Source organism: Eriocheir sinensis, unplaced genomic scaffold, assembly GCF_024679095.1.
Source record: "Eriocheir sinensis breed Jianghai 21 unplaced genomic scaffold, ASM2467909v1 Scaffold257, whole genome shotgun sequence".
Classification (NCBI taxonomy): Eukaryota; Metazoa; Arthropoda; class Malacostraca; order Decapoda; family Varunidae; genus Eriocheir; species Eriocheir sinensis.
The window spans coordinates 300,001-357,500 of NW_026111562.1; the positions used below are offsets into that span (position 1 = coordinate 300,001).

Sequence of the window (57,500 nt, forward strand, 5' to 3'; positions counted from 1 at the left end):
TCTGGGTGCAGTGCTGAGTGGGGAAAAGAAAGATGGGGGTAAAAGTTTGAAGCGCCGGCGAGGGCAGTGGAAGGGTGCTGACACCCTTGTTCTGGGAAAGTTTGGAGAGTGTCGAAAAGTAGATTGGCTTCCTGATTTTGAGGAGAAATATTCTGGAGTTACTGAGGTTTGAACTGCCTTTCTTTTATTGGGTCTAAACTTGTAAGGAAAGTTGTATTGATCTTTCTTTCTTTAGGTATTAAATATACGCCCAATATAATGGAGCTCATACGCCTGGGCATCTAGACGCTCAGCTGCGTTAACACCTTTAGCCCAAACAGAACAGTGTGTGTGATATGTGGAACATTGGTCGGTAAAGAAGGTGCTGGCAAGCTGAAAGGCACGTAAGCGTCTCTTCTTCTTTCCTTTCTTTCATTTATAGGTCACTGGCATGAAAGTTGTATTAGTGTTTTCAGCCTCCTCAAACATGACGCACCTGCACCAGACACTCAGCCGTGAAATGCTCTGCCCAGAAAGAACAGTGTGTGATATGGAGCATTGGTCAGTAAAGGAGGTGCCGGGCAAGTTGAGAGCACGGTGTCATTTCTCCTGAACTGCCTTTCTTGTATAGGTTACCGGGGAAACTCTTTATTGGGTTTTTCTGGCTGGGTGGATAGACGCTTGTACCCGACGCTCGCTGTCAATGCACTGCCCAGACGGAATGGCAGTGTGTGATATAGAACAATAGTCAGTAAATGAAAGGTTGCTGGCAAATTGAGCACGGTGTTATCTCTCTCTGAACTGGGTTTCTTCTTTTTATGGGTTGCCAGGGAAAGTATGGATTAGGACACACCACTGCGCCACAGACCTCGAACAGTGCGTGATATAGAACATTGGTCAGGTAGATGAGGAAGTTGGCAAATTGTGGGGCAAGGCGTCAACTAATCTGGTACTTGATGAAAAACATAACTCATGGCGCGACACAACATGAATTCGACGCTCCCACCACACGCCTCTAATGTTATATTTTGTTTGTCCTTTGTTGTGGGAAGAATCTTCTATTCTCCGGGTCCCTCAAGTCTACATAATGAAAGAAGAGTTGTTAGAACAAACGAAGTCTATTGAAACTTCCCTTACTAAATCAGAGGAGAGAGAGAGTGAGGAGGAGGAGCAAGAGGAAGCACGAGAGAAGGAGAGAGAGGAAAGAGGAAGAAGGAGATGAAGGATGAGGGAGGAAGAGAGAAAGAAGGAAGAGGAGGGAGGAAGAGGAAGACGAAAAGGAAAAAAAGGGGGGGAGCAGGAGGAGGAAGAGAAGGAGGAGGGAGGTGGGGGAGAGGTAGAGAGTGAAGAGGAGAAGACTTAGAGTGGTGATAGCATAGCAGGAGCAGGAAGGAGAAAGAGGCGATGGAAGCAGTGGTGAGGTAAGCAGATGGAAAGAGGAAAGAGTGGGACGGTAGTGCTATCAAATTCGACTCATATATTGACGTTGCAGTGTGAGTCATTGATTTATTCATTCATTCATTGCCCATCACATTTTCAGTGCTGTAACTCTGCCTCTTCAGGCCGGACACTCATCCACTGCCCTCAAAGCTATATGGCAGGCAGGCGTCTCGCAGAAGCTTATATTTACGGCATGGGCGTTATCTTGAGTGCTGGAATCGCGGCTTCACCGCCGATACTCAGTTAGTTTCTGAAAGGTTTCACACCTCGTCCCTTGATACAGTTACGAGCTTCTGTTAAATCTGGGCCGCCTTGGCGTAAGAACCAGTGCAGTTGCGTGTGTTCCTCCCACAGTGCAAGTACGTTTCGGCACTTTCCTTCCATTAATGTGGTAAGATCACGGCGCCTTCTTCCCTCCACCTTTAGCCGCGCGACAATAGGCCACCACGGAGCCTCCTTGCCTGCCTCTTCGCCTGGGCCATTGTCAGTCTTGTAGGAAGCCTTTGCTGGATCCAGTGGGGTTCACGTCCACCCTTAAGTCAGTGAGCACAGACCAGTAATCTCGCCCCGCTATTTCTCAGCAACATGCTGGTCATTAAATTACCGACGTCTTTCGCTAATTACCCGCCAAGATGAATGCTGGGAAGGCGTGCATCGCCGCAAAAAAGACGACGACGACCTCCTTAGAGGAAGATAAATACCGCCGCTTGGCTGTCAGGAAATTTTTGCGAGGGAGCGTAAAAATGTGAGCTGTGCCGGCGGTTGTTCCTCGCTGCGCCTGCCAGGCGGGCCAGGCGGGCCAAGAAGTGTATGCTAATGTGCGTGAGTGAGAAGTACCGATGAAATGACCGGCCAGATTTAAAGTCTTCCGCAGAGGAATCTATTAGCCGTGAAAACATTTCTCTTGGTGATTCCGAGTTCGGCCTGAGCCCAGTGAAGGATCGCGCTGATACATTCACATCTCCCTTGTGGGACACCATGGCCTGGGAAATAAACGCTGTCAGGAAAAGCATGTTAGGTAGCCAGTTGGTGATATATTCCCCGCTTACTCCGAGCGTTTTGTCCCGCAGCCACTGGCGTCACCAGTTTATGTTAGCTGCGCCAGCATCTGCCCGCCAGTGTCGTGACGGTGAAGTGGGGTGTCTGCGCTGGTGGGTGGTCACCATGGCCCGTGCTGGAGGTTGCAGCGCCTCAGGCCTGGGCCAATAAGACTGCTAACATTTTGCTGCAGGGACTAATTTTATACATTTATGTCTGGTCCATTGTCACGCCATTTTTCTGTTCTTCTCTCTGCACGGGGTACTTTTTAATAGGCTAGAGGCTTTGTTTGTAGAGAGAGAGAGAGAGAGAGAGAGAGAGAGAGAGAGAGAGAGAGAGAGAAAGAGAGAGAGGAAGAAGAAGATAGAGAGGATAGAGAGAGAGAGAGAGGAGAGAGGAGAGGAGAGAGAGAGAGAGAGAGAGAGAGAGAGAGAGGAGAGAGGAGGAGAGAGGAAGAATATAGAGAGAGGTGAGAGAGAGAGAGAGAGAGAAAGAGAGAGAGAGAGAGAGAGAGAGAGAGAGAGAGAGAGAGAGATGAGAGGAGAGAGGAGAGAGAGAGATGAGAGAGAGAGAGAGAGAGAGAGAGAGAGAGAGAGAGAGAGAGAAGGGAGAGAGAGAGATAGAGAGAGAGAGAGAGAGAGAGAGAGAGAGAGAGAGAGAGAGAGAGAGAGAGAGAGAGAGAGAGAGAGAGAGAGAGAGAGAGAGAGAGAGAGAAGAGAGAGAGAGAGAGAGAGAGAGAGAGAGAGAGAGAGAGAGAGAGAGAGAGAGAGAGAGAGAGGAGATGCGAGAGAGAGAGAGAGAGAGAGAGAGAGAGGGCGATATAAAGAGAGAGAGAGAGAGAGAGAGTTTCATCGTTTACAGTTTTACCATAACTATACGCACCGGCAGAAAACAGAGAGAACGTTCACCACATGAGGGGTCGCCCATGCGACACGCGGCACTGCCGTTAGCCCAAGAAGTCATTCTGGGGCAAGGCGGTCACCGTAGCCAGCCAGCACAGGTGATGCATATTGTCCACGATAGGAACCTTTTACTCCGTGTTTCGGCCCCGTAATGGTTCCACCGGCTGAACTCATACCGAGCACGCCAAAGGTACTACCGGGTCGAAGGCAAAGCGAGCTCTTTAATTTGGGACATTAAAGCGATTGATTAATAGTTTCGCCGCGTAATATCGGGAAACGCTTTACTGCGAGGCAATGAACTTTGTGACGAATTCAAAGCAGCTTTTTGTCACCTAAGCAGCGGGTAATGTTTAGCGATGCAAGTGTTTACTTGAAATGTAACAAATGCCGGTTTGTAAAATGTGCAGGAAGCGGAGAGAAGGAAGTTAATGCTGTTTGGTGTATAAGAGTATTTATTTATATGACGACTTTATTTATTTATTTTGCGGCGTGAAGCAACGGTAATTTTTCAGGCGATGCAATGTTTGATTCTATGGTAATAAATGCGGTTTCTGACAAATTTAGAAAGTGGAGAAGTCAAGGTTGTTTGATGTGTGTATGTATTTATTTATATTTATTTATGTGTTTATGTATTCTTTTATAGGCGTGCTGTCTCTGTTTCAAATGGTAAGGTTTGGGGCCTTGGCGACAGTATCATGATCAGCAACATTAACTTCTTCGTGCTCTTTCCAAAACGCCCCGCGCCTCAGTTCGCTCTGTTTGAAAAGCTTCTCCTCGTAGAAGTACTGGGATTTTCTTGCGAACTCTTTACGTTCATAGATAGTTTGATTACGACTTCTGCGTCTTGAATGGGAAAATCACCATGACGACAACCCGGTTTTCTTCCTGTGGCCTTAAATGAATATCGGCTAATGTTTATGAATAACATGAACCTTAGTCTGTCTTATACAACACAGACATTGGAACTGGACAATAAAACACATGCTAACCGGCTTGAATACACGGGACTGCCAGTATTTGAAAGATCGCCGGTCGCTAAGTAGGGGCTGCGGGATTGGGGAGTTTCTGCGCGAAATCTAAAGCCTGTGGAGAAGTGAAACATATGAGTTTGGTCACGGCGGCGCTAAAAGTGCGGGCTAATAAATCTTTTTATCCTCACAACCCAGGCGGCGCGTGCGAGGCGGGGCAGGAGGCGGGCTGCAGCAGAGTGGCAGCGCTTAGCTTTGCAGGCGGCTCGCCCTACATGGCCAGGCATATTAGGCGGGCTTGTTATGCCCAATCTCTCTACGGGTTTGTGGTCCCTGAGTGAAGACGCTCGGCTGCAACCTTCGAAATTGCTAACTAACGCGGTGTTCTTGGAAAAATACCCTCATTGGTAAATTCCATCTAAATTGATCAAATTACTACTATTAAACCTATCTCTCATCTAATTTTACCTGACCTAACCTAACCTGATATGACATAAACCCTAAAAGCAATCTAACCTGGAGGTAATTCTAATTTAGTTCTAAACCTAGAATTTAACCCAACCTGAGCTTAACTCTTAACTCTGGAGCTAACACCGAACATAACCTAACGTAAACCTTCCCCTTGTTCAAGTAAGAGTGGCACCCCATATCATTAGGGTATATAGAATACCCTAAACCACTGCGTGCTCTGGAAAATACCTTCACTTCAGCCAGAATTCACCACTCAAAATTTCCTCTACATGACTACAACGAAATTCTAACATAAGCCATCCTAACCTAGCCTAACGCAACCTGAGCCCTGTTCCGAAGAATGGGCACCACATACCAGTAGAGATTGGAATATGCGGGCTGACTGGGTTGAGGGTCGACAATTTCAGATGAACGATAATTTGATCCGACCTGTGGCAGCAAGTGTTGCTCGTTGCTGCCCTGACTGGGACGAGGCTTGGAGGCATGATGGCTTGTGCTGTGAGGGAGGGCCGCTAACGAAGCCAGCAGTAGAAGGGGGAGGAGGAACCTGTCCTTCGGTAATGGTTACTTTATGTTTAGTGAGCGTATCAGTGTTCGGGGTTGAGGCAGTGCCACGGCTCAGCACGGCATGAGGCTGCACAAGGAGGGGATTGTGGCTTTAATGGACAATATCCTCCATAATGATAATTCTGCTGAGTGAGATTAGTGTTATATGAGGGGCAAGGTACAAGATTTAGTTTCTCTGTTAGGGTAATATTTTAGGAGTAGCGTTTAGCGGCTTTTTTTTTCTCTACACTTGTTTTATGCCTTGAGCTGCTTCTTTCTTTAAAAAGATACAAGGTTTGAAGCTTCTATTAGGCAGTGCAAGTAGTGCTCTAATGAGGCAGTACGAGTTGTGATGTAGATCAGCTCTGCTTACACGTACTAATCTCTCTTCCTTCTGTGTATTGATCGGTAATGATGTGAAATTCTCTCTTCTTGGACCCACATGCCGCCCGCTGCCGATCATTGCTTTATTTCTTTGAGGTTGGAGGATCTATCAATTCCTAGGAACACAACGAGCTTTCTGTCTTTACTCTTGTTTTTTTACACCAATGGGAGAAGCTTCAAGAACAATGGGCAAAAACGGAAACAAAAAGCCCTGCTAAGCAATGTTCCAGCAATAAGAGTGACGGGGCCTGTATTCCTAGACGCTTCCGCCTCCACATCATCAAGTTCCAAAGCGCCAAGAGATCAATCGCGTTCTAGTAGGGTGTGTTCTAGGTTCACGGTAACAGAGGAAGGTCAGAAAACTATTCTTGGAAAGCGCCCACAACTCCCTACGAAAGCCTTGTCAAATGTAAAATGTCCGCAAGCGCCGAAATGTTTAAGAATATGTGGACCCCCAGAACGAGTGGACAGACCAGAAGAGAGGTTCACTGTCAGTTGGCTGAGAAGTGTCTTGATATTACTGTTGCCAGATTATCACGTACTCAGAGCATAGTATTTACCGGTTTCTGACGCCTTAACTACGCCAAGAAAACATCAGGGCCCAACTGTGCCTTAACGATAATTTTAAATGAGTTTCAATATTGGAGCCCAGAAGACAGTTTTTTGGGGCAAAGTCAGGAAATATAAGGCTGAGTGCCGATAATCTGGGCAACGTTAAGCTTGATACCCTTCACGTTCAAATTCAAGTCCAATGCAGTGAGAGAAAATACAGAGAGAGGGAGAGCTATTCCCAGAGTTAAACTGGAAGCAAAAGGATGCTGAAAACTTGAGATGTCAGGCATGGTTAACTCTTGCATAAGGATCCAAGCAGCACAGGGGTAGAGCTAGGAGTAGAAAGTCGTGAGCAAGCAGCTGCCTCACCGCGTCGTGCCCAGTTGCTGTCGTCGAGGTGTTTGGTTGGGGCAGGCCGTAGCAACACGCGCCTCGGCCAAACGTGACAGTGTATGTAACAGTTTCATAGCATTGGTTGTAATTAAAGAGAGAGAGAGAGAGAGAGAGAGAGAGAGAGAGGGGTAGGAGAGAGAGAGAGAGGGTAGGAGAGAGAGAGAGGGTAGGAGAGAGAGAGGGTAGGAGAGAGAGAGAGAGAGAGTGTGTGTGTGTGTGTGCTTGTAGGATATATATTTCCGCGCTATTCCGATAACTTCTTTTTGCCTCACGAATTTATGGACGTCCGCGGTGGTCCTTAACTTACGGTTCCTTACAAATTGGCTAAGGGACACTGGATGGCACATACTTCTCTTTATTAGGGACCGCTGGCTGAGGGGGCGTGTTTGTCAGCGCCTTCTGTCTCTCCTGCCCATCAGAGACCTCAAGTGGCTACAATGCGATGGGAGATGAGCACTGAGGCCACGCTGCAGCAAGATCATATGCCCTGATCTGGTACCAGTACTTTTTTTCCTCTTTGTCCACTCTGTCTATGCCCTTTTATAAAGGGCAGGATTGTGAGTTAGGGTTTTTCTTGAGCTTTTTCCTTTACTATGAAAAAATAAGCTTACATTTTTTTATCTGTGGTGGTTGGGGACATATTGACATTGACCTTCTTTACTGAGTAGTAGAAGAACTTAATATTTTCTATCTTACATCAGTTCCTCTCTCTATCTTATCTATCCAATCTTTGTCTTGTCTCATATCATCGTATTTCTCTCTCTCTCCTCCATTACATTAGCTTTATATACTTGACGTAAGGGAACATTACAGGAAAGGTCTACAGAGGAAATCTTCAATCACCCTGGCGTTCTTTATTAGTCCTTCCATTTCCAGATTATCAAGCGCTGAAAACTCTGGGAGTCAGCGGGTGACTAAAGCTCAGTTTGCGCCTGTCCAAGCAGTGGCAACCTAAGAAATTAGTTTCTCAGTCGCCTCTTCACGAGCAAAGTAACACTACCGTGATGCACACAACTCTTTCGTGCTGTGAGGAGCCTCGAAATGGGTCGCGGTGTTGTTTGCGGAGAACCAGGAGGCGGTGAGAGAGTTTGAGGACACAGAACGTTGCTGGTGGTTCAGACGCTTCTGCCTCACCTTCACATCAACTATTTCAGGGCTGGGAAAGGAGGGGTCAATCGTTCTAATACGTCTTCTTAAGTCTGCGTACGAAGAAGAGTCGCTCACCACTACGGTCATTAAACTACTCCGTAGAAATGCCCCAAACACCTACGAAAGCCTTGTCAACTATGTGTACTTGGTTCATGGCACAGAAGAAGAGTCACACTACCACTACGGAAGGCTTAAACCACCCCAAAAATGCCCTAAAATTACCACGAAAGCCCTGTCAACAAAATAAATGCGGTACAGAAGAGTCACACTACTAATTAATGTGGCCATTAAATTACCCTAAAAATGCCCCCAAACACCTGATGAAAAGATTGTCAACTATGTGGTACTTCTGGCGTCGCTAAAGGTTTGAGAGTAGCAATTCTGGGTTGCCGCTTGCTTTGAAGTTGTCGCTGTCTCCGAGGATGCGGCACTGACCGAGGAGGCGCCGAAGAAGTGATTGATTGATTTTATTTGGTGGTGCCACTGGAATGTTCCCCTGCGTCACATACACACACACACACACACACACACACACACACACACACACACACATGTTCATCTGATAGGGAGAAAAGGGTAGATATTGTAGAAGTGAAGTTGATGTTCGGAGAGAGAAATGACAGAAAGAGGGAAAAGAAGTGAAGCTCACAACCAGCACTAGAAGAAAAGGAGCTATAGACATGAAATTAATCTAAGGAGAGAGAAAAAAGGAAAGAAATAGGAAAATGGTGAAGCTCATCCAATATTAAAAGAAAAAAGGGTGACAAATAGATTATTATAGTCACCGTAGCAAACACAGAGAGACATTCCCTTTCGAATTTCCTGCCCACAGTTGTTAAGTTCGTGGGTAGAGAGAAAAAATATAGATAGAAAAAGAGAAGTTCTGTCCCACACACTATTATAAGAAAAGTGAAAAAGGAAAAATAAGTCCAAAGCCACCCTAGGATGTAAAATGTAAACAGACTTCTCTATATATATATATATATATATATATCTTGTTGTTCATCCTTCTGTCTGTATATTATCTACATTTACCCAATTATCTATCTATCTATTCATCTGTCTATCTATCTATCTATCTATCTATCTATATATGTTTCTCACTTCCCTGTAATTTCTGGTGTTTCTCAATTTCCCGTAATTTAAGGTTATTTTTGCCAAGGACACGTCTAAGAAATCGGTAATGAGTAGCGTTTCGTCCACATCGTTGTGCTTACTTCGCTGCGTGCTTTAGTAGTTCTCGCGGCGTGTAACCCTTATCTCTGGCGTACTGACTTTCCCATGAGTAAGGGCATTATGCGCAAAACATGATATTTACACTTTGGCTTTCCTATGTTGTTTATTTAGGGCGCGTGCGTGTGTGTTATGTTTCTTATGTATTTGCTGGGTTTACTTGTTTTTCCTGCATGTGTGTGGGGTGTGGGGGGTGGGGGTGGGGGGGCTGCGTTTTTGTGTGTGGGGGTGTGTGTGTGTGTGTGTGGGTGTGGTGGTGTGTGTGTTCCTGGTCAATCTATTTGTGTCTGCCTCTCTATATCTTTCTGTCTCTCTCTCTCTCGTCAGGCAAAGCGTAGATATGAAGAAAATATTGCAGCCAACTGTAAAAAATAATCCGGAAATCCTTCTTCAGTTACATAAACAACAGAAAGGCGATCAGAAGTGAATTGTGACCTTTAACAAACAGTTGACGGTGCACTAGTGACTGACAGCCAACACGTTGCAAACCTATTAAACAATTATTCCTCGGTGTTTAATAATAACAGTCCTCCTGCCACCACCACCTCAACACCAGTACTAATGTAAATCCTGAGCATGCATTGTCTAACTTTGAAATAAAACCCGATGAAGTCCTTAAAGCCCTCAAATCACTTAAAACAAATAAAAAGTCCTGGACCTGACAAAGTATATCCAACTCTGCTGAAAGAAACAAAGAGCGAAATACTATCCTCCCTCACAAATCCGTAGTCTAATATGTCCTTGCGACAAGGCATCGTCCCTTCAGATTGGAAAAGGCTAACGTGACACCGATTTTAAGAAAGGAGACAAAAAAGTACCAGGGTAATTACAGGCCCATTAGTCTAACTTCGGTTGTCGGAAAGCTACTTGAGGGCATAATTAGAGACAAAACCAGAGTTACCTTGAAAGCCACTCATTGATTGGGACTCACAACATGGCTTCGAAACAAAAGATCCCGCCTATCAAACCTATTAACCTTTTATAACAGACTCTCTTCACTGTTTATGACGTAACCAAATCACTGGACGTAGTCTATCTTGATTTCCAGAAAGCGTTTGATAAAGTCCCGCATCATAAATTACTTTACAAATTAAAGCAAATAGGGTATTGACGGTCACAAGTAAAACCAATGGATCGCGAATTGGTTGAGCAACAGACAAACAAAGAGTAGTGATTGACGGATTTAACTCAGAGGGCGCCTGGTCACTAGTGGCGTCCTCAGGGCTCTGGTTCTTGGCCCAGTGCTCTTCATTATTTATATCAACGACGTGGATGTTGGACTCAATAACCGCATTAGTAAATTTGCAGACGACACACAAAGATTGGTAACTCGGTTCTGACTGAAGACAGGCAAAGCCTCCAAGAGGATTTGCACAAAATTTCAGCTTGGTCGGATATAGATGGGAGATGCCTTTAACGGTAGACAAGTGCCAGGTCCTTCAAGTTGGAACGAGAATTGTTCGAATACGAAATGCGCGGCGTTAAACTCAAAAGCTGTTCAATGCGTCAAGGACTTGGGGTCAAAATCGCGTCAAACCTCAAATTCTCACAGCAATGCATCAGATGGCAGCAACAAAGCGAACAGAATGTTGGCTTTATTAAGAAACTTTGTATAAAAAAATAAAGATGTAATACCCGTCATAAATAATGAATAGACCTCATTTGAATATGCAAGTACAGTTTTAACTTCACTATGCAAAAGGATATTGCTAAATTGTATGTTAAAGGTCGGGCAACGAAAAATGATCCTCTCTGCGCGAAACAAACTTACGAAGAAAGGTTTTCACCCTTAACATGTTCTCTCTCTGAGAAAACGTCGCCCGAGGGAAAACTGATCGAATGGAGCCAAAATACTTAATGGTTTCAATGAATGCAGACAGATCAATATTTACGACTGATGACACTTGCGCACACGAGGGAACAATACGTAAAACTCAGATGTAGATGTAGGTCCAGATCGGCACCCAAATTTTTCTTTCACCAACGAAGTTGGTGAGAATGGAATAAGCCCACCATCAGTATCCAGGTAATGACTGACTCCTTCTTCAAAATGAAGCTCTGACCGGGCTACCTTTAACTTAATATCAACTAGAGAAAAAACGTTTTGAGTCTTCTGATTAATGTAAAATCACTTAGGTTTAAGGACAGACCACCAAGTTCACCATGGGGTCTGTGTGGTCTGATTTCTCTCTCTCAATATAGTGAAAATGATATTTTTCCGTACCATAAAGGTGAAGCCGAAAAAAATTCTATTATTCAACACACACACACACACACACACACACACACACACACACACACACACACACACACACACAAAATACATTATCTTTCAATTTTAACTGATCAGTCACTACTAACATGCCACCTATAACACTTGAAGGAAAAGTACTTTGAACGTGAGTTTATACTAAGTTTCATGGTTTTCTATAGATCAAAATATCAATTGAAATACCAAATTAATTCTGTTGCAAATAAACCACATCTAGGATATGTGGCATACTGTATCGAATAAGAAATAGCTCACACAAGAAGCACTTATCAGCATTTATTATACACTTTGTTACCCGCATCTCATTTATTATTGTATCTGTGTGGGCGTGTACGTGGCCTTCCTTTCTTAAAAATCTTCAGGTTTCTCAAAATAAGATATTTAGGTGTATGTTTTATAATAGGAACAGTTTGATTCCACACATAACGTATTTTCCACATACATAGATTTCTTAATTTTAAAACATTCATTGTTATTTTCTACTATTATTTATTTATAAAAACCTCGCACTGATGCATGGAACTCCATCCTTTTCAAGTTATTAATATACATTGCATAATACGCGCAGGAACAATATAAACCTTATCTCTCCACAGTTCAGACACAGTTCTTTTCAGAAATAGTATTTATGCTCAGGACTTCAAGTTTGGAATTTTGCCAGTAGAAATAAAAAATCTCCTTATTAGTAATAATTTCTCTCTATTTAAAAAGTCAGTAAAACACACTTATTTGCAATCCAAAACAATCACGGTTAAAATTATAATTTATTCTGAAATGAACAATAAATTTACATTATTAAATCTAATCAGTGAATTGCATAGTACTATTGTCCATATTATTTTTATTATTGTTATTGTTATTATTATTATTATTATTGTTATTATTATTATTATTATTATTATTATTATTGTTATTATTATTATTATTGTTGATGCTGTTGTAGTTGTTATTATAGTTAACATTTTAGATATAACTATTATAACTCATCTGGTTTTATATAGTTAATGCTATGTTATTTATTGTATATTTGTATTTAGCTTTATGGTTGGGAGTTTATCTGCAACCTTTTAGAAAAATATTAATAGTGCAATGAAATAAATATACAGTCTGTCGGGAAGCTTTGGCTTATGACAGGCTAGATTCAAGGTTGCCAGAATTATAATTATTATATTTATATGTATATATCAATGTGTATATTATGGCAATAAACATTACTTACTTAAAAAAGAAATTATATTATTCAACACACACACACACACACACACACACACACACACACACACACACACACACACACACACACACACGCCGCTTGTACGTATACGCTCCTCGTGAAAAATTTCCGGTGTCGTGGGGGTCGTTAGAAGCCGGAGTTGTGGCCGGCCGAAAGGAGCGCCACATAAATATTACCTGTTTTCTTCCTTCACCTCGTGGCCGCGCGATGCATCGCCTTCCTTCGCCGTTTGTTGAGGGGTCACGCCTGGCCGCTGCCTTGCTTTACCACTGAGGAAACGAGTGCTGAGTCTTGAGTATAGACTGATACATTGGTGGCAGCGCTTGGATACCCCTATCTTGTGAGGTTTATTGTTTTTTACTTGTTCTTTTGTTCCGCCTTGCATTGCCTCCCTTCGCCCTTTGTTGAGGGGTCACACCGTGCCGCTTTCGTGCTTTACTACGGAAGAAACGAGCGTTGTGTCTTCATTGCGGGACGATAAACTGGTGGCAGCGCTTGGATATCCATGTCTTGTGAGGTGTACTGGTTTTTACTTGTTCTTCTTTTTCATCCTGTATTACCTCCCTTCCCCCTTTGTTGAGGGTTCACTCCGGGCCACTGCCTTTCTTGACTACGGAGGAAACGAGCGCTGGGTCTTGAGTGCGGTATGGTATATTAGTGGTACCGTGGCAGCGCTTGGATCCTTGTCCCGTGAGATGTACTACTGGCGTTGTGCTAATCTTCTGTGATGTATTGTTTTCTTCAATTAAATCTGATATCGTAATGGTGACTCTTGTAGTGGAATTATTAAAGGCAGTGAAGAGGATCGTGTCAAACCGTGGACATGGGTTTGAGTCACACCGAAGGACGATGACAATTTTCAACAATCGCCAAGTGTCAAAAGATTACCTACATGCTGGCCAGGTCCTCAGTCAACACTAGCTGCAGCGACTTTGTTAAAGCGGAGCACCGGGGGGCAGCATGGGCTAAACAAGTCATACATCACGGCAGCCACTTAAAATAAAATTCGCCTGCACCACTAACAGACTCCGGTCGTCCAAGAGGCCCCTCTAGAGTGCCTACCGGTGCTAGAGGCAGCACCTAAAAAAAATGGTGTTGAATACCTCTCCTATGGCTCTGGCTAGTGATCTAAGTCCAGCACGTGTTAACAATAACTGCTCTGCTTGTATTGGTGGTGGTGGAGGCGGTTACCCGTTCAAGGCAGTCGTGTTCGTGTGTAGTGTTGTGTCTTTATTTCCTCGTTGGATATGCGGCGAAACTCCATTTTAGTGACGAATCAAACCTGTCACCTTTCTCGTGGCGGTATATAAAGTTTTGGTATTGGAAGTGATGGCAATGTGGTCGTATTGGCATCAAGGGCAAGCTATTCATTCCCCGGCTTGATCTGTGACATTCCTCGTGCCCCGTGTGGCTGGGATGCTGTCAGGCTCTGGAGATGCCTCGTCTTTGGGGTGTCGGTGATCCATAAACCTTTGATCTCCGCGACGCGTACCGGTGAAGGCCGCAGAGACATTGCATACCGAGATCAGAGGCCGAGATGTCCCAGGGAGTCATTTGTGCTTCCTCTCTCCCCCTCCCTCTCTCCGTCTCCCATCTTCATCGTTTTAATTCCTTTTCTGTCTTCGGTAGATATGCAAAACCGGCACTTTTCATCCTTTTGGTTAATTGTCAGTCTCCTTTATTTTAGATTTCAAATAATATCCATTTCTCTCCCTGTCCTTCATCCATTTAATTCCTTTTCAGTTTTCAGCGTCTAATAATTCTACTGATAGGCATTACTGTTCCTCTTATATTTCTCTTGATATGCATTACCGTCACTCCCTTTCATCTCTCATCTCTTCATCTCTTCATTGTCTTATATTTCTTCTGATATTTATTAATGTCCCTCTTTTTCATCTCTTTAATTCGCTTTCTGTCCTCATTGTCTCAAGTTTCAAGTGATATCCATTAAGCCTCTCTTCTCCATGCTTTTGATTCCCTTTCAGTCTTCAGTATTTTCTATTACACTGATATTGCTGTTCCTCTCTTTTATCGTTGTATTCCTTTTCAGTGCTCAGCTTCTTATTTTTCAACTGGTATATCCATGGTTGTCCCTCGTCTTCTAACTCTTAATCCCTTTTCAGTCTCCAGTGTCTTAGGTTTCAATATCCATTACTGTCCCTCTTCCTCACTTTTTTTAAATCCTTTTCAGTCTCCAGTGTCATAGATTTCAATATCCATTACTGTCCTTCTTCTTCACTTTTTTTTTAATTCTTTTTCAGTCTTCAGTGTCTTATATTTCTACTATCATTACGGTTCTTGCTGTGTACAGGGATAACATTGCAACGTATTTTTTTTTTTTAATTGAAATTCAGTTTTTCGATTCGTTTATTTTTTCAACTTCGTAGCCAATGATCAAATATCCATTCCCAAGAAATAGAAGATAATGATAATTGTTGTAAAATGAAAATGCTTATTCTCATCTCTTTCACGGCAATGAAAATTAATGTTACGAACTCAAATAAAGAAAAGCCATTTGTAGATTTTTTTTTTTTAGAGTAAAGGAAACAACTCAAGAACAAAAATAATTGAGAAAAAGAAAAAGCCCGCCAATGACTGCCCCTTTAAAAGACAGTATAGATGATGGATTATAATATACTTACGAAATGATAAACTTGTTTCGAGTAAGGCCACAAATTTTCATATAAAAACCGAAGTTAAGAAGTAAGAACCACCAATATTTATACGAAAACACGAATTTCAGAAGAAAGAAAAGAGGACAAATTTTCCCGAGCAGTAATCAGGATGAACGAGGAATATATTTAAGCCTCGCGTTCTTAAGACGAATTGGAGGTAATAAGTTTGCACGCCTTGACTGACTACGCGTCGCGGCTGCTGAGGCTGAGCAGGACAAACACACCGCGCAGAGGAGCAGCGGCGGCGGCGGGGAAGAGACGAGTGTTCTTGTGCGTGTGTGTGTGTGTGTGTGTGTGTGTGTGTGTGTGTGTTTCCGTTGACGCCCACGAAGATGATGTGAGGAATTGTAATGATGGAAATGAATGGGACTTTTCTTCTTATTATTATTATTCTTACTCTTATTCTTATATTATTTTTGCTATTGTTATTGTTGTTGATCTTCATTTTCTTTTTCGTATTCTTCCTCTTCTTCTCTTCTTCTTCTTTTTCGTCTTCTTCTTCCGCTTCTTCTTCTTTGTCGTCTTCTTTTCCTTCTTCTTCTTCTTCTTCTTCATCATATTTTCTTCTCTTCATTAACGTCCTCATTATCTCTCATGGGGCTGGACGGGTTGATGGGACGAAGAGAGTTACGTTCAGTGGGTAGATATGGCACTTAAAAAGGGACGGTAAAGGCATATATAAAGGGCGTACACAGTGTTAGTATATATAGGATGCTGTAACTAAGAGGCTTGAGTGTGGGCGCTGTGCATAAACTGAGTACTTGTAGAGATGAAAAGCGTCTTGCTCAGTAGGTAGATATGGCACTTAGAAGGGGACGGTTAAGGTACGTAAAAAGGGCGTACACGGTGTTAGGAGATGTACGATGAGGTAACTGAGAGGCTTGTGTATGCATAGACGCCGTGCATAAATTTCTTTGGACTCTTGGCAGGAGGTGTGAGGGAAGGGAGTAAGATCGGTATTGTCCATGGAGGTAGAATTCGTGGAGTCGACATCAGCCCAATTAAGTGAATCCGGCCGAGCTATCATTTTTACGGCCAGGTGTGTCAGGTGTTGTCAGGTCAGGCTCCCTCTTAATGGGCTCGGCCAGGCTCGCCCACCCCCATCTTTTGGCCGTAAATTTGACAGTTCGTCGGCTTCACCTCAATGAATGGGATTAGCGGGCCGTGTCGACTCCATCAATTCTACCTCCATGGTATTGTCAGACGCTTAAACTCCACATGTCATCTACTTCCCAAGATTAAAAAGATCAGTCGGGTTATAATGGGTGTTTTCTAAGGTTCATGGTACAGAGGAAGGCTCAAACTACCACCAGGGTCATAAAACTACCCCTGGATATGCCCCAAACTCCTACGAAAGGCTAATCAAATGAGTTTTTTGGGGGTTCACAGTACAGAGTATGGGTCAGACTACCATCAGGGTCATAAAGCTACCCCTGAATATGCCCAAAACTCAAACGAAAGGCTAATTTTGGAGGGTTCACAGTACAGAAGAAGGGTCAGACTACCACCAGGGTCATAAAACTACCCCCGTTAATGCCCCAAACTCCTAAAAAAGCCTAGTCAAATGAGTGTTTTTAGGTTCAAGCTACAGAAGGGTCAGACTACCACCAGGGTCATAAAACTACCCTTGGAAATGACTAAAACTCCTACGAAAGCCTTGTCAAATGAGTGTTTTAAGGCTCATGATACAGAAGAAGGGTCAAACTACCACCAGGGTCATAAAACTACCCCTGGAAATGCCCAAAACTCCTACAAAAGCCTAGTCAAATGAGTGTTTTTAGGCTCATGATACAGAAGAAGGGTCAAACTACCACCAGGGTCATAAAACTACCTCGCCCGTTACCACGAATCGCCCATTAAAGACCCAATTACTGCCTCCTCCCTCTGATAGATTAATATAAATATATATAACACTAAATTTATGGAAAGGTAGATACAAAGATTAAAATATCAACGTAAAGTATAGATAGTTGAATGCAGGTAGATAGATTACACACACACACACACACACACACACACACACACACACACACACACCTCCATACAATAAATACATCTCTACCATCATCACCAATACAATAAAACCACTACAAAAACACAATTCAGCACATCATCACTACCACCACCACCACTATCACCACCTCCTCGCGGCCACTTGAGCAGGCCGCGAGCACAAGCACAACACACACGACTTACGCGCAAGAAAGGACGGCAAATACGAGGAGAAAAAGCCTGTGTGTGTGTGTGTGTGTGTGTGTGTGTGTGTGTGTGTGTGTGTGTGTGTGTGTTATGATAATGCAGAACGGGGAGCCATAAACGTAAGCCAGGAGATGAGAAGTGAGGTGATAAAAGAAAATATAAAAAAAGAAATAAAAACTAAAAAGAAGAAAACGAAGGAAAAAATAAAAATAGAAGAAAAAAATGAAGAAGAAGAAGAAGAAGAAGAAGAGGAAGAAAAAGATGATAAAGAAAAGAAGAAGAAGAAGAAAAAGAAGAAGCAGAAGTGGGAGAAGAAGAAGAAACACAAGAAGAAAAAAAAGAAAAGGAAGGAAACAAACTACCACCATCATCATAACCACCATCATCACCACCAATAACAACAATAACAAAGCCAACATAATATAAAACAAGAACAAATATTAAAATGAATGCCAACAAAGAACACCAAGAGAAAAATAACAACAACAATAATAATAATAATAATAATAATATTAATAATAATAATAATAACAATAATAATAATAAGAATAAATGCACACGTTGAAAGAACAAAATGCAAAGCTAACAATGACGACAATATTGCAGGCTGCAGCACAGCGGGCAAACACCAGCCTGTGTGTGTGTGTGTGTGTGTGTGTGTGTGTGTGTGTGTGTGTGTTTGTGTGTGTTGGGAGTAGATACACACACACACACACACACACACACACACTCTCTCTCTCTCTCTCTCTCTCTCTCTCTCTCTCTCTCTCTCTCTCTCTCTCTCTCTGTCCCTCATCTCTTTCAAAGGTAAAACAAAGTAATTTATCTTCATTTTTTTCCTCAGGTACGTTGCGCAGCCTCGGGTCGCCTGGTGCAGCCCTCGGGAAGGCCGTGTGTGTGTGTGTGTCGGGTTACTGCAGGGCGGAACGTGAGTGTGTCTTGGTATGTTTTGTGAGGGTCTGCTCCTGGCTTTTCTTGAGAATGGTTAAGCTATGGTAAGGTTAGATAAATAAAGATTGATAGACTGATGGATAGATAAATAAATACAAAGTTAGTTAGGTAGGTAATATAGATAGATATATAAATCAATAGATAAAGTAGATAGATATAGACGGAGAGGAAGATAGATAGATAGACAGATAATCATATAGATAGCTTGAAATATATAAATAATAGATAGATAAATATACTTAGAATACAGATAGGCAGATAAATAAGTTTGAGTTAGATAGATAAATAGATAGATGGATAGATAGATAGATTATGATATAGATAGATAGATAGATTAGTGTGTATGTTTGTTGGTTTGTTAGTTTTTTTTTTGTATGTGTGTGTGTGCGTAGGAATTTTCCCGGCATCATTAGTATAATTATATGCATCAGAGCGCCTCATAAACCATATATATTTATATAACATTAACTCGTTCATAAATTTATAGGTATTTTTCATCGGGTTTCCATTATTCACAAATTTTCCCCAAAAAACAATTCTGGATTCGTTTATTAGTACGTGCTCATTAGCCTTTATTTTTCGACCTGTTCTGCCGTGTGTTGCTAGCTGTGGCCTTCTGTCTGTTAGCGCCTCTGCTGTCGCTTATAAGAAGACATATGGGCCAGTATTCTCAGACGCTTCCGACACATCTATTTCCCAAGGTCACAAAGGAGATTAGTCGAGTTCTCATTTGTGTTTCTTATCCATGGTGCAGAAGCCTTGTCCATCTCTCATTAGGCTCGTTAAACTCCCCATGGAAATACTAACACTGTCTCAATCAAAGCCTTATCAAATGTGGATGTGTAAGCCAAGAAAGGTTTTAGAATGGGTCTTTTCCACGTTCATGGTCAAACTGTCACTAGGCTCCTAAAACTACTCATGGAAATACTAACACAACCTATACCAAAGCCTTATTAAGTGTGGGTGTGCCTTGAAAGGTTTGAGAATCTGTCATTTCCACACTCATGGCGCAGAGGCCTTGTCACACTATCACTAGGCTCATAAAACTAACCAGGAAATACTAACACAACTTATACAGAAGCTTTTATCAAGTGTGGGTGTATGTAAGCCCTGACAGGTTTGAGAATATGGACCCAGCTGGAGAGACTGGGGACCATATTTTCAAACATTTCGGCGCCCAAGCAGGCAAGCACACATATTTGGCAAGACTTTCATAGGGGTTTGGGGCCTTTCTTAGGGAAGTTTTTGATCTTGCTGGTAGTTTCACCTTTCTTCTGTACTACGGACTTACAGTACAACTCATTAGAAGGCGACTAATCTCCTGTTTGGCCTTTGGAAATAGTTCATGTGAGAGGGGGAAGCGTCTGACAGTACCGTCCCTGGAATCCCTCGGCAAGCAGACTGTCATGATCTGGGTATCTCGTTCTCTGCCCCGCGGCGTTGTTTTCAATTCATAAAAGTTTCAAAAGACGAAAGAGTCTGAATTGCTTGCGAGGTTTTCCCTACGTTCAATTTGACCTCCCTTTGATGCAAGAAAAAACATATATAAATAAAGGCAGTGAGGCGTACTCTTTCCTTTCCTAAGTCTCTGTATACACAAGGTCTTCGTTACAGAGAGGCGGAGCGACGTGGGTTTCAGATTTGAGACTCGATAGATTCCCACTTTTGCTACACTGCTGCTTTTCCCTCGTGCTAAGAACTCCAATGCGAGATATATCTCTTCTCCAAGCGCTGTGTAGTCTGGTTGGGAGAGAAATGAAGAACAAAGAGCCGCAATTGACATTCTTACTTTGGATTCTCATTCTATTTTCGTTATAGGAGCGGTGTATAGCGGACTTTTTTTGTTTCTTTATGTTCTTCCCTTGAGCTGCTTCCTCTGGTGTACAAAAGTTTCTGCGGCGAAGAGACTCAGGTCCATATTCCTTAACGTCTGGGGCTCCCACGACGACTATTTCCCAAGGCTACAAAGATTACCCGGGTTCTCATGGGCAATTTTTCACGTTCAAGGTGCAGAGGTCGGGGAAAACCATCACTAGGTACACAACACAACCCATGCAATTTCCACCAACTTGTACATACGTGTCGGGCTCCCATTACGACTTTTTCCCAAGACCACAAAGAAGATTAACTGTGTTCTCATGGGTGATGTTTCCCACTCAAGGTGCAGAAGTCGGGTAAAACCATCACTATAGCATCACAAAACAGTCCATGAAAATCCCAGCATCGTCTAAGAGAGGCTTTTCAAACAGGCGACGTCAGATGCCGATACGTTTAAGAATAGGGGCTTGAATCAGAGGCGCGCGTTCAGTGCCACAGCGCCAGAGAACATGCGATCGAGAAGTGTCTGTAGGGAGTCCAGTAGCATATATAGAAGAACTTAGATCCTATTATATTTGTGTTTATATTTTTGTCGGAACATATCGTTGTGGGATGCAGTCGTAGTAGTCGTAGTTTATACACGGTTACTTTATATACGATCCGCTTCCTCTGCATGTGACAGTGGACCGTTGTGGGCAGCAGTCGTAGTGGGCTCCTAGGGTTCGATATTGCCGAAGACCCATTAGCCGAGGATCTGTGGCGGAGCGTATTGTGTCGGGCGTGCAGTCCCAGGCAAGCAGGGTCGGGACTGCCTCAGTTAGCGAGCGAGTGGGTTAACAGCTGAGGCTCGCCGGTCCCCACTGCCTACTGTCCTATCCCCGCTGCCTTCCCCTAACTTTCCTGCCCTTGCTTGTCCTCGTGCTCTTGCCTTCCCTCTTTTCCTGCCCCCCGCCACTCCTCGTGCAGCCGAATCATCAACTAAGGTCCACCAGCCTGTCCATCCTACTGACCTGTATCCGCTAACTATCCCTAGCCTATCTATCCCTCGCTTGCCCTAACTGGCTCTATTCCTTCCCTTCCCTGCCTCCCGTCGCCCCTCGCACAGACAAATCCCAGCCTACTGTCCTATCTCTCAGCTTCCTATTCCTTTCTATTCCTTCCCCTCCTTCCCTTCCCTGCCTCCCGCGCCCCACGTCCAGGCGAATCATTTGTCTCCAGACTGTTATTGCCGCGGGTAATTGTCGCGCGGGGTAACCACGCCACCCACGTTTTTTCACCGGGGCGAGGGCGCGTCTGTTCCACTCTTCACAAAGGAACAGTTTTAATTAAGTTTGCTTTGACTGGATTCGCTTAGTTATGAAACGTGTGGCGTGGTGTGTTACAGTTTGTGTGTGTGTGTGTGTGTGTGTGTGTGTGTGTGTGTGTGTGTGTGTAATCCATTAAAGTTCGCGGAATTCAGCCCCTTGATGAATAATCTCCCGCCGTGCTCACTGTGATGCCGGCGGCTGTACTGACTCGCTTGTAATGACAGGAACAAAGAATAGATATCAAAGAGTAGGTGTCCGCTTTGATCACGCTGAGTTTTACGCGTGTAACAACCGTGGCTCAGAGTCTTTAGCGGCGCGGCACGTGGGCTGAAGAGGCGGAGGGAGAAGGAAGAGTAGCAGGGAGTTATTGAATCGTCACTCGCGCGAAGGTTTTGCTTACTAACTTAGGGACATACTCTCAAACATATCGGCGCCCAGGCACACATATTTGACACGGTTTTGCTAGGAGTTTTGGGCATTTCCTTGGGTAGCTTAATAACCCTGGTGGTAGTTTGGCCCTGCCTCTGTACCAAGAACCCTAAAAACACTCATTGGAACCTGATTTGTCTCCTTTTTGGCCTTTGGAAATTGTTGATGTGAGGTGTGGAGGGGTCTGACAGTGCCGACCTAAGATTTCTCTGTACATGTTAGAAATTGGAGCATCAGGAAGAGGTCAGTATTTACACTTTCTTGCGTTTACTTGTGGAGTTTCTATTGCTTAATAACTTAGCTCTTCTTTTGTTTGTGATTGAAACAAGAGGATCAGGGCGAGGTTAATATATGCAATTTGTACATTTTTTAATCGTCATAAGCTTGGATAATAATTTTTAGTGATGACACCCACAAAAAACAACCAATTCCTGCCTCTTCCATCTCATAGACTGATAGAAATACATAGAATAATAGGCTGATGGAAAGATAGATAAAAAGATTCAGATATCGACATAATGTGCAGATATATATACACATATAGATATAGATATAGATACATATATAGATAGATAGATAGATAGATAGATAGATAGATAGATAGATAGACACACACACACACACACACACACACACACACACACACACACACACACACACACACACACACACACACACACACACACACACACACACACACACACACACACACACACACACACACACACACACACACACACACACACACACACACACACACACACACACACACACACACACACACACACACACACACACACACACACACACACACACACACACACACACACACAGACAGACGAGTATTTGCTGAGTTACCGAGTGATGTGATTAACCTTTAGATCTTAAACCTGAAAGACGTTCCTTCCATGACTTTCTGCACCATCACGTAAGCTTCTTAAGAACATGCAGCTTCACCTTGACCCGAACTAAATCACCTCGCCTCTGCTTCCTTGTTCAGCCCTAAGAACGATCGGGAAGACTTAGTGAATGCAATAGAGGTCTGTTAGACAGACAGTCAGCTTACCAATCAGCCAGCCAATTAACCCACCAGGCAACCAGTCAACCCACCAGTCAACCAGACAGCCAGCCAGCTAGACAGCCAGTCTACCAGTCTCCTCCTCCAAAAGCACTGATTTGTTCGATGTATCTTAGCTTCGCAGCATTCTCAAGCGATCTCGCGTAATCACTTAACACAAATGATGCTGAAGGTCCTGCCAGTTGCCCGCGGGTAGTGACTCAGGGAGGGGGCACACGTGGTCCGTCTGCTCACTCTGCTGGGGAGGTGATCACCAGCGGGTCTGCAGACGACGCACAAGGTGCAGACGACGCTATTTCGTGACGTCACTGCAAAACCTCTATACTCGTAAGAACATAAGGGGCCATATTCTTAAACATTTCGGGGTAAAGATTCGTTTTAGGTCCGTGCCAGTATCTCATAATCTACTTTATGAAACATCACTATCTCTTCATATATCTTTTCTACAAACCTTCAACAGTCATGGAAACGCTTTGAAAATCCAATTCAAGGACTTTTTTTACTCATGAAAATAGGGGATAATAGTGCGGAGCTTAGCTGACCCCGCAGCCTACACTACCTCACCCTCCACGTTGGGTTTCTCCTCCTCCTCCTCCTCCTCCTCCTTTTCCTCCCTCTCGCTAGCTCCCCTTTCTTGACCTCTACCTCGTCGTCTTTTTCCTTTGCTATTTTATCTTCCTCCTCCTCCTCACGCGTGGGTCAGTGAAATGGGTATGTCTGGGAAAGGTAAACTGAGGTAACCTGCGTGTCACAATCGGTCCTGTGTCGCCGGCTGAGGGGGTCTGCTGTTACCTGCGCGGGGTCACGGTCCAAGGGGACGGAGGAGCGCGCCGGGGTTATGCGTAGGCTATCGTGTGACCTCCCCCCCCCCCCCCCTTCACCCCTCTTCCCACCATCATCTCTGCTTTATACAGTGTTGCGTCCTGGTGTTTTTTCTTGTGAGTGTTTGATATATTGTTTTAAATGAGGGCTTGATAGTTTTATGCGTGTGTGTGTGGGGGGGGGGAGGTGTTAGTGGTTGAATGTAGAGAAGTGAGCCAGTCATGTAATAGCACAGGTATGAAGGGGTATACAGTAAGGTTAGGTTAGGAAGGTTAGGTTAGGTTAGATGTGGGTTTTATGGTTGAGGGAAGATTGTGTGCTGATAGCGGAGACAGTAACAGGAGGAGGCAGGCAGATGTAGAAGGAGTCACCCAACCAGCCAGGTATTAGTACAGGTGTGAAAGGGGTATACATGAAGGTTAGGTTAGGTTAGGTATGGGTTTTATGGGGGAGGGAAGATTTGTGCTTATAGCGGAGACAGTAGCAGGACGGGAGGCAGGCAGAGATAGAAGGAGTCACCCAACCAGCCAGGGTTAGTACAGGTGTGAAGGGGATATACAGGAAGGTTAGGTTAGGTTAGGTGTGGGTTTTATGGCGGAGCGTAGATTGTGTGCTGATAGCAGGAAGGGAGGCAGGCAGAGGTAGAAGAGTCACCCAACCAGTCAGGTATTAGTACAGGTGAGAATGGGGTTTAAGGGCCATATTCTTAAACGTAAATGAACATAAGAACGTAAGGAGTCTGCAAGAGGCCGGTTAGTCTATACAAGGCAGCTCCTGTAAGTCTAATCCCACCTTACCTCAATATCCATGTTAGATCGTTAAGTGATTTGTTAGTTTGTTTGTTAATGGGTAGTCAAACAGCTGTATTACCGATAGTTAGGTAGGTTAGTTAAATAGATAGTTTGATAGTTAGTTAAGCAATTAGAGTCAGTTAGTTAATTTTACTATATTCTGTATTTATTTATTCATTTGTTTATATTATTTTGTTTATTTATTTTTATTTTATTTTGTTATTTTGTTTTTTCTTTTTCCTTTTCTTTCTTTCTTTTCTTTTTTCTATTTGTTTTTTTTTCTTTTCTTTTTCTTTCTTTTTTCCTTTGTGTTTTCTTGCTGTTGGTTTTCTTTTTTGATGTTCTTTTTTGGTGTTCTTTTTTCCTATCATCCTTTTGTTGATGTTCGTTGGTCTGGGTGAGCCGCTTTCCTCCCAGAAGAGACCCGCCCATAATTTTGGAGATGTTGTTAGGGCCGAAAGGTGGATGATGTTTGTTTTATTTTATTTTCTTGATGTCGTGTTTTTCGTTCTTTTTATTGCTTTTGTTTTCTTTTCCGATGTTTTCCTGTTCTTTTTCTTTTTACTTTTTGATGCTTTTTGTTGTTATTTTTTTCCTATCATCCTTTTGTTGATGTTCCTTGGTCTGGATGAGCCGCTTTCCTCCCAGAAGAGACCCATCCATAATTTTGGTGATGTTGTTTGGGGCCGAAAGGTGGATGATGTTTCTTTGTATTTCTCTTTTCTCGATGTTGCTCATTTATTTCTGTTGCTTTTCTTTTTCGATGTTTTTTCTGTTCTTTTTCCATATTTTTTTGGTGTTCTTTTCTATATCATCCCTTGTTGATGTTCTTTGGTCTGGGTGAGCCGCTTTCTCCCCAGAAGAGACCCACCCATAATTTTGGTGATGTTAGTCAGGGCCGGAAGGTGGATGATGTTTGTTATATTTTTCTTTCCTTGATGTGTTTTACTTTGTTTTTTTTATGTTCATTTATTCATATCATTCTTTTGTTGATGTTCTTTGGTGTGGGTGAGCCGCTTTCTCCCCAGAAGAGACCCACCCATAATTTTGGCGATGTTAGGGCCTAAAGGTGGATGATCTTTTTGTTTCTTTTCTTGATGTTTCGTTTCTGTATTTTCCATTTTTCTGGTGTTCTTTTTTATTTTCCTTTTCTTTGGTGTTCCCATCGCATGGATTGTCTACGACAGTATAACGAGCACCACAAGCCCGGGTTTATTTAGAGTTTGCTCTCCTAGGCAGACTGCCTACCACGGCTGACGAGCTCCACCTGCCCGGGTTTATTGTTCGGAGTTTGCTCTCCTAGGCAGATTGCCTACCACGGCTGACGAGCTCCACCTGCCCGGGTTTATTGTTCGGAGTTTGCTCTCCTAGGCAGATTGCCTACCACGGCTGACGACCTCCACCTGCCCGGGTTTATTGTTCGGAGTTTGCTCTCCTAGGCAGACTGCCTACCACGGCTGACGAGCTCCACCTGCCCGGGTTTATTGTTCGGAGTTTGCTCTCCTAGGCAGACTGCCTACCACGGCTGACGAGCTCCACCTGCCCGGGTTTATTGTTCGAGTTTGCTCTCCTAGGCAGACTGCCTACCACGGCTGACGAGCTCCACCTGCCCGGGTTTGTTGTTCGGAGTTTGCTCTCCTAGGCAGATTGCCTACCACGGCTAACGAGCTCCACCTGCCCGGGTTTGTTGTTCGGAGTTTGCTCTCCTAGGTGAATTGCCTCCCACGGCTAACGACCTCCACCTGCCCGGGTTTGTATAGAGTTTGCTCTCCTAGGTGAATTGCCTACCACGGCTAACGACCTCCACCTGCCCGGGTTTGTTTAGAGTTTGCTCTCCTAGGTGAATTGCCTACCACGGCTAACGAGCTCCACCTGCCCGGGTTTGTTGTTCGGAGTTTGCTCTCCTAGGCAGATTGCCTACCACGGCTAACGAGCTCCACCTGCCCGGGTTTGTTGTTCGGAGTTTGCTCTCCTAGGCAGATTGCCTACCACGGCTAACGAGCTCCACCTGCCCGGGTTTGTTGTTCGGAGTTTGCTCTCCTAGGTGAATTGCCTACCACGGCTAACGAGCTCCACCTGCCCGGGTTTGTTGTTCGGAGTTTGCTCTCCTAGGTGAATTGCCTACCACGGCTGACGAGCTCCACCTGCCCGGGTTTATTGTTCGGAGTTTGCTCTCCTAGGTGAATTGCCTCCCACGGCTAACGACCTCCACCTGCCCGGGTTTGTTGTTCGGAGTTTGCTCTCCTAGGTGAATTGCCTACCACGGCTGACGAGCTCCACCTGCCCGGGTTTGTATAGAGTTTGCTCTCCTAGGTGAATTGCCTACCACGGCTAACGAGCCTCACCTGCCCGGGTTTGTATAGAGTTTGCTCTCCTAGGTGAATTGCCTACCACGGCTAACGAGCCTCACCTGCCCGGGTTTGTTTAGAGTTTGCTCTCCTAGGTGAATTGCCTTCCACGGCTTACGAGCCTCACCTGCCCGGGTTTGTATAGAGTTTGCTCTCCTAGGTGAATTGCCTTCCACGGCTAACGAGCCTCACCTGCCCGGGTTTGTATAGAGTTTGCTCTCCTAGGCAGATTGCCTACCACGGCTAACGAGCTCCACCTGCCCGGGTTTGTAGCCGGAAGATCTCCGGCACCTCCTTCGGGGCCCGGAGGGACGCCGAGGAGCCCTGCCTGGAGCCCTCCATTCCTGCCATGCTCGCCAGGGAGACCTTGGGCTCGCTGGCGCTCCACACCTGCCGAGGCGAGGATGCAAGAACTCGCTTCTTAAAACTACCAGACTGGATTATAAAATTAATCATAATTACTGTGAAGGCGCCGGTCACCGCGTTTGTCGGTTCAGGGATGGAAGACCGACGGGCCTGGGAAACGCGCACAAGCATCCAAAGGAATCCTCGCGACGGCTCGCGACGCAGCATCCGTTTCCCTTTTCTTTCTCATTCCAATTTTTCTTTTTTATTATATTTTCCTTCTCTGATTGATTGATGGATTGATTTTACTTGGTAGGAATCTGCTCACCAATTAACATTATTCAGGTGTACATTGCACCCACACACCTGCCGAGAGAAAGCACCAGTGAGAGTGCTGACGTCATCATGTTGTGCGTGGAACGACTGTGTATTCTTGTAGTATTTCCACGAGAAACTATATAGAGGTGTACAGATAGAACCTGGAAGAGGGTAAGTGGAGGAAGAAAAGGAGGAAGAGGAAGAAGCAGCGGAAGAGGTGGAGGAAGACTTTAATCCAGACTCAATAATTCGTAGATAAAACTTTCTTCGCGTCGCGTCGCCTCCTCTGGCGACGGCCGCGGCGACGCTGCAGTCGCCGCAGCCGTGAAATAGCTCGCAGAGGGTCTAGGGTCGGGGAGCATAGTTAAACTACTCCAACCGAACTTTACGACCTACTAACGGGGGGGCTGCGCCCCCCTCGACCCCCCCTTCTAACCAGGATCCCCCCCCCCCACCCACCCCCCACCATGTATATGTGACTTATTTCAGCGATGAGGTATTTCTCGCAATACCGGCTGCAGCGTCGCCGCGGCCGCCGCCAGAGGAGGCTACGCGCTTTCGTATACATTATCCCCTATTTTCAGGAGTAAAAAAAGAGTCCTTGAATTGGATTTTCAAAGCGTTTCCATGACTGTTGAAGGTTTGTAGAAAAGATATATGAAGAGATACTGATGTTTCATAAAGTAGGTAATGAGATACTGGCACGGACCTAAAACGAATCTTAACTCATTTCGGCGCCCGAGCTCACATACATGACACGGTTTTCGTATGAGTTTTCGGTATTTCCAGGAGTATTTTAATGGTCCTAGTAGTAGTTTGATTCTTCTCCTGTACCATGAACCTAAAAACACTCTCATGAGAACCCAATTGGTCCCCTTTTTGGCCTTTGGAAATAGTTGGTGTGAGGGGAAGTGTCTGCCAATACTAACCAAGGAGTCTGCGAGAGGCCGGTGGGCGTATACAAGGCAGCTCCCGTGAACCTGACCCACCTAACGCCACTAGTCAATCCGATCTTCATAATCTTCACCCATTACTAGACCACTGCAGCATAGAGGCCTTTCCCAACGTCATCCACCCCTCTCTGTTTGATGTATTACTCCATCGTGCTTTGGCAAATACTCTTAGGGTAGGCGGTGGCATAAGTGATAACGTACTGGACCCACATTCGCCGCGTGATGGACGACGCTGGTTCGAATCCCCACGCTACCACTCGGATTTTTCAGTCACCGCCGAGTGGCTTAAAACTACCCACATGCTGTCCTGAAGACCACCCATCAACCCGGACTCTAGAGGAAGCCGTCCAAGCGAATCAAGAACGAGTTCCGGGGGGCAGCATGAGCCAATGCAAGATGGCGCCACTATAAACACTCGCCTGCGCCAGAACGGGCTGGGCCGACCATCAGGCCCCACCTGGAAGAAGCCTTGGGCCGACCATCAGGCCCCACCGGGAAGATGCCTACCGGCGCAATAGGCAACAACGTAAAAAAAAAAAAAAAAAAAAAAAAAAAAAAATTAATATAATCTTCATCTTCAGGCATTGCTAGTCTACTGCAGAACAAAGGCCTTTCCCAACGTCCTCCACCTTTCTCTGATGATATACTCCATCGTGGCTTGGCAAATACTCAAACTTAATCTAATCTTCATCTTAAGGCCTTGCTAGTCCAATACAAAACAAAGGCCTTTCCCAACGTCCTCCACCTTTCTCTGATGATATACTCCATCGTGGTTTGGCATATACTCAAACTTAATCTAATCTTCATCTTAAGGCCTTGCTAGTCCAATACAAAACAAAGGCCTTTCCCAACGTCCTCCACCTTTCTATGTTAGGTGTTAGACTTCTTCATCCTGCTCTGGCAAATGCTCTAACTTTAGGGATTGACACTGTAAACTTCATATCGTCAGTCTATGGCAGAACAGAGGTCTTTCTCAATGGTCCATCTCTATTCCTTCACCTTTCTCTGTTTGATGTTAGATTACGCCATCCTGCTCCGGCAAATGCTCTAACTTAAGTGACTGCAATACTCTAATATTCACCATCGTAAGTTATTACTAGTCTATTAAAAAGGCCTTTCCCAGTTGTCTGTTCCTCTACCTTTCTCTGTTTCATGTTAGTGTACTCCATCCTGCTCCGGCCAGTGATCTAATGTAATCTCTCCACCTGCTCGCCCTCTGCCCGCCCTGACGTGTACGTGTTCTGGGTCGTCACTGTTGCGTTGGCTGTCCTCCTGATGGCAGTTCTCCGCGTGCTGTGTCCCGCCGAGTCCATTTCTCGTTCTTGTTTGTTGTTAGATTATCTTTATTTTTTGTTTGTTACCTAATCCATGATGCTCTCTCTGTCTGTCTGTCTGTTCGTCTCTCTCTCTCTCTCTCTCTCTCTCTCTCTCTCTCTCTCTCTCTCTCTCTCTCTCTCTCTCTCTCTCTCTCTCCCCCACCCCCCCACCATCCTTCTGCTCATACATACTAGCATAAATACAATCACACATACATACACATATATACATTCACTCACACACAAACAAACATATTCTCCCAGTAGTTCCTCGCAGACATGTCCATTAGGAATTCAGTCGCCGTAAGGACAACAAGGAAGCGCCTAATCTACTCTCTCAATAAGGTGAACGGCCTCGAGCTCTTGTCATCCCAGCGGCAGTGGTGAGCTCGTCCCGCACTGGGCTGGCGTGGCGGCGAGGGCGGGTCTAAAGGCTTTGGTCGGGCACGCGTCTTTGGCCCACATTCTCAGACATTTGATATTGCTTTTGCAGAGGTTGTGTTTGTATTTCCATGAATAGTCTTATGAGCCAAGTTATAGTTTGACAAAGCTTCTGCACCGGGGATGTGTGAAAATTGTGTTTGCTCGTGGTTTTAGTAAGTTTAAAACATGAAAAGCCTTCCAAATGATGAACAAGTGAAGTCGTATAAAAGAAACTATTATATAACATTGGTTTAAGTCATTTTTAAACATAAGAAACCTTCCAAATGTAAATGCAAATGAGGTATAAAGTTGTGTTTCCTCCATTGTTTTAGTCATGGACTTCCAAATGATTAACAAATGAAGTCGTATTAAAGAAGCTGTTTTTTCCATCTCTGTAGTCATTTTTAAGCTTGAATGGCCTTTGAAATGGACCTAAAACCAACGAGTAAGTCAAGTAATTGGAGAGGGAAGGAAGGAAAAAGAAAAGTAAAGTTCCAAGGCCTTCAAAATGATTCACTATGGAAGTCACGTGCAAGAAGCGGTGCTGTGCTTCATTGTTTCAGTCATTTGTAAGCATGATAGACTTTACAAATAGACTTCAAACTAACCAGTAAGTCAACAGGAAAGAAAAGAAGGAAAGTAAGTTCAGTGCCCCACCAACAACATCCTTTTCGTGTTGGTGAGGGGCGGGGCGCGTCACACCAACAGCCTCAAGTATGCCATGAGGGCGGCGGAGGGGGGGCAGGGCGAGGCAGGGGAAGGGGAGGAAGGGAAGGCAAGGGAGAGGGGCAACCATATGTGTGTGTGTGTGTGTGTGTGTGTGTGTGTGTGTGTGTGCTGGGTCTGTCACTGTTTACCCACCCATATAATAGCGTACGGTCTTTTGGGGGGCAGTGACCACCAACGTGTGTAGGGGGGGGAGGCGCTTAAGCTATTTCCTGGGGGGTTAGAAAACGGTTAGTCAGAATGTGTCACTAACAAACTAACTAACTAACCAAAACTAACACCACACTTCAACTTCATATTTCTCTTTGTTCTCAAGGGAAAGGATGGAACAGAAGGAACGGGAAGGAGGGAAGGGAAGGGAACAGAAAGAGACGGGGAAGGAGGAAAAGAAGTGACGGGTAAGGAGGGAAGGAAAGGGAAGGAGTGAGGGAAAGAAAGGGGAAGGACGGGAAGGAGAAGGGAAGGAAAGGGAAGGAGTGAGGGAAAGAAAGGGGGAGGGACGGGAAGGAGAAGGGAAGGAAAGGGAAGGAGTGAGGGAAAGAAAGGGGGAGGGACGGGAAGGAGAAGGGAGGAAAGGGAAGGAGGAGGGAAAGAGAAAGGGAGGGACGGGAAGGAGAAGGGAAGGAAAGGGAAGGAGTGAGGGAAAGAAAGGGGGAGGGACGGGAAGGAGAAGGGAAGGAAAGGGAAGGAGTGAGGGAAAGAAAGGGGGAGGGACGGGAAGGAGAAGGGAAGGAAAGGGAAGGAATGAGGGAAAGAAAGGGGGAGGGACGGGAAGGAGAAGGGAAGGGACGTGTGTGTGTGTGTGTGTGTGTGTGTGTGTGTTTAGGTTCTTTGATGGCGGGTTAGAAAAAAAGTTCGTCAAAATTTGCCAGTATCTAACCAACAAACTATCTTACTGACAGAAACTGACCTCTGACTGAAGTTGACCTCTCTTTTGGCCACTCTTCTGAACTCTTTTTTGTTATTTATTATAAGGGCAGTGTTTAGCGGGCTTTTTTCATTATTATTATTCATTCTTTTGCCCTTGAGCTGCTTCCTTTACTGTAAAAAAAATAACACTTGCACTTCTTCAAACCTCATATTGCTCTTTGTTCTCACTTTCACCCGTCGATATGTGTGTGGGTGTGTGGGTCGTTTAATTTCTTTGGTGAGAGGTTGATATAAAAGTTCGCCAAAATGTGCTACTAGCTAAATAACTAACCTAACCTAACCTAACCTAACCTAACCTAACCTTTACACCTTCAAACCTCATATTCCTCTTTATCCTCACCTTCACGCCTCATACTCCTCATATATCTAACTCCTCCACGCCTCATACTTCTCTTCTCTTTAACACTTATAGTCTCAAACATTTCGGGGCTCACACACCCACATTTGATAAGACTTCCGTAGAGGTTGTGGTGTTAGTAGTATTTCCATGGGTAGTTTCATGAGCCTAGTGATAGTTTGAAAAGGCCTCCATATTCTCAAACATTTCCGCGCTCACACACCCACATTTGGTAAGACTTTCGTAGATGTTTTGGTTGTGTTAGTATTTCCATGAGTAGTTTCATGAGCCTAGTGATAGTTTGACGAGGCTTCTGCACCATGAACGTAAAAATAACACCCATGAGAACCCGACTAACCTCCTTTGTGGCCTTTGAAAATACTGACTGTGAGAGGCGAAAGCGTTTGGTAAAGGTTGTAGGCATTTCCATGGGTAGTTTTATGGGCTTAGTGATAGTGTGACAAGGCGTCTGCACCATGAACGTGAAAAAAACACTTGAGAACCCGACTAGTCTCCTTTGTGGCCTTGGGAAGTTTGTTGCAGCTGAGAATACACGCCTCAAACGTCAATACCCACATGACGCAGCAACCCACGGCCAGGCAGAGGGGAGTGAATGCGTCAGTGTGTCAGTAAAGGAATCCAGTGCAACCGTCGCCAGGCTGATCCGACACCCACGAGGGATCAGGTGTTTACAAGTTATAGTTCGTGCCGAGCAGTGAACCTTCCCGGCCTGACTCACCACAATGCTAACACGCTGAAGCTGAAGCTGTTGATCTCCGGCGCATGCACGAACACTTGAAACGAGGAGGGAAACGGGGCGGAGGACAAGCTAAGAGAAACATGAAGGGAAGGAAAGAGGGAGAAGGGGAAGGGAAATTAAAAAGGGAGGGAGGAAGGAGGGAGAGAGGGGAAAGGATCACTCTTGCAATGGGAAGGAAGACGTAACGGGGCACAAGCTAAAAGGCAAATGAAGGGTTATGAAAGGAAGGTTTGAGGGGAAGGGAAGGCAAGGGGAGGAGGGATGGTAAAAGAAAGGAAGGAGGGAGAGAAATGGACTTAAAAGGAAGATTAGAGGGGAAGAGAAGGGGAGGGAAGGAGGGAGATGAAGGGACGGGGAAGGAGCGGTAAGAAAGGAAGAAAAGGAGAAAGGGGAATGAAGGAGAGGCACGTCAAGGAAGAGGAAAGGAGATGGCTCCAAAACGATGTATTTCAACTCTAGTTGATATTAAGTTGAAGGAAGTGACGGCCGAGCTTGTTTTTGAAGGAGTCAATCGTGTTACACTGGACCACTGACGGTGGGAGCTTATTCCATTCTCGCACTACAACGTTGGTGAAGAAAAATTTGGTGCAGTCTGAATTTACTTGTCTACATTTGAGTTTTACGCCATTGTTCCTCGTTCGCAAAGTGTCATCGATCATAAACAATGTTGATCTGTCTACATTAGTGAAACCATTAAATATTTTAAAACATTCGATCAGTTTTCCTCGGAGGCGACGTTTCTCAAGAGAGAACATGTTAAGGGTAGAAAGCCTTTCTTCGTAAGATTTGTTGCGCAAGGAAGGGATCATTTTTGTTGCCCGACGCTGAACACCTTCTAATTTAGCAATGTCTTTTGCATGGTGGGGATACCAAAACTGTACCGCATATTCCAAGTGGGGTCTGACTAAACTATTGTAGAGTGGAAGTATTACATCTTTATTCTTGAATAAAAAGTTTCTTTTCATGAAGCCCAACATTCTGTTCGCTTTATTTGCTGCATCGATGCATTGCTGTGAGAAGCTTGACGCGATTTTGACCCCCAAGTCCTTAACGCATTGAACACTTTTGAGTTTAACGCCGCGCATTTCATAATCGAACTTCTTATTTCTTGTTCCAACTTGAAGGACCTGGCACTTGTCTACGTTAAAGGGCATCTCCCATTTATCCGACCAAGCTGAAATTTTGTGCAAATCCTCTTGGAGGCCTTGCCTGTCTTCGTCAGTATGAACCGAGTTACCAATCTTTGTGTCGTCTGCAAATTTATTAATGCGATTATTGAGTCCGACATCCACATCGTTGATGTAAATAATGAAGAGCACTGGGCCAAGAACCGAGCCCTGAGGGACGCCACTAGTGACCGGCGCCCACTCTGAGTTAAATCCGTCAATCACCACTCTTTGTTGTCTGTTGCTTAACCAACTCGCGATCCATTGGTGTACTTGACCGTCAATACCTATTTGCTTTAATTTGTAAAGTAATTTATGATGTGGGACTTTATCAAACGCTTTCTGGAAATCAAGATAGACTACGTCCAGTGATTTGGTTACGTCATAAACAGTGAAGAGGTCGTTATAAAAGGTTAATAGGTTTGATAGGCAGGATCTTTAGTTACGGAAGCCGTGTTGTGAGTCCCCAATTAATGAGTGGCTTTCAAGGTAACTCACAATTTTGTCTGTAATTATGCTCTCAAGTAGCTTACCTACAACCGAAGTTAGACTAATGGGCCTGTAATTACCTGGTACTTTTTTGTCTCCTTTCTTAAAAATCGGTGTCACGTTAGCCTTTTTCCAGTCCGAAGGGACGATGCCTTGTCGCAAGGACATACTGAATACGGTTGTGAGGGAGGAGACTATTTCGCTCTTTGTTTCTTTGAGGAGTGTAGGATATACTTTGTCAGGTCCAGGACTTTTATTTGTTTTAAGTGATTGGAGGGCTTTCAAGACTTCATCGGTTGTTATTTCAAAGTTAGGCAATGCATGCTCGGGATTTACATTAGTACTGGTGTTGGTGGTAGTGGTGGGAGGACTGTTAGTATTAAACACCAAGGAAAAGTAATTGTTTAATAGGTTTGCAACGTGTCGGCTGTCAGTCACTAGTGCACCGTCACTGTTTGTTAAGGGTCCAATTCCACTTCTCTGTTCTGTTTATGTAACTGAAGAAGGATTTCGGATTATTTTTACAGTTTACAGTATAGTTTCTTCATATCTACGCTTTGCCTGACATACTAATCTTTTTACTCGTCGCCTTGCATCATGGTAAAGTCTAATGTTTTCGGGCGTGCTTTGCTCTTTCTTTAGCCTGTAAAACAATTTTCTCTCCTTGATTGAGTGTTTAATTTCGCTGTTAAACCAAGGTGGGCTTTTATTAGTGTTACTTCGCTTCTCACACAAAGTGACTAATGTGTTCTGCTGAGTGAGTAAATGATTTTTTAAAACTTAGCCAGGTGTCCTCTACATTACCGTCATCTGATAGTTACATTTCTATTAGTTTTCGTCGGATTTCTACGAAGTTAGCTCTTTTGAAATCGGGCACCTTTACTTTATTTTCAGTCACTGATGTTTGAGCTCTGATGTCGACGCGCACTAATTTATGATCGCAAGAACCGAGGTGTTCTCCTACCGTGACATTACTGACTAGGTTATCTTGGGTCGTTATAACAAGGTCTAGTATGTTATTTTGTCGAGTTGGTTCAGAAGGCTTAGATAATTTTCTTCTAAAAATTCGATCATTCTATGTGATTCGCCTTCTGTACCTGACAGTGTCGCCCAGTCGATATGGGGGAGGTTAAAGTCTCCTAATATCAGTGAGTCGCTGTTATTAAGTGACTGCCTTAAAACGCTGTACATTTCAAGATCGGCATCGAGTGATTGCCCCGGAGGCCTGTAGGTGACTGATATATTTAAATTGACCTTTGCAATGTTTACTCGCACGCATAAATGTTCAACGTTACTGTCTCTTGGTGTTTTGTCAGTGGGTTGCAAATAGCTTTTGACAAAAAGGGCGACACCACCGCCTCTACGGTTTACACGATCTTTGTTGAAGAGTCTGTAGCCATCTATGTTGTATTCTGTACTTAAATCAATATTTGTGGTGTCGATTATTTTCTGTCAGAGCAAGACATCTCAGTTCATCAAATTTGTTTCTTAGGCTACGCGCATTGAAACTAAGGACTCTTAGGTTATCTTGAGAAAGGAAGGAACGGAGAAAGAAGGGAGGGGAAAGGAAAGGGAAGAGACAGGTAAGGAGGGAAAAGAAGGGATGGTAAGGAGGAAGGAGTAAGGGGAAAGAAGGGAGGTGAAGGAGGAAGGGGAAGAGACCGAGAAAGAGGTAAGGTAGGGGAGAGAAGGGACGGTGAAGAAGGGGAATAAGGGGAAGGGAGAACACACTTGCAGGCCGCGTGTTCCCTCGAGGGGCTCAACAGAGGGGAGAGAGAATGAAAACAGCGGACTAGGAAGTGGGCGAAAGACTTGTTACACCACGACTAAAAAAGGTGATCTGCATTTCAACGAGTGAGGGGACGGCATCAGAGAGCGAGGATATGGCGCGATGACACGCTTGTTGAGAAGGAAGGGAACGCAAGTGACTGTAGGAGGATGAGAAATGGCTGACAAAATTAGGGAAGGGAAGGGAAGGGAAGGGGAAAAAAGGGAAAGAGTTAGGGGAGTGGACGAGGAGGGTATGGGACGTGGGAGAAGGAAGGGGAAGGGATTTGGAAGGGGTAAAAGGGAGACGAGACAGGGTAGGAAGGAATTAAGAGAAGGAAGGAGGGAAGAGAAGGGAAGGAAAGAGAAAGGGAAGGGAAGGAGAAGGAAAGGAAGGTTAGAGGGGAACGGTATTGAAAAGGATGAGGAAGAAAGGAGGGGAAGGGAAGGATGGAGGGACGAAGAATGAGGAAGGGGAAGTAGAGGAAATAGGGAAGGAAGGAAGGGAGAAGGAAAAGAGGAGAAAGAGAGAGATAGAGGGAAGGAGAAAGAGAGAGAGAGAGGGAAGGACTTGTACAGAAGGGAGGGAATACTAAAAAAAATATAATAGCAACTGAAAGAAGAGGAATAAGCAGAGAAGGAGTGGCTGATAGATTTACTAAGAAAGAAAGAGAGGGAGGGGGAAAGAGAGAGAAGGAGGGGAAAAGAGAGAGAAGGAGGGGAAAGAGGGAGAGAGAGAGGAAGGGGCATGTAAAGAAGGGAGGGAATGCGGGAATGACCTAAGGAGGAGGAGGAAGAAGAGGAGGAATTACTGATAGAATTACTGAATGAGAAAGAGAGAGAGGGAGGGGAAACAGAGAGGAGGGGGAAAGAGAAAGAGAGGAAGGGTGGGGCATGTAAAGAAGGGAGGGAATGTAGGAATGACTGAAGAAGGAGGAGTAGGAAAAAGAAGAGGAGGAATTGTTGATAGAATTACTTAGAGAGAGAGAGAGAGAGAGAGAGAGAGAGAGAGAGAGAGAGAGAGAGAGAGAGAGAGAGAGAGAGAGAGAGAGAGAGAGAGAGAGCGAGAGAGAGAGAGAGAGAGAGAGAGAGAGAGAGAGAGAGAGAGAGAGAGAGAGAGAGAGAGAGAGAGAGAGAGAGAGAGAGAGAGAGAGAGAGAGAGAGAGAGAGAGAGAGAGAGAGAGAGAGAGAGAGAGAGAGAGAGAGAGAGAGAGAGAGAGACTCTATAACAAGCCTCGCGGGTCTCAGACTATTGGATGATTGTGGGTGTGTGTGTGAGTCTGGGCGGGGAGGGGACGGGGTGAGGGTGTGTGTAGGGGTGGCTTGAGGGAGGAAAGGTCGAGGATGTGGAGGGGTGGGTGGTGGTGGTGGTGGTGGTGGTGAGGCATGAGTGGGCGAGGCAGGAGCGGTGAATGGAGGCAGCGAGGTGGATTGGATGACCCGAGGAGGAGTCACGATGAAGGACAGGAATGCTGATGTGTGTGTTTAGCTTAACCTTTAGTCTCAACGGACAGAGAAGGAGAATGTCAAATGGATATGAACGTACGCCGCCACACAGAAAGCAGAATAAAGCAGAAAAGGAAGGAGTGTACAAGACTTAGTTATTAGATGGGTGGTGGGAGGGACCTTTAAAATAGATAATTAATAGATAATCTCTTATTTTTGTGTTTTTACATATTTTTCTTCCTCCGTTTCTTCCACTGCCCTCCCTCTCTCTCCCCTCAGTGGATAACTGTATACATGCAGCCAGGCCTATGCGTTGAGGCACCAACGTTGCCAGATTGTTGTACTCAGCCTCTTATATTTACCGACCTCCGACCCAAAATCTGTCTTTTGGTCCCCAATAACGAGATTCATCTATATTTATCGTTAAAATAGTTAACCTGCCAACTTACGAAGGAAAGTATATATGTGTGTGTCAAATGGGTGTGAACTTGTATTAACGACCATCAGTAGAACACAAAAGGGAAGAATATAGGAGTAAAAACATGACGGATAGGAATGCGTGCTTAACTTAACCTTTCTTTAGTGAGTCAGTGTACAGAGGAGGCTGAGGCAACTGAAGGGAGGAGAAGGGAAAAGGAAGTACGGGGGAAGTAGGGAGGGAAGGGAAGGGCAGCGTGGTGGATAGAATGACCCGAGGTGGAGTTACGTTGAAGGACAGGAATGTGTGTGTTTAGCTTAACCTTTAGACAGTCAACGAATGCAGGAGACTATGTCAAGTGGATATGAAGCTATGAACGTACACTGGCAAACATCAACAGAGCACGGAAGGAAGGAATAGAAATAGACTAAAAACTGAAGGCTGGGAATGCGTATGTTTGCCCTTCAGCCGGTCAGCGCAGAGAGAAGAATGTTAAAAGGATATGAACCTGTAACGCCAAAGAGTAGAACAACACAATAGGAAGGACCAGAAGTGAAAGACATAGTAATTAGGTGGGAAATGCTTAGTTCATTATACATTTTGTCGAACCTTCAGCCAGTCAAGTTACAGAAGAGGTGAATGTCAAACGGATATGAACCTGTATCGCCAAAGAGTTGAATAACACAATAGGAAGGACCACAAATGAAAGACGTGGTAATGAGGTGGGAGGGGCATAGTTTTCAACATGTTTTGGTGGTGCCCTTTAGCCAGTCAACTTGTGGAGGAAAGTATATGTCAAATGGTTATGAACCTGTATACCCAAACATTAGACTAACACAAAAGGAAGGACTACAAAATAATGAGAGACGGTAATGAGGTGGGAGGGGCATAGCTAACACACATTTTGGCGGCTCCTTCGGCATGCAGGAAAATAAGTATCCATGGGCAATAGCGGATGGAAATGAGGACAGCTGGGAGTGAAGGGACTAAAACAAGAGACCAGGTAACTTCAGTGGGGAGGGAGAGAGGGAGAGATGATGCAAAGAGTGTGTTCAGTGAGATGGATGTTAAACAGCTTCTCAAACGTTGCTCTGCGCCGACACAAAGGAGATGAGTCGGATTCTCAGGAGTGTGTTTTCACGTTCATGGTGCAGAGGCCTTGTTAAACTATCACTAGGCTCATAAAACAACCCTTGGAAATACAAACTTAACCTATACCAAAGCCTTAACAAATGTGGGTGAGTGTACAACCCCCGAAATGTTTGAGGCTATGGATCTAAGGCTCTCACAACAACTATTTCCAAAGGCCACAAAGGAGGCGAGTCGGGTTCTAATGAGTGTGTTTTCACGTTCATGGTCCAGAGGTCTTGTCAGGCTACCACTAGGCTCATAAAACAACCCTTGGAAACATTAACATAACCTAACCAAACCTTTAACAAATGTAAGTGTGTGTGTAAGCCCCGAAATGCTTGAGAATATGCCTGACCACTCATCGTCGCTCGCTGCCTTCCTTGTGGCGAGAGGTGCGCGCTGTAAGCTTTGATGTCGGACACGATTGCACGCGCATGAGAAAAATCTAGTAAATCGTCTTGTGGTAAAAATACTGATGACTTCCCTGGCGGTGACGCACGGAAAGGTGGGAGGAGAGGAGAGGGGGTGGGTGGTTGTGGTGGTGGTGGTAGTGCTCCGCCTCCGCTGCGCTTGTCAAGACGAGGTTTGTTTGCTCGCTCATCACTGCGACCCGCCAATCCAGGTCACAGCAGCCTCCCGGGACCCTGGTGAACCCCCTCGACCTTCCCTCTGCTGTCGCTGCTGGTTGGGGCGCTGTTCTTGGCTCTAGCGATCTTACCCAACCATGCACCCAACACACAGCTGCTACGGGAAAGAATAACACCCATTGCCAGGACACAGCAGCCTCTCTGGGACCCTGCTGAACACCCCTCGACCCTTACTAGCTGTGGTGGGTGGAATGGGGTCTGTTCATGACCTTGGCGACATAACCCAACACACAGCTGCTACGGGAAAGAATAACACACCCATTACCAGGACACAGCAGCCTCTCTGGGACCCTGGTGAACCCCTCCCTTCCGAGCTGTTATGGATGGAACTGGGGTCTGTTCATGGCCTTGGCGACACCCACCCAACACACACAGACACACACACACGGTAAAAAATAACACCCGCCAGTCCTCTCCTTATGGCTTGTCACTAACTTTTTTTATTCCTACTTAACATTTGTGACAAACGGTGAAGAACAACCCGCCATTGCTCTCCTTACAGCTTGTCACTTGCATTTGTTTTATCATTCCTACTGAACGTTTGTCACATTAAGCGGTACAGAGCCAAGTAATGCACGGAATTTACATGCGTTTTCCAAGGGTCACTTTCTTAAACATTCCGGGGCCCAAGGACACACATTATGGCAAGGCTTTCCTAGGAGTTTGGGCATTTCCCGGGATAGTTTAATGACCCTGGTGGTAGTATGACCCTTCTTCTGTACCATGAACCTAAGAAACACACATTTGACAAGGCTTTCATATGAGTTTTGGGCATTTCCAGGGATAGTTTAATCACCCTGGTTGTAGTATGACCCTTCTTACGTACCATTAACCTAAGAAACACGCATTTGACAAGGCTTTCATAGGAGCCCATGAGAACCCCAGCGACTTCCACGAGAGGCTTTTCAAACAGACGAACTGCAGGGCCGATACGTTTAAAAATACAGACTTAAATGTTGAGGGTCAGGATGTTTTTTGCTGTTTAAGTCGCGTCCCGCCAGTATTTCTTTTTTTTTTTTTTTACAGAAAAGGAGACAGTTCAAGGGCATGGAAAAAAAGATAACAATAATGAAAAAAAAAAACAAGCCCGCTACTTACTGCTCCTGAATAGAGGTGAAGCCTCAAGTTAACTCGATGACGGCCGGGACGTAAGAAGCGTGAGTCACAAGACAAAGTTTGAGGGCGGCTCAAAGAGTCGGACAAAGTCTCGGCACAAACAAAGGCGAGGCGCAGCAGCAGGTGAGGTAGTTTTTCGCGTCCCGGCAGACGGTGAGGCAGGACGAGGTGACTCCGTCCTCCCTCCCTTTGTCCCTGCTGATCAAAGCCTCGCTCAGCCCGTGTTTTCTCCCTATCCCATTTTCTCCTTTTCTTTTATCCCGTCTCGTTCTGTCTTTTTTTCCCTCGCAGCTGACAGTTACAATAAATGGAAATGTGTCTTGAAAGCTGCTGTAATTCACCAGTGGCCGGGAGCGCAATCTGGCGACAGAGATAACGAGCAACTCCTCCGCGGCTCTTTGTCTTTCTCCTTCCTGCAGACGGCAGGAAAGTTAGTCTGCCCTTCCATTGTGGCGGCGCCTGGCCGGGGCTGGCCGGGGTTTTGTGCGGGCCTCCCTGGCGTGACTCGGGCTCGCCCTTTTTGTGCCGGTAATTTCTTTTGTGCGGCGTAAAAGCCAACTTGTTTTCCACGGGAGCTCAGTCACTCGGTAAAACAGGCGCCAACATTAAAGGCCGGGCCACGGCCGTCCCGTGGGCCCGTGGGGGGTCGGGGCCGCCAGCCGTGCGGGCGCTGTGCTGGGCGCTGCCCTCCCGCCCCGCCCCGCCCGCATCCCGGCGGGGCTCGGCGGGCTGGCCTTCCGTTGAGTAGCATCAAGTGGTCCTCTCAGCCGTAATGGCGCGGCCCGTTGTCGAGTGACAAAACTAATGCTGCCTTCTATGGCGCGCCGATGTGCATGAGAGGGAGAAAATAAACTGAACAACACCATTTGTTTGCTCGTATCTGACTAATGAACATTCTCCGGCGTGTTCCTTCCGCGCACTGTTTTGAAGTGGAGCGAACTGACTTAGTTACTGCTCCAGCCTCCAAGGTCAGGGCTGCCGGTGCAGGCAGAGGACACACGAGCAGGGAACGCACGCGCTGCATACACAATCCCCGCCGTGTTACGAGGCTGCTGCGACCTGCTTGAAACACACCGCCGCCAGACTGAAGGAAGACAGCTACCGCGATGACGGAAAGAGGAGAAAACATCCCACTACAACATAGGCGAACTGTTTTACACGAGTGGGAAATATTTAGCTTGAAAACACTAAACAAAGGCATACAAAGGGGAAAAAGAACACGTACAGCCAGGGCCGGGCAGAGGCGGCGCGGCGAGGCCCTCCCCATGCACCTGTCCGCCGAGGCCTGTGTGTTTACATTCCGGCCCCGCCACGCCAGGGACACGCCCGCACCACTTCCTGCGCCTTCCCTTCACCTCAACCCCTCCCCTGTTTGTTCCCTTGCCTGTGTGTGTGTGTGTGTGTGTGTGTGTGTGTGTGTGTGAGAGAGAGAGAGAGAGAGAGAGAGAGAGAGAGAGAGAGAGAGAGAGAGAGAGAGAGAGAGAGAGAGAGAGAGAGAGAGAGAGAGAGAGAGAGAGAGAGAGAGAGAGAGAGAGAGAGAGAGAGAGAGAGAGAGAGAGAGAGAGAGAGAGAGAGAGAGAGAGAGAGAGAGAGAGAGAGAGAGAGAGAGAGAGAGAGAGAGAGAGAGAGATTGAGATTGAGATTGAGATTAAAGGCCATCGCTTGCTGCGACCGCCCTGCATCACCCAGCAACTGGAAGTACCGGAGCGCTGCGCAGAAACTCAGGTCATTGGGCCTTACTCTTGAACATTTCGGCCCCCAAGCACACACTCATTTGACAAGGCTTTCGTAGGAGTTTGGGGAGTTCCTAGAAGTACGTTTATGACCTCGGTAGTAGTTTGATCCTTCTTCTTTACCATGAACGTTAAAGAACACTCATGAAAACCTGGACTAATCTCCTTTTGGGCCTTTGTGAACAGTTGCTGAAAGGGGTGGAAGCGTCTGAGGGTCATATTCTTAAGCTTTTCGATACCACAGCACACACACGTTTGACAAGACTTTCGGAGGTGTTTGGGACATATCTAGAGGTACGTTTATGACCCTGGTGGTAGTCCAATTCTTCCACTGTGCCATGAACGTAAAAATACACTCATGCAGATCCTGTTAATCTCCTTTTGGGCCTTTGTAAACAGTTGACGTGAGAGGAGCGTGAGGTGGAAGCGTCTGAAAATACCAACCAAACACCTGTCCCTCTCCTTTAGGCCGCCGCTGCCGCTGCTGCTGGAAATGGTCGTGTTAGTGCAGGACAGCGACCCGGGTGACCGATCGGCAGGCGGGTCATTCGTCATGGGAGATAGACGGAGCCGCTGTGCCCGCGAGATGAAACACTTTGATTGGTTAGTCGTTTGCCAGGAAGCCTTCACTCTCGCCCTTGCTCTTTCGTTGTCACCTAAAGCGTTATGGGGCAAGAAATGAAGGTAAACCGTAAACACCATATATTAAAGGATACTGTAGAGGTCGTTAATTTGGTTAGTCGTTTGCCAGGAAGCATTCACCCTCGTCACGGCCATGTCCTCGTCTCCTAAAGTGCTATGGCGTAAGAAATAAAGAAGAATTGTTAGCGACGTATAGAAAAGATTAAAGCAGAGGTCATTGGTTTGGTTAGTCGTTTCCCAGGAAGCCTTCGCCCTCGCCCTTGCCTCGTCACCTAAAGCGTTATGGGGTAAGAAATGAAGGTGAACCATAAACCGCATATATAAAAGGTTACAGTAGAGGCCGTTGATTTGGTTAGTTGTTTACCAGGAGCCTCCACCCTCGCCCTTGCCCTTCCCTTCTCGCCTTAATTGTTCTGGGGTAAGAAATAAGGTGAACCGTGAGCAGCATATAGAAATTATTACATCAGAGGTCATGGATTGGGTTAGTTGTTTACCAGGAACTATTCACCCTCGCTCTTGCCCTTCCCTTCTCGCCTTAAATGTTCCGGGTTAAGAAATAAAAATGAACCGTGAGCAATATATAGGAAAGATTACAGCAGAGGTCATTGATTACCCTCGCCCTTGCCTTTCTTCTCTCCCCAAAATTGTTCTGGGGTGAGAAAGAAAGATGAGATACCAGCAGCATATAAAAAAGATTACAGCAGAGGTCATTGATTGGGTGAGTCGTTTATTTATTTATTTTATCTATTTATTTATTTATATTTTTTTACAGGAAGGGAGGCAACTCAAGGGCAACCAAAAAAATGTTGAAAAAAAGCCCGCCCTTGCCCTTTCGTGGCCATCCAAAGTGTTAAGTAAGGAAGTAAATTTGAGAGCATCCGCTATAGCTGCGTGTGGCCTCGGTGCTCATCTCCGTCGCATTAGCCTTTGAGCCTGTGGTGGATGAGAAAATATTATGTGGTGAGGAAAAATGGACAACCCTTAACGTAAACGACGTAGAAGATAAGAACAAAGACCATTTATCTGTTTATTTATTTGCCTCGCCCTTGGCCGTCCCTCGTCACCTAAAATGGGATGTGGGTGAGACAAGATCATAACGTGTAATCAACGTGAAGCATAACAGCCGAGGCCATTGCAGTCACGATCATTCATAAATTATCAGCATCATGGCGGCATTATAACCTTTCCAGATACAGGGATAAGATTTGTAACCGAGGGAGTTTTTTTTTCTTCTTATTTTTTACTTGCTTGGCTCATGCTGCCCCACGGAGCCCTTCTTTGATCCTCTTTAGAGCAAGCATCGAGAGTCTGGGTTGATAGCTCCCACTCTAACCGCTCAGCCACCGCCTTTGTACCCTTCAGTAGATGTCTATTATCAAATGTCACACGGCCGCACTTCTGTCAAGCGTTGCTCTTCTATTCTAAGACACCGGTGAAAGCACAGAGACGGGGAGGAGGAGAGGAAACTGAGGCGAGGTTGGATGTTAAGAGATCAGAAGAGTTCAGACGAAAGAATTGGCAGTTCGAGGAAAGGAAGGGAGATGGAGGTGAAGGAACAAGAGCTGGGACTGGCCATTGTAGACAGGACGGAGGGTAAGCAGAGAGGTGGCGGAATAAAGTGTGGGAGGCAGTAGGACGGAGAGACAGAGGAGGCCGGAAAAGAGGAAAGTGCAGCGAGGGAAAGAAGGTGAACTGGAGGTGAAGGAACTAGAGCTGGGACTGACCATTGGAGACAGGACGGAGGGTGAGCAGAGAGGTGGCGGAATAAAGTGTGGGAGGCGGTAGGACGGAGAGACAGAGGAGGCCGGAAAAAGAGGAAAGTGCAGCGAGGGAAAGAAGGTGAACTGGAGGTGAAGGAACAAGAGCTGGGACTGATCATTGGAGGCAGAACGGAGGGTAAGCAAAGAGGCAGTAAGGAGGAGAGGTAGAAGAGGGTAGAAAAAAAAAAGGAAAGGAAAGGGACGTGAGCGATGAGGGCAGTAGAGGACCCAAGGAAGGAGTTGCCAAATGCGGGTGCCTGCTGTGTAGTGCCGAAGCGAAACGGAGATAAGGCAAAGGAGTGACTCAAGTATTTCGAGGCTGACATATCCTCACACACATGGTAAGGCTTTCGTGGGAGTTGTGTTAGTAGTTTTAGGGAGTTAACAAGGCTTCCGCACTATGTATGGGGGAAAAATGCCTGTCTTCTCAAACATTTAGGCTTACACACTCACATTTGGCAAGGCTTTCGTGGAGGTTGTGTTAGTAGTATTTCCATGGGTAGTATTATGAGCCTGGTGATAGTTTGACAAGGCTACTGTACCATGAGATTGAAAAAAAAGCCAATAGTCTCAAACATTTCACGATTCACACATTAGATAACACTTTGGTAGAGGTCACGTTAGTAGTATTTCCATGGGTAGTTTTATGAGCCTAGTGAGAGTTTGCCAAGGCTTCTGGACCATGAACGTGAAGAAACACTCATGAGAACCCGACTAATCTCCTTTGTAGCCTTTGGAAATAGTTGTGAGAGCTGAAAGAATCTGAGAGTGAGTGAGTTTGATATTGAAAAAATTCTGATAAAAGGTAGATAGATAAATAGAACAGAGGAAAGTAAATATAGAAGAGGAATACACTGAAAACGGATACACCGAGAAGGGAGAAGTGGGCCGAGGAGGGGAAGGGGAAGGAGGAATCAGAGACTTAGTAAAGAGAAGCTGGGGAGACTAAATAGCTTGCCTGTGAGGAAAAATAAAAACCCGGGACCAAAACCGTAGAGCAGAGGGGAGTGAATGGAGAAGAGGGAAAGGATGAGGATGAGGGTGGATGTGTGGGTAGAGGAGAGAAGGATGAGAAGGGGAAGAACAGGTCAGAGGTTATATAAGGAAAGGAGTTAAGTTAGGTAAGGTGTTAGGTAAGGTTAGGTTGGCCCGCTCGCCTGCTTGCTAGATTAGGTTAAGGTAGGTTAGGTTAGGATAGGTGTTAGGTTAGGTATAGAATCGTCCCCCTCACATCCTCAACCTTCCTGCTCTCTCTCCCTCTTTTTCCTGTTAAAAGAAATGTGCTGAGACTAAAATTATCAAGAGGTGAGTAAATGTAAAGAAGGAAATGGATGAGGATAAAGGGATGGGAAGTGAAAAGAATGAGTTAGAGGTTACATAAGGGAAGGAGGTTAAGAATGAATGACCTCCTGTTGAAAAAATGTGATGATAGTAAAATTATCAAGAAGTGTAGTAAATATAGAAAGGAAATGGATGAGGATGACGGGGATGGGAAGGGGAAGAATGAGTTAGAGTTTACATTAGGAAGGAAGGTTAAGGATGAATGACCTGTTAAAAAAATGGGATGAGAGTAATATTATAGTGAGATTAGGAATTATAGAAAAGAAAATGGATGAGGATTATGGGGATGGGAAGGGGAAGGAATGAGTTAGAGGTTACATAAGGAACGGAGGTTAAGAATGAATGACCTGTTAAAGTAAATTGGCTTAGAGTGACATTACGGAGAGGTTAGGAAATGCAGAAAAGGCGATGGATGAGGGAGAGATAGGACATGTAGGGAAGAGGACTTGGGTGAAGGGAAGGAGGAATTACAGATTAGGGAAGGGTGGAGAATGAATGCCAAAGAGGGTAGGAAATGTACGGGATATTGTTGAGAAAGGGAAGGTATGCTGGAAAAGAGGAGAGATGGGTGAGGAAGGGAAGGAGGAGGAATTAGAACTTAGGGAAGGAAAGGGAAGGGAATATAAAAAATGAGAGAAAAATATGATAAAAGTAGAATTATCAGGCGGGTAGAAAATGTAGAAAAGGAAATTGAATGAGGAGGAAAATGACTGAAAGGGAAAGGGGAATGTGAGTTTAAGAAAAGGAGAGGAAAGTGGAGAGAACAAGATGTGATGAAAGTAAAAATATAAAAACTGATGGAAATGAAGAAAAGAAAATGGGATAGGATGAAGAGGACAAGTGGATAAAGGAGGAGGAGGAGAAGGAGGAATTACAGTAGGGAAAAGAAGGGAAGGGAAAAGGTGAGGAAAGAGCATCACGGAGTCTGGTGGGCGGGTGGGTGAGGAGGTGGGTGGGTGGGCGGGAGCGAGGAAAGGGAAGGAGTAATCAGAGCTAAGAGAAAGGAAGGCGGAGAAATGGCATCACGGAGACGAGTGGGCGGGCGAGAGGGTAGGTAGCGGGGGTTGTGGGAGGGGTTGTTGGTGGGTAGGTAAGGGAGAGGAAGGGGAGGGAGGAATAAGAGCCAAGCGAAGGGAGGAGGAGAAGAAACGGCATCACGAAGAAGAGAGGGAGAGTGGGAGGGTAGTTTGGGTCGGAAAGTGGGTGGTAGATGGGGTGGTAGATGGGTGGTGGCGGGGTTAGTGGGTGTTGGGTGAGTGAGGGAAGAGAAAGGACTGGCATCGGGAACTGAAAACGATATAGAAGAAGAAGAAAAAAAAAAAAAGAATTAAAAAAAGAAAAAGAAGAAGAAAAGGAAGAAGAAGAAAAAGAAGAAGCAGAAGAAAAGAAGAGAAGGAAGAAGAAAGGAAGGTTAAATAAAAGGTTTGGGAGAAGAGAAGCAGGAGAGAAGGAAGAGAGGGAGAAGGAGAAGAAGGTGCAGGAGAAGAAAGAGAAGGAAATGAAGAAAATGTGGAGGAGTCTGATAAGGAGGAGGAGGAGGACGTAGAATGGAAAATAAGGAGAAGGATTAATCAGAGTTAAGGAAGGGAAGGGAATGGAAGGGAAGGTGGAAAGTCAGAGTTGTGGGTGGGTGTTAATGGGTGGATGGGTAGTGGAGGGGGTAGAGAGGGTGGGAGGTGGGTGGTGGGGGGGGGCAGCGGGGGGAGGCAGCGGGGAGCAGGCAGCCAGGCAGGCAGGCAGAGACACCGTGCAGGTGGAGCAAGACGGTCTCCGGCAGCCTCACGTCACTGACTATTTTAAACCTTTTTTTTTACGTCTTGGCCTATTGCGCCGGTAGGCCTCTTCCCGGTGGATCCTGATGGTCGGTCCAAGGCTTCTTCCCGGTGGGTCCTGATGGTCGGCCCAGCCCGTCCTGGCGCTGGCGAGTGTTTATAGTGGCGCCATCTTGCATTGGCTCATGCTGCCCTCCCGGAACTCATCTTTAATCCTAGAATCTAGAGTCCGGGTTGATAGGTGGTCTTCTGGACAGCATGTGGGTAGTTTTAAGCCACTCGGCGGCGGCTGAAAAATCCCAGCTTGGTGGCACCGGTCGGGGATTGAACTCGCGTCCTCCTGAACGCGGGGCCGTCTCGCTATCCGTTCAGCCACCGCCTCCCCTGAACCTGTTCTGCTTACCGTCTCTCTCTCTCTCTCTCTCTCTCTCTCTCTCTCTCTCTCTCTCTCTCTCTCTCTCTCTCTCTCTCTCTCTCTCGCTGGAATATATTAGATTATGTTAGGTTAAGTGAGGATAGGTTAAGGTAGTTTAGGTAAGGTAAAGCTAGGTTAAGATAGGTTAGCTGAGGTAAGGCTCGGCAATGTTAGGTTAGGTTAGGGAAGGCTCGGTGCTAGGTGAGGTTAGGTAAGGTTAGGAAAGCTAGGTAAGGTTAGATGTGGTTAAGTAAGGCTAGGATAAGCTAGGTTAGGTAGGGATAGGGAAGCTAGGTAAGGTTAAATGTGTTTAAGTAAGGCAAGGATAAACTAGGTTAGGTTAGGTTAGGTTAGGAAAGTTAGGTAAGGTTAGATGTGGTTAAGTAAGGCTAGGATAAGCTAGGTTAGGTTAGGTTAAGCGAAGGCGTCCCTCTTACACCCTTACCCTCTCAGTCTCTCTCTCCCTTGCCCTCTCGTTAAGATAGATTAGGTTAGGTTAGGTCTTTGTGCATTTCTCTAGCCTCCCTGTCACACCCATTGCCTTCCCCCTCCCCCTCGTCTCCCCCCTCTCCCTCGTCTCCCCCCCTCTCCCTCGCCCTCTCCCTCTCTCTCCCTCTTGCCCTCTCGCTAAGATAAATTAGGTTAAGTTAGGTTAGGTAAGGCTTGGTAAAGTTAGGTTAGGTAAGTCGTCCCTCTCACCCTCTCCCTCTCTCTCGCCCTTGCCCTGTCGCTAAGATAGATTAGGTTAAGTTAGGTCAGGTCAGGTAAGGCAGAGTTAAGTTAGGTCTTCGTGCATTCCTCTGGACTCCTCCCTCTCACACCCTCCCCTCGCCCTCTCCCTCTCTCCCTTCTTTGCCCAGACATTAGACGTTTTCAAATTTAATCAGATAAATTAAGTTCTAATAACGTCAAGGGGAGGAAGGAGGGCAGGGAGGGCGCGGCAGGGAAAGCAAAGCAGAGGAATGGCAGGGGGAGGAAGTGAGACAGGGTTGGTGAGGTAGGGTTAAAGAATTGAAGCAGAGGAATGGCAGGGGGAGGAAGTGAGATAGGGTTGGTGAGGTAGGGTTAACGAATGGAAGCAGAGGAATGGCAGGGGGGCGGAAGGATGACAGGGAAGGGTGCGGCAGGGGAAGGAAAACAGAGGAATGGAAAGGGGAAGGAAGGAATCCAGGGAGGGCGTGGCAGGGGAAAGAAAGAAGGAGGCAAAGGAATGGCAAGGGAAGGAAGGCAGAGACGGGGTGGCGAGGGGAAGGGACACAGAGGAATGGCACGCACGTCACGCACGCTACTGCTTCTTGTGGCGGAGCGGCCGCCTCCGACTTCCTGATTGTCACCGGCAAATTTAATCTTTATAAGCAACCCATCACTCCTAATGGAGAACGACCAGTACCACTTCCATTTTATAATTACAATTAAATTACAAATTACATTAGCCTTTAATTAATTATAATTACAATTACTTTCTATAATTGCATTTTCAATTACAATTACAATTAAAATTACAAAAAAATGTAATTAATTACATTTCAATTAAATTACAATTACAATTACTCCAACCCTGGTAGGAAGGGGTACGGTGTGGGGGGCAGGGAAGGAAGCAAAGGGATGACAGGGAGCGGAAGTGGAGGGATGGGGGTTCAGGGGAAGGAAGGGAAGCAGAGGCATGGCAGGGGAATTATAACAAGTCACGCATTGTGTGGACGCCGCTTTAGAGGGAAGAAAACATGTCCTTTCATGGATCTCAATAACATGCGCGAGAAGATCATTATATGCATCCTTATGTTCACATTACTGTTGCAGATTCGCGGCAATATGATGCTGAGGTTTCCGCGGGAGACGATGGCGGCCGCAGTTTTCTTAATATCAAGCGACAATGTCAGGAAACAGGGGGAGTGAGGCGCGTGAAGTCGTCAGAGTTCAACAGCAGGTGCCACCCAGGTCTTGGGTGCCACCAGCTCTAGACTCAGGGGGGTGCAATGTCAACTCCAGGCTACCTAAATCCGCCAATGCCAAACCGAGGTGACGTGTTGAATCGGCGCCCTTATGATAGCACGAGAGCCCCGATGGCCTGCCCCCAACGCAGCATCTACCACTTCCTTGGCGTGGCCGAGGACGCGCCCTTCGCCGAGGTGAAGAAGGCCTACCACAAGGCGGCCCTGCGGCTTCACCCCGACAAAAACCCGGACAATATTAAGGCTGCCACCAAGCAGTTCCAGGCACTACAGTCTGCCTTCAGGGTGCTGAAGGAGCGGGAGGAGAGGGGCCTGCCGCGGAAGAAGGGGGGTTGCGGGAAGCCTGGGTGCACCAAGTGCTTCAGGAGGAAAGCTCAGCGGGCCGAGGGCGGGCAGGAGGCCCCTCGGAAAGAGAAGAAGTCGTCGAAGAAAGGGGGCTGCGGGAGGCCCGGATGCACCAAGTGTTTCGGAAAGGAAGGGGGTCAGAGCGAGGCCCCGCCGAGAGAGAAAAAGAAGCAAAAGAAGGAGCCCAAGAAGCGCCCCAAGGGGAGCGCGGAGACAGAATTTGAGCAGGAAAAGCGGCGAGCCGATCGGAAGTACTGGAGACATCGCCGGCGCAAGGAGAGGGAGGAGGAGGAGCGTCGCTGGCTGGAGGAGGAGGAGGAGAGAGGATGGAGAGGGAGTACAGACAGATGCTGTACGAGCAGGAGAGGGAGAGGCGGGAACAGGAACGGATCCTTCAGCAGGAGGAGTTGAAGAGGTTTGTTGAACACCGGAACCGCCTGCTGCGAGAGCAAGAGGAGGAGGAGAAAAAGAGACGGGCGAGGGAGAGAGCGGAGGACAGAAAGGAGGCCAAACGGAGACGTGAAGAGGAGAAGTGGGAGCAGTATCTTGAACTGCGAGCCAGCTGGCTGGGAGAGAGGCCGGGGGAGAACATGGCGGAGGTCAGGGCGCAGTTTCTCGCGGCCCAAGAGACGGTGAGGCGGGATGCCGAGAGGATCAAGCAACGGGAGGAAAGGATGTATAAAGAGACCGGCTGGCGGCTTGAGCAGTTTGTTAGGCCTATTCTACCGAGGGTGAAGCGAGCGAGGGAAGGGGAGGAGCAGTCGGCGCCAGAAGCGAAGAGTGCCAAAACGATGCACTAAGCACCTCACCCGCCCTGCCCGGCAGCGCTATGGCCTTGAAAAAAGAAAAGTAAAACAAGTAAAAAAATAAAAAATAAAATTAAAAACTGCAAAAAAACAAACAAAAAAGATATGACCAAAAAAAATGTGTGCAAGGTTTTACAACTTGGTTAAGTTTCAGTTCAGTTTAACTTTAATTTAAATAAGGATTTAAGTTTAACGTTGAAAAAGGAGCAAGGATTCCACTCACAACAGTCGGCCGGCGCTTGAAGAAAATCTTGTAAAATGCAGAAAAAAACGTTGCCAACTGCACAAACAATATGACTCTGTAAATGTGTGAATATGTGTGTGTGTGTGTGTGTGTGTGTGTGTGTGTGTGTGTGTTTGGGAGAAGGGGGAAGACCACAACAACGGAAGGGTATCAAAAATAAAATTAATGGGAAGGGATGAAGACCCTGGCTTAGTGTCCCGGATTCCATGTAGCTACACCCTGGCTTAACTGCCTGGGTGGGATGCTGACCCTGGCTTACCTGCCTGGGTGGGATGCTGACCTTGGCTTCATTGTCTGGGTGGGATGCAGACCTTGGCTTAACTGCCTGGGTGGGATGCTGACCTTGGCTTACCTGCCTGGGTGGGATGCTGACCTTGGCTTCATTGTCTGGGTGGGATGCTGACCTTGGCTTAACTGCCTGGGTGGGATGCTGACCTTGGCTTCATTGTCTGGGTGGGATGCAGACCTTGGCTTAACTGCCTGGGTGGGATGCTGACCTTGGCTTAACTGCCTGGGTGGGATGCTGACCTTGGCTTAACTGCCTGGGTGGGATGCTGACCTTGGCTTAACTGCCTGGGTGGGATGCTGACCTTGGCTTAACTGCCTGGGTGGGATGCTGACCTTGGCTTAGCTGCCTGGGTGGGATGCTGACCTTGGCTTAACTGTCTGGGTGGGATGCAGACCTTGGCTTAGCTGCCTGGGTGGGATGCTGACCTTGGCTTAACTGCCTGGGTGGGATGCTGACCTTGGCTTAGCTGCCTGGGTGGGATGCTGACCTTGGCTTAACTGCCTGGGTGGGATGCAGACCTTGGCTTAGCTGCCTGGGTGGGATGCTGACCTTGGCTTAACTGCCTGGGTGGGATGCAGACCTTGGCTTAGCTGCCTGGGTGGGATGCTGACCTTGGCTTAACTGCCTGGGTGGGATGCTGACCTTGGCTTAACTGCCTGGGTGGGATGCTGACCTTGGCTTAGCTGCCTGGGTGGGATGCTGACCTTGGCTTAACTGCCTGGGTGGGATGATGACCTTGGCTTAACTGCCTGGGTGGGATGATGACCTTGGCTTAACTGCCTGGGTGGGATGCTGACCTTGGCTTAACTGCCTGAGGGGATGCTGACCTTGGCTTAACTGCCTGGGTGGGATGCTGACCTTGGCTTAACTGCCTGGGTGGGATGCTGACCTTGGCTTAACTGCCTGGGTGGGATGATGACCCTGGCTTAATTGCCTGGGTGGGATGCTGACCCTGGCTTAATTGCCTGGGTGCGATGCTGACCCTGTTTTAATTGCCTGGGTGGGATGCTGACCCTGGCTTAACTGCCTGGGTGGGATGCTGACCCTGGCTTAACTGCCTGGGTGGGATGCAGACCTTGGCTTAACTGCCTGGGTGGGATGCTGACCTTGGTTTAACTGCCTGGGTGGGATGCTGACCTTGGCTTAACTGCCTGGGTGGGATGCTGACCCTGGCTTAATTGCCTGGGTGGGATGCTGACCTTGGTTTAACTGCCTGGGTGGGATGCTGACCTTGGCTTAACTGCCTGGGTGGGATGCTGACCCTGGCTTAACTGCCTGGGTGGGGTGATGACCCTGGCTTAACTGTCTGGGTGAGATGCTGACCCTGGCTTAACTGCCTAGGTGGGATGCTGACCCTGGCTTAACTGCCTGGGTGGGATGCTGACCTTGGTTTAACTGCCTGGGTGGGATGCTGACCTTGGCTTAACTGCCTGGGTGGGATGCTGACCCTGGCTTAACTGCCTGGGTGGGGTGATGACCCTGGCTTAACTGTCTGGGTGAGATGCTGACCTTGGCTTAACTGCCTGGGTGGTATGCTGACCCTGGCTTAACTGCCTGGGTGGGATGCTGACCTTGGCCTAACTGCCTAGGTGTGATGCTGACCTTGGCTGAGCTGCCTGGGTGGGATGCTGACCCTGGCTTAACTGCCTGGGTGGGATGATGACCCTGGCTAAACTGCCTGGGTGGGATGCTGACCTTGGCTAAACTGCCTGGGTGGGATGCTGACCTTGGCTTAACTGCCTGGGTGGGATGCTGACCTTGGCTTAACTGCCTGGGTGGGATGCTGACCTTGGCTTAACTGCCTGGGTGGGATGCTGACCTTGGCCTAAATGCCTGGGTGGGATGCTGACCCTGGCTTAACTGCCTGGGTGGGATGCTGACCCTGGCTTAAAAACCTGGGTGGGATGCTGACCTTGGCTCAACTGCCTGGGTGGGTTGATGACCCTGGCTTAATTGTTTGGGTGGGATGCTGACCCTCGTTTAATTGCCTGGGTGGGATGCTGACCCTGGCTTAACTGCCTGGGTGGGATGATGTCCCTGGCTTAATTGCCTGGGTGGGATGCTGACCCTGGCTTAATTGCCTGGGTGGGATGCTGACCCTGGCTTAACTGCCTGGGTGGGATGATGTCCCTGGCTTAATTGCCTGGGTGGGATGCTGACCCTGGCTTAACTGCCTGGGTGAGATGATGACCGTGGCTTAATTGCCTGGGTGGGATGCTGACCCTGGCTTAACTGCCTGGGTGGGATGATGACCCTGTCTTAATTGACTGGGTGGGATGCTGACCCTGGCTTAACTGCCTGGGTGGGATGATGACCCTGGCTTAATTGTCTGGGTGGGATGCTGACCTTGGCTTAACTGCCTGGGTGGGTTGCTGACCCTGGCTTAACTGCCTGGGTGGGATGCTGACCCTGGCTTAACTGCCTGGGTGGGATGATGACCCTGACTTAATTGCCTAGGTGGGATGCTGACCCTGGCTTAACTGCCTGGGTGGGATGCTGACCTTGTGTTAACTGCCTGGGTGGGATGATGACCCTGACTTAATTGCCTAGGTGGGATGCTGACCCTGGCTTAACTGCCTGGGTGGGATGGTGACCCTGGCTTAACTGCCTGGGTGGGATGCTGACCTTGTGTTAACTGCCTGGGTGGGATGCTGACCCTGGCTTAACTGTCTGGGTGGGATGATGACCCTGGCTTAACTGCCTGGGTGGGATGCTGACCCTGGCTTAACTGTCTGGGTGGGATGATGACCCTGACTTAATTGCCTGGGTGGGATGCTGACCTTGGCTTAACTGCCTGGGTGGGATGCTGACCTTGGCTTAACTGCCTGGGTGGGATGGTGACCCTGGCTTAACTGCCTGGGTGGGATGGTGACCCTGGCTTAACTGCCTGGTGGGATGGTGACCCTGGCTTAACTGCCTGGGTGGGATGCTGACCCTGGCTTAACTGCCTGGGTGGGATGCTGACCTTGGCTTAATTGCCTGGGTGGGATGCTGACCTTGGCTTAGCTGCCTGGGTGGGATGCTGACTCTGGCTTAGCTGCTTGGGTGGGATGCTGACCTTGGCTTAATTGACTGGGTGGGATGCTGACCTTGGCTTTACTGCCTGGGTGGGATGCTGACCTTGGCTTAACTGCCTGGGTGGGATGCTGACCCTGGCTTATTTGCCTGGGTGGGATGCTGACCCTGGCTTAACTGCCTGGGTGGGATGCTGACCCTGGCTTAACTGCCTGGGTGGGATGCTGACCCTGGCTTAACTGCCTGGGTGGGATGCTGACCGTGGCTTAACTGACTGGGTGGGATGCTGACCTTGGCTTAACTGCCTGGGTGGGATGCTGACCTGGTTTAACTGCCTGGGTGGGATGCTGACCTTGGCTTAACTGCCTGGGTGGGATGCTGACCTGGCTTAACTGCCTGGGTGGGATGCTGACCTTGGCTTAACTGCCTGGGTGGGATGCTGACCTTGGCTTAACTGCCTGGGTGGGATGCTGACCTTGGCTTAACTGCCTGGGTGGGATGCTGACCTTGGCTTAACTGCCTGGGTGGGATGCTGACCTTGGCTTAACTGCCTGGGTGGGATGCTGACCCTGGTTTAGCTGCCTGGGTGGGATGCTGACCTTGGCTTAACTGCCTGGGTGAGATGATGACCCTGGCTTAACTTCCTTGGTGTGATGCTGACCTTGGCTTGACTGCCTGGGTGGGATGCTGACCCTGGCTTAACTGCCTGGGTGGGATGATGACCCTGGCTTAACTTCCTGGGTGGGATGCTGACCCTGGCTTAACTGCCTGGGTAGGATGCTGACCTTGGCTTAACTGCCTGGGTGGGATGCTGACCCTGGCTTAACTGCCTGGGTGGGATGCTGACCTTGGCTTAACTGCCTGGGTGGGATGCTGACCCTGGCTTAACTGCCTGGGTAGGATGCTGACCTTGGCTTAACTGCCTGGGTGGGATGATGACCCTGGCTTAACTCCTTGGGTGGGATGCTGACCTTGGCTTAACTGCCTGGGTGGGATGCTGACCTTGGCTTCATTGCCTGGGTGGGATGCTGACCCTGGCTTAATTGCTTGGGTGGGATGCTGACCCTGGCTTAATTGCCTGGGTGGGATGCTGACCCTGGTTTAATTTCCTGGGTGGGATGCAGACCCTGGCTTAATTGCTTGGGTGGGATGCTGACCCTGGCTTAATTGCCTGGGTGGGATGCTGACCCTGGCTTAATTGCTTGGGTGGGATGCTGACCCTGGCTTAATTGCTTGGGTGGGATGCTGACCCTGGCTTAATTGCCTGGGTGGGATGCTGACCCTGGCTTAATTGCCTGGGTGGGATGCTGACCCTGGCTTAATTGCTTGGGTGGGATGCTGACCCTGGGTTAATTGCTTGGGTGGGATGCTGACCCCGGGTTAATTGCCTGGGTGGGATGCTGACCCTGGGTTAATTGCCTGGGTGGGATGCTGACCCTGGGTTAATTGCCTGGGTGGGATGCTGACCCTGGGTTAATTGCCTGGGTGGGATGCTGACCCTGGCTTAATTGCCGGGATGGGATGCTTACCCTGGCTTAATTGTCTGTTTGGGATGCAGACTTACAATACTTACAAGACTTATACAGACAGACAGGCAGGCAGGGAAGCAGACACATACAGATAAACACACACACACACACACACACACACACACACACACACACTTACTAACAGACTATTTAACTAACTAAGAAGCAAACACACACACACACACACACACACACACACACACACACACACACACACACACACACACACCTTTAAGCCTGTACACCAAGCAGTACTAATCGGAGGTTGTGTCCCGTCTCCTGGCATCTGTTCCCATCTCTTATAATTCCTTCCCCTTCTGTCTCTCTCCGGCATATGACCACAGATGTTGCGCCGACTAAACGAAACTTTCCAATAATAAACATCGTCAT

General features: G+C 46.7%; 1 long non-coding RNA gene across 3 annotated transcripts; it reads right to left on the bottom strand.

Annotated features, from left to right (window-relative positions):
• Nucleotides 1–25,206: 25,206 nt before the first annotated feature.
• LOC126991292 (uncharacterized) lies at nt 25,207–27,278 on the bottom strand. 3 transcript variants are annotated; one of them, XR_007745374.1, is made up of 4 exons: nt 27,172–27,278; nt 26,912–27,041; nt 26,238–26,843; nt 25,207–26,170 (listed from the first exon to the last, which is right to left on the bottom strand). It is a non-coding gene; the product is annotated as an uncharacterized LOC126991292 (long non-coding RNA). The 3 variants fall into 3 exon arrangements; XR_007745375.1 differs by having other exon boundaries at nt 27,107–27,230; XR_007745373.1 differs by lacking the exon at nt 27,172–27,278 and having other exon boundaries at nt 26,977–27,092.
• Nucleotides 27,279–57,500: the final 30,222 nt, after the last annotated feature.